Below are 72,089 nucleotides of genomic sequence, written 5' to 3'. Positions count from 1 at the left end.
ATGTGCAAAACAGATTCTTAATTTATAACCAATTTTGAGAGTGATATCTAGAGAAAACAAAAATACAGTAGTTACTTTCGTAGATTTCAAGAAGGTCTACGAATCAATTGACAGACAAACAAGAAATTTCTGAACCATTCAAAATCAAAACAGGAGTTCGACAAAGAGATGGGCTGTCCCCAATTCTCTTTAACTTGGTTTTAGATAAAATGGTAAAAACAGGGAAAGCATTAAAGAAACAGAGGCACAAAGGGTACATGCATCGGCCAAGGAAAGAACAAATTTGAATCTAAATGTTTAGCCTTTGCGGATGATATGGCATTGATAACTGAAAACCGAACAGACACAACAGCTATGCTTGATCTGTTACATGAGATTGCAGGAAAGACTGGTTTAAAAATATCCTATGAAAAAGCCGAATATATAAAACACAAACATAAACTTTATGAAAACAAATCATCATCATCATCATTTAAGACTGATTATGCCTTTCAGCGTTCAGTCTGGAGCATAGCCCCTTTATAAAATTCCTCCATGATCCCCTATTCAGTGCTAACATTGGTGCCTCTTCTGATGTTAAACCTATTACTTCAAAATCATTCTTAACCGAATCCAGGTACCTTCTCCTTGGTCTGCCCCGACTCCTCCTACCCTCTACTGCTGAACCCATGAGTCTCTTGGGTAACCTTGCTTCTCCCATGCGTGTAACATGACCCCACCATCTAAGCCTGTTCATCCTGACTGCTACATCTACATCATTCCCAGTTTTTCTTTGACATCCTCATTGTGGACACCCTCCTGACATTGTTCCCATCTACTAGTACCTGCAATCATCCTAGCTACTTTCATATCCGTAACCTCAACCTTGTTGATAAGGTAGCCTGAATCCACCCAGCTTTCGCTCCCATACAACAAAGATGGACGAAAGATAGAACGGTGCACAAATAACTTAGTCTTGGTACTGACTTCCTTCTTGCAGAAGAGAGTAGATCGTAGCGGCGCGCTCACTGCATTAGCTTTGCTACACCTCGATTCCAGTTCTTTCACTATGTTGCCATTCTGTGAGAATATGCATCGTAAGTACTTGAAACCGTCCACCTGTTCAAACTTTGTTCCTCCTATTTGGCACTCAATCCGTTTATATTTCTTTCCCACTGACATTACTTTCGTTTTGGAGATGCTAATCTTCATACAATAGTCCTTACATTTCTGATCTAGCACTGAAATATTACTTTGCTAACTTTCAATCGAATCTGCCATCACAACTAAGTCGTCCGCATATGCAAGACTGCTTATTTTGTGTTCACATATCTTGATCTCACCCAGCCAGTCTATTGTTTTCAACAAAGTGTGAAAACAAAGTATGGAAAAATTAGAAAAAGGTCCAAATGGCTCTGAGCACTATGCGACTTAACTTCTGAGGTCATTTGTCGCCTAGAACTTAGAACTAATTAAACCTAACTAACCTAAGGACATCACACACAACCATGCCCGAGGCAGGATTCGAACCTGCGACCATAGCGGTCGCTCGGTTCCACACTGTAGCGCCTAGAACCGCACAGCCAGCGCGGCCGGCGAAAAATTAATAGAGTTGATACATTGAAATACCTTGGGGAGTGAATCCAAGCGAATGGACTGGATAAAACAACAAACAAAGAAAGAATAAGAAAGTTAGCTATATATTTACACAAAACTACTACAAAAAGAAATAAATATCCATACAAGCGAAGATTAGACGTTATAATTCTGTTATTAGGACACAAGCAACATATGGATCAGAGTGCTTAACATTGAATAAGAAAGGAGAAATAAGAGAACTAGAATAAAAGAGTGAGAAAAATACTAAGAAAAATTCTAGGTCCTGAGAAAAACAATAAAAATAAGTGGATTAAAAGGATTAATGTAGACTTATGCAAAGATACAACGAGGAAGAGAGGGCTAAAATTTTATGGACATTTAAAAAGAATGGAAGAAACACAGATTACAAACGAAATTTTTAATTACTTTAGTAACCTGATAAAACTGTAGGATGGATAAAAGTAGTAAAGAAAGATGCGAACGAAACAGGTGTTACAGAAGAAATAATACGTGACAGAAATCACTTCAGGCTAGTGATAGAAAACGCAAACTAAGAAGAAGATGAGCCAAAACCTCGACCCAAGAGAGTGTGGACAGATGAGCAGAGACGACCAGTAGGAGAGAAAATGAAAATGTACTGGGAAGAAAGGAAGAAAAAGAAATACCATAAGTCTTAAGTTGTATGCGGTCTTTAGTTGTCAAATTTGAAGAAAATCTAAAAGCAGCAGAACAACAAAATCAGATTATATTCTAAATATCAAACTAAGGATAATTCCAATCTGATTGCAAGGATTGTATACTGAAACGTCCACATAGAAAAAATTTGTACAAGACTGGTCTATGTGAAACGTCCTCTTTGAACAATTATACACGACTGTGCTTAAACTGACACACAATATCTTTTGCGCAACGCAATCTGACTTCAAAAAATCCCTACGAAAGAATGGCCCTGACTAGCATTAACCTATACCTTTCACAAATCACTTACCTCACAAAAATCTTCGTTACTCGAGCTACTGCAATACAGTGAGCACCACTACTGCCAGCTAAATAAAATATTCAAACTACTGAAGGCACTAACTACTGATAGGCATAGTTAGCAAATGAAAGATTTTAATAGTGAACAAACAATGTATTTACCTCACTAGTCATAATATATATAGCAGTTCATGACATCAATTCTTACAAATTTCAAAACTCCGCCATCTCTCTCCCCACGTCCACCACTGCTGGCGGCTCACCTCCAACTGCGCAACGCTACGCGCTGTTAGCATCCAGCTGCCGCTGCCCAACACTACAATGGCAGACAACAATGCAAACCAGCCACAGACTGCACAAGGCACAGCCAGTGATTTTCATACAGAGCGCTACGTGGCGGCGGCGTTACCAATAAAAAAACCTAAACAGCCTACTTACATAGCCCCCATGCTCCCCACAAAAAATTTTTACAAATTGTTTTGGGCAGTGGCCAATAATGATTTGATAAAATTTTTCATAATTACTATAACAAAGATATCAAATGCACACACTTATTGATACAATGTTGGTCAAAAGCTAAAATTTTCTCACAGTCCATAAAGACAGTCCTGATCATTCATCAAAGTAAAATTGCAGTGTTTTTCTAAAAGTCTGAGCAATAAAAGAAATTGCACTTGGAAGTAGTGGATTTGTAAGCAGCCTTGAAGAAGTAGTGTTGTCCTTCCAATGGAAAGACAGTGCTGACTCTTGACATGCAGACAGGTAATGTGCCACCACAGAGCAAACCCACAGCATAGTCAGTCGAAGTTTAGAACGCTCATGTGTATATATACTTCATCTGCACCCATTTTACAACATAACTGGAACGATGCTTAGTTCAAACACAAAACAAAACGAAAAGGGAAAGTAGGAGAGGAGAAGTCGAAACAAATCAAATGGGAAGAAGATAATAAAGAAAACATCTAACATCAGAATAATGAAATTAACCAACACCTTGTCGACGGAAAATATGATTCAACACACTGGAGAACAGGTCTCGATATCGAGGCATTCGCAAGTATGTCCAATAGCCCGTGATCATGTACTGCGTGAAGTTCATGTGATCTTCCCCCCCGCCTTCTAAAAGATAATGAACGATGTGTTCAGTCAGCCACATAACGAAGGAAGAATCTGAGCGCAATATGATCTCCATAGTGTATACTCTCTCAGAAGATCGAGTTAGGAAGGCAAATTGGGTCCTAGTCCAAGACCAATTTGCCATATGACATACACAAGTAAAGCGATGTTGTATCGTATCGGTGGACGTACAACGACTACATAAATCCGTGTCACTAAGCCCAGTACTGAAAAGTCGCTCGTCTTATGGAACTCAGCTGATTTACTTCCTTATACCACGAGGACGCTACGCGCATCGGCAAAATCGGACGATTGACATTGAACCATCAAATGGTCCAGGTTGTTTGCGGCGATTCTCTTCATCGACGTTCGGGCAAGAGACTGCTTCCCTACAAGTCTTTAGGAGTCTCACGGTGAAGACGGGTCTCCATAAAAGTTCAGCACCTAAATAGCTCACCGCAAGACAGAAGTGACGAATGACTTTTAAGTTATAATTTATACGACCAACATCAGTACGGGGTTGAAGACCAGCAGAGAAATAAACGAGACTTGCATGTGTGAGTTTCTTCATTCATCACCAAAACAGTATGTCGCACGTATAGTATCTGCGTCTTCCTTCGTATGTCAGCCATGCACAACCCCCCCCCCCCCTCCCCCCAAAGAAACGAGGCTTCGTGACCACCTCATACCTTAAGCCAAAGATATATTTTTTCCGTAAGAAACGATCAGGCAATTGTTGCAGTTTCCTCGCCATCATCTAGGGAAGCCGGTAAACTTTATCCACGTAATAAGCTTTGCATAGGACATATGTATCCAGTGTTCCGACTTTCTGGAGCAGAGTAAGATAACGCCTTTCATGTTCTAGTATCGCTCCATGAAGTTTTTCCGTAACTGGCTTTCAGTTGATTGTCGCCATTTTGAGTGGACAACGATCAATGACGATACCGATAAACGTACGCCGATCGATTGTAGTAGTCCACGAAACAACTGCCTCATCAAAACCTCGTAAAATAAGACGCCTGCATTTACCTTCATTAAGTAGGCACCTGAAATCCGACATTAATCATCTATTACAGCCTGTAGTCGAGGTATTTCCGCTGTATTTGCGGAGTAGAACCATCACGTCATCCACGTATGCACTGCCAGCTATAGTCCCTCGAGAAAGCGTCCAACCTTTCTGCTTGGATGCTAGCATCCGAAGTAGGGGCTCCAGAGACAACACAAACAAAATTGACAGCGGCCGCCATTGAGACACTCCCCAACGGATATTTAACATGGGCGCCAGTTAACCACTAACAACCAGAGAAGCTGAAACACCCGTAAAGAGATTTGAGAGCACTCGCCGTGTGTCAACAGTAAAATCAACTGTCTCCAGAATCCGAAGCAGAAAGTCGTGATTAATACGCTCATCAGCCTCACTATCACATTCTTCGCCATCCCTTTCCTATTACCTCCCACGCAGCACATGGTGGCCGTCGGTTGACTACTCAAGGTGAGATGACTCAACCCTCAAATCAATATTGTGCAGATGCTAGTTTTTCGGCCCTCATTGAGATGATTATCCCTTACTAGACTTCTCAGTGGATTTTCATGTCGATCACTAGAAAACTTCGGGGGTTGTTGTTGATCATTGTTCACTGAAGATGGAGGTTTTTAAATGTAAATCTGTTACTGTTGAAACTGTTGGTGCTGTCCTAGAACATGAACGACACTCGGTTACCATTTTTTTAGAAAGTACGGGTAATAGATATCTATGCTTTGTGTAAGGATATTATATCGCATCAAATCTTTCTCCTGCCCAAAATGGAAGCGAAGAAATGACAACTGTCTTGCCGATTTATATGGAAACTACGTTACATTACGAAATTCTGACGAAGAAGCGCACGGAAGGAGGCTTGTCTCTTAGACATCCGACGCAAGGCGTCTGCATTACATGTACGATCCATGATACTGATTGTTATCTGTCACGTGACTATCACGTCACGACTCTTCACTGAGCCCTCTGTGCCTCAGACAGGTAAATACAGCACTGTCCTTGCCTCTCCTCTGCCAACAAAGGAGGCAGCCACGCAGACTTGTGATCTCTCCTTTAGTGCCACAGTCGTCAGATCGGCCAGCGAAAAGATCGTCCGTTCAGCGTCCCCACTCTCACCTGCTCGCTTTGTGGCTCACCCTTCATCGGGTTCTGCTAAATTTTGAGCCCAAAAGTCAGACACCTGGACTTCCAAAAAAGAGCCTACTCGTGAAGATTTTCTACGTACCCCAACTTCAGAACCATCGGTTCCTCCTTCATCTAAACATGTTTCCAAGAAGGCTAATAAGAAACATAGTTCCTCTCCTTCTCCGCCACGGCGTGTCTCATCTACAGCACCAACTGGCGGTAGCCGCCCTCGGCCGTCTTCTGTGTCAGCGAGGCGCACTGCTGGCGGCCGATCAACCGGCCGATCGCGGGTGGCAGAAGCTGCTCCCGAACAACCTATGGATCAGGATCTTTTGCCTTCAGCTGAATGTCGTTCCAAGCTGTCGGTCGCAAGGTCTGAGCAGTCGTTGAGTTGAGGGCAACCTTGGTTACATTCTTCCATTTTCTGTCCACCCTATGTCCATTATCCATTGGAATATCCGCGGCGTTCGACCCAGTCCGGATGAATTGTAGATCCTCTTAGGATCCTACTCGCCGGTCTTCTTCTGTCTTCAGGAAACAAAGCTGCGTCCCCACGACTGCTTTGTTTTCCCCCATTTTCAGTCAGTCCGATTTGATCTCCCCTCTATTTGAAGGCGCTCCAGCATATGGTGGACTCATGAATCTTCTCCATGATTCCATTATCACCCAATCCCCTTAAACACTTCCTTCTAAGCTGTCGCTTTCCATCTTTCCCTCTCTGAATACACCGTCTCTCTTTGTACTGTCTACATTCCATCGTCCACACCAATGGCACGAGCTGATCTCCTTCATCTTCTTGGTCAGTTTCCGCCCCCCTGTTTGCTGGTTGGGGACTTCAATCCCCACCAGCCGCTCTGGGGATCTCCGCATCCTTGTCCACGTGGCTCACTATTGATAGACGTCTTCCACCAAGCGGATCTTGTTTGCCTCAACACTGGGGACCCTACATTTTTGTCTGCCTCCACAACAAATTTCTCTCATTTAGACCTTTCGGTCGGTACTGTTCCGCTAGCTCGGGGCTTCGAATGGTTCGCCCTTGCTGATACACATTCGAGTGACCACTTTCCATGTGTCCTTCGATTGCAGCCACAGCTGCCATATATGCTCCCGAGACACTGGAAGATTTCCCAAGCCGATTGGACACTTTTTTCGTCTCTAGCGACAGTCGATGACCGTCACTTTCCTAGCGTCGACGACGAGGTCACTCATATTACAGACGTTATTCTTACGGCTGCGGAACGTTCAATACCTCGCACCTCCGAATTGCCCCGGCGCCCCCCAGTTCCTTGGTGGAACGAGGTAGGCCGTGACGCAGTACGTGAGCGGCGACGTGCTCTTCGCGTTTTCCGCCACCATCCTACTTTGGCCAACTGTATCCGCTATAAGCAGTTCCGTGCGCGGTGCCGTCGCGCAAAAAGGCAAGCTGGGACTTCTTTACTAGCTCATTTAACACCTTCAATCCCTCCTCGGAAGTTTAGAATCGGATTCGACGGTTATCTGGCCTCGCTGTCGCGCATGATACATTAGTGGACCCCGTCGCAATTTCTAACTCATTGGGTCAACACTTTGCTGAGATTTCGAGCTCTTCAAATTACCCGCCAGCGTTTCTCCCGAAGCAACGTGCAGCGGAAGTGCAACCTCTTGCTTTCTCCTCTCAAAATCGCGAAAGCTACAATAGTGTTTTCTCCATGCGGGAACTCCAACACGCATTCTCTTCTGCTCGCTCCTCCGCCCCAGGACCTGATGGTATCCACATCCAAATGCTGCGGCATTTATCATACCATAGTCTGCGCCACCTCCTTCGCCTTTATAATCGAATTGAGACCGACAGTACTTTCCCAAGACGATGGCGGGAGGCTATCGTCGTTCCTGATCCGAAATCTGGAAAGGACAAACATCTCCGCTGCAGCTATCGCCCCATTTCTCTCGAGAGTAGTGTATGTAAGGGTTTGGTGCGTATGGTTAATTGCCGTTTAGCTTGGTGGCTGGAGTCCCGCAGTCTTTTAACACCAGCCCAATGCGGTTTCCGAAAGCATCGTTCTGCAGTTGACCATCTTGTTCCTCTCTCCACATATATCTCGAACAATTTTCTCCGGAAACGCCAAACAGTAGCGATACTTTTTTTTTATCTGGAGAGAGAATACGATACCTGTTGGAAGACAGGCATCCTCCACACACTGCTCTCTTTGGGCTTTCGAGGTCGGCTGCCCCTTTTTCTTCGCGAATTTATGGCAGAGCGCACATTTAGAGTGCGGATGAACACTACTATCTCCCGTACTTTCTTCCAAGAAGGCAGGGTACCCCAGGGCTTCTTTCTAAGTGTTGTACTGTTTGCCATTGCCATAAATCCAATTATGGATTGTCTCCTTCCTGGTGTCTCGCGCTCCCTCTTTGTGGACGATTTTGCGATCTACTACAGCTCTCAACGGACCAGCCTTCTTGAACGACGTCTTCAAGGATGTCTCGATCGCCTCCACATCGAAACAGGCTTCCGCTTTTCTCCCAGTAAGACAGTTTGTGTTAATTTTTGGCGGCGTACGAAGTTTCTTCCGCCTTCCTTACATCTAGTACATGTCAACCTTCCGTTTTCGGACGTCGTTAAATTCTTGGGTGTTATGTGTAAGTCCTGTGGTCTAGGGGTACCGTCTTTGATTCACAATCAAAAAGTTTTCGGTCCTGGGTCCGATCCCCGCCACTGCCTAAATTTTGATAAATAATCAGCATTGGCGGCCGAAGACTTCCGGCATAAGAAGTCAGCCTCATTCTGCTAACAGTCTTGTCAAAGAGGGCGGAGGAGTGGATAGAGGTTCAGGGCACTCTCTTGTCCTAGGGGTGGGAAATTGCCCCTAAAGGCGGAAGAATCAGCAATGATCAACGACATGAGGATGCAGAAGGCAATGGAAACCACTGCATTAAAGACACGTAACGTATAACCACAGGACATGTGGCCTGTAGTTGAAGAAGTGTCATGATGATCTCTCCATTGGCAAAAGATTATGGAATAGTCCCCCATTCGGATCTCCGAGAGGGGACTGCCAAGAGGGAGGTTACCATGAAAAAAAGATTGAATAATCAACGAAAGGATAATGTTCTAGGAGTCGGGGCGTGGAATGTCAGAAGCTTGAACGTGCTAGGGAAACTAGAAAATCTGAAAAGGGAATTGCAAAGGCTCAATCTAGATATGTAGGGGTCAGTGAAGTGAAGTGGAAGGAAGACAAGGATTTCTGGTCAGATGAGTATCGGGTAATATCAACAGCAGCAGAAAATGGTATAACAGGTGTAGGATTCGTTATGAATAGGAAGGTAGGGCAGAGGGTGTGTTACTGTGAACAGTTCAGTGACCGGGTAGTTCTAATCAGAATCGACAGCAGACCAACACCGACAACGATAGTTCAGGTATACATGCCGACGTCGCAAGCTGAAGATGAACAGATAGAGAAAGTGTATGAGGATATTGAAAGGGTAATGCAGTATGTAAATGGGGACGAAAATCTAATAGTCATGGGCGACTGGAATGCAGTTGTAGGGGAAGGAGTAGAAGAAAAAGTTACAGGAGAATATGGGCTTGGGACAAGGAATGAAAGAGGAGAAAGACTAATTGAGTTCTATATCAAGTTTCAGCTAGTAATAGCAAATACCTTGTTCAAGAATCACAAGAGGAGGAGGTATACTTGGAAAAGACTGGGAGATACGGGAAGATTTCAATAGATTACATCATGGTCAGACAGAGATTCCGAAATCAGATACTGGATTGTAAGGCGTACCCAGGAGCAGATATAGACTCAGATCATAATATAGTAGTGATGAAGAGTAGGCTGAAGTTCAAGACATTAGTCAGGAAGAATCAATACGCTAACAAGTGGGATACGGAAGTTCTAAGGAATGACGAGATACGTTTGAAGTTCTCTAACGCTATAGATACAGCAATAAGGAATAGCGCAGTAGGCAACACAGTTGAAGAGGAATGGACGTCCCTAAAAAGGGCCATCACAGAAGTTGGGAAGGAAAACATAGGTACAAAGAAGGTAGCTGCGAAGAAACCATGGGTAACAGAAGAAATACTTCAGTTACTGATGAAAGGAGGAAGTACAAACATGTTCCGGGAAAATCAGGAATACAGAAATACAAGTCGCTGAGGAATGAAATAAATAGGAAGTGCTGGGAAGCTAAGACGAAATGGCTGCAGGAAAAATGTGAAGACATCGAAAAAGATATGGTTGTCGGAAGGACAGTCTCAGCATACAGGAAAGTCAAAACAACCTTTGGTCACATTAAAAGCAACGGTGGTAACATTAAGAGTGCAACGGGAATTCCACTGTTAAATGCAGAGGAGAGAGCAGATAGGTGGAAAGAATTCATTGAAAGCCTCTATGAGGGCGAAGATTTGTCTGGTGTGATAGAAGTAGAAACAGGAGTCGATTTAGAAGAGATAGGGGATCCAGTATTACAATCGGAATTTAAAAGAGCTTTGGAGGACTTACGGTCAAATAAGGCAGAAGGGATAGATAACATTCCATCAGAATTTCTAAAATCATTAGGGGAAGTGGCAACAAAACGACTATTCACGTTGGTGTGTAGAATATGTGAGTCTGGCGACATACCATCTGACTTTCGGAAAAACATCATCCACACAATTCCGAAGACGGCAAGAGCTGACAAGTGCGAGAATTATCGCACAGTCAGCTTAACAGCTCATGCATCGAAGCTGCTGACAAGAATAATATACAGAAGTATGGAAAATAAAATTGAGAATGCGCTAGGTGACGAACAGTTTGGCTTTAGGAAAAGTAAAGGCACGAGAGAGGCAATTCTGACGTTACGGCTAATAATGGAAGCAAGACTAAAGAAAAATCAAGACACGTTCATAGGATTTGTCGACCTGGAAAAAGCGTTCGACAATATAAAATGGTGCAAGCTCTTCAAGACTCTGAAAAAAGTAGGGGTAAGTTATAGGGAGAGACAGGTCATATACAATATGTACAACAACCAAGATGGAATAATAAAAGTGGACGATCAAGAACGAAGTGCTCGTATTAAGAAGGGAGTAACACAAGGCTGTAGCCTTTCGTCCCTAGTCTTCAATCTGTACATCGAGGAAGCAATGATGGAAATAAAAGAAAGGTTCAGGAGTGGAATTAAAATACAAGGTGAAAGGATATCAATGATACGATTCGCTGATGACATTGCTATCCTGAGTGAAAGTGAAGAAGAATTAAATGATCTGCTGAACGGAATGAGCAGTCTAATGAGTACACAGTATGGTTTGAGAGTAAATCGGAGAAAGACGAAGGTAATGAGAAGTAGTAGAAATGAGAACAGCGAGAAACTTAACATCAGGATTGATGGTCACGAAGTCAATGAAGTTAAGGAATTCTGCTACCTAGGCAGTAAAATGACCAATGATGGACGGAGCAAGGAAGACATCAAAAGCAGACTCGCTGTGGCAAAAAAGGCATTTCTCGCCAAGAGAAGTCTACTAATATCAAATACCTGAATTAATTTGAGGAAGAAATTTCTGAGGATGTACTTCTAGAGTACAGCATTGTATGGTAGTGAAACATGGACTGTGGGAAAACCGGAACAGAAGAGAATCGAAGCATTTGAGATGTGGTGCTATAGACGAATGTTGAAAAGTAGGTGGACTGATAAGGTAAGGAATGAGGAGGTTCTACGCAGAATCGGAGAGGAAAGGAATATGTGGAAAACACTGATAAGGAGAAGGGACAGGATGATAGGACATTTGCTAAGACATGAGGGAATGACTTCCATGGTACTAGAGGGAGCTGTAGAGGGCAAAAACTGTAGAGGAAGACAGAGACTGGAATACGTCAAGCAAATAATTGAGGACATAGGTTGCAAGTGCTACTCTGAGATGAAGAGCTTAGCACAGGAAAGGAATTCGTGGCGGGCCGCATCAAACCAGTCAGTAGACTGATGACCAAAACGAAAAAGAAAAAGTTTGACAGAAAACTGTGCTGGTCCTCACACGTTTCTTATCAGCTCACTGTCATCCCTCAACACCCTCCGTGACCTGAATGGTACCTCCTGGGGAGCGGACGAGTGGTCCTTCTCCGCCTCTATAGCGCCTTAGTGCGTTCGAAATTGGACCATGGAAGCATAGTTTACTCCTATGCTCGGCCATCTATTCTTCGTATTCTTCGGCGTCTCGACTCAATCCACCACCGTGGATTACGTGTCTGGAGCTTTTTACACCAGCCCTGTGGAAAGCCTATATGCTGAGACTGCTAACATCCGCTGTCCAATTGGCGAGCTGTCCTTCTGAGTCGTTATGCTAGCCATCTGTCTTGCATGCCTGCTAATCCGGCTCATGACATTTTTTCGACGACTCCTTGGATTTAGGGTATGCAGGCCGCTCTTCCTCCATACTACCACGGGGAGTCCACTTCCGTCAACTGCTCCATTCTCTTTCCTTCCGCTTCCATGAAACTTTCTTGACAACTTGTGGTACAGCACCGCCTTGGCTCTGGCCCCAGAGCATTTATCGTCGGCCATTTGCTGCTCTATGCGCACAAATGAAGGAGCCACATTCATTTAGACTGATGGTTCAAAAACATTGTTTGGTGTAGGCAGTGCCTATATTGTTGGCAACACACCAAATCGATTTCGGCTTCCCGACCACTGTTCGATTTATACGGCCGAGCTTTACGCTGTTCTCTATGCTGTCAAATAGATCCTTCGCCATGTTATCTGTTCAGATTCTCTCAGGTCTCTCCTCAGTCTCCAAGCTCTCTACCCTGTCCACCCTCTGGTCCACCTGATTCAGGACTGCCTCCACTTGCTCCACTTGGGGCGTTCCTCTGGATCCCAGGACACGTTGGTATCTGTGGAAATGAGGCGGCCGATATAGCGGCCAAGGCTGCAATCTGTCTTCTTCAGCCAGCTTTTCGCATGATTTCCTTCGCCGATTTGTGGAGTGTTACATGTTGTCGTGTTGCTCTTTTATGGCACGCACATTGCTCGACACTTTCCAATAATAAATTGCTGGTCGTGAAAACTCTACCCTGTTCTTCGACCTCTTCCTCTCGAACTCGTCGTCGGGAGGAGGTAATTTTAACTAGACTCCGGATAGGGCACTGTCTTATTAGCCATCGACATATTTTAAGTGGCGATCCTCCCCCACTCTGTACCCATTGCTCTCAGATGTGGACGGTGAGACTCCTTTTACTTGCGTGCCCGTATTTTACTCCGTTACACTCCCGTCTACAGCTGTCGCCTGATATATCTTCCATTTTAGCAGATGCCACGCGCTCAGCCGATCGCGTTCTCGAGTTTATTAGTGCCAGTGAGATAACGTCAGTCATTTGAAGCTCTTTTTGGGGACAACCAACCCCCTTATATTGTGGTTTTTAAGCTTTCCATCTGTTTTTAGTTTCTGGTGTCTAGTTTCGTTTTTTTTTTTAACTTTTCCCAAGTCACAAGCCAATGACCGCAGCAGTTTTGCCCACTAAAAACCATAACAAAAAAAATACACAGCCTTTCGGATCGAGAGATCCAAAGCTTGAAGCGTAATTAGGGGGAGCAAAAACAAGTCATGGCAAGCGTTCCTGGACTCCAACAGTGATTCCACTTGCTCACCGAAGAATGGTAAGCCATGAGCAGGATTTCTGGCAAACATAGTGGTTTGCCAACAGCAGCAGTGCTGAAACGTGAATGTCTCCAAACAACGCCAGGAGACATTGCTGAAGGCCACAGCAACAACAGCAACAACAACGAACAACTGCCAATGCCAGCCAGGATCCGGCGTTTCGCCACTAGATGTGACTGTAGAGACTTGGACTTAAGATACAATAATTATAAGTCCGTAACTACCCCTTCTCAATGTGGAAGCTGGAATCAGCACTGTCTGAGGCCCGTGATACTGGACTTGGTCACCATCAAATCCGATACTGAGAGCTACGACATTTGCCTACAGCGCAAAGAAAATCGTCCTCGAACGTTTTGGTATAGCAGACTCTTGGAGAGAGGGAATTTTGACACCTCTCTTGAAACCCGAAAAGGACTGCAGATGACCCAGTCGTTACTGGACTACACTGTTAGCGAGCTGTGTCGGGAAGACCCTGCAGCGAACAGTTAGTCTGCTGTGCCGTTGCAGTCTATGGCTGGTTTGCATTGTTGTCTGCCATTGTAGTGTTGGGCAGCGGCAGCTGGATGTTAACAGCGCATAGCGTTGCGCAGTTGGAGGTGAGCCGCCAGCAGTGGTGGACGTGGGGAGAGAGATGGCGGAGTTTTGAAATTTGTAAGACTGGATGTCATGAACTGCTATATATATTATGACTATTTAGGTAAATACATTGTTTGTTCTGTATTAAAATTTTTCATTTGCTAACTATGTCTATCAGTAGTTAGTGCCTTCAGTAGGTTGAATTTTTCTAAGGGGACGTTTCATATGTCGACCCTTAGCCGAGGATACCTCACTGGAATCTTCTGATTTTTTTCTTGTAGTTTGTGTAATTAGTGTAGATTTTGTTTATTGCTAGCCCGTAATTGTAGAGAGAATCTCCTTCGTAGTTGTAGTCTTTCACTGTTGTACAGTAAAACAGTTGTGGCATGCATGTAGAATTGCACCAAGTATTTCGCAGCTGCGATTGCAATTAACTAGATATTATTTGCTATGTGTTGTCTTATTTTTGCTCTTCAAATTGTGTTTTTCTGTGTTGTCGTGTGAAATATTGTGACAATAATGGCGTGTGAAAAACGTAATACTAGGCTCCAAAGTAAACTGAGAAATGGCAGTGAAGACGAAAGCAATGTGTTAGCGCTACAATGTAATGAATTAACTAATGTTCAAAGTAGTAATTTGGTAATAGTGCATAGGGAAATGGAGCTGGCTGCAAATAATGGTGTAGGCAGTGAAACAATTTGTGAACAGGGAAGCATTATCGATCGATCGGTCGGCAACAGCTCGCGTCCGGAATCCGAAATGATAGGACACAATCTTGCAAATACTGTACATTCAGGTTTGCTTCCTCGCCGTTTTATCAAATAAGTCAAGACACATTTTCTGCTTGTCAAAATGTGAATGTTGCCAGTGCAAATGCACTGCCAAAAAGCATAGAGGAAAAGATTCCCGACACTAATACATTATTATTGCAATTAATGCAACAAATGGAACAAAATCAGAGACAAACAAAGCAAAAGCTTCAAAAGTTAGACACAATGGAACAACACCAGAGACAAACACAGCAACAGTTAGCCACAATGGAACAAAATAAGAGACAAACACAGCAAAAGCTTCAAAAGTTAGACACCACACTTGAACAAACACGTGAAGATTTAACTAATGAGTTACATAACATTGAATCGCAATGTCAAAAGTCTGTAATGACGTAAAAACACAGATTTGTGAGCATTTTCAACCTATTTTTTCGCGGCATGAAAATGCATTACAGATTCACGAAGCAGCCATAAAAGAACTGCAAACTACTGTTCATGAAATTCATAAGACCTTGCAAGCTAAAATTGACTCAGTTGCATCCACCGATTCGGTTACGCAATTTGCAAGAACTCAGGAAAACTTAAAGGACACAGTAGATTCAATTTCAACACAAATGGACACTCTGAAACTTGGTTCAGAAAAACACACTAAGGAAATGTGTTCACTATCGGAGAAAGAAGTTGAACTTTCGTATCAGTTCACTAACTTATTCACAAAGGTAGACGATGATCTGAATGACACAAGACCTGTACCCATCACTGACACAGAAGAGTATGAACAAATTAAGAAATTCAAACAAAATCAGAATCAAATTAATACGCAATACAAAAGAGAAATCCGGGAATTACAAGATCAGTTGATGCAGGTAATACAAAAATTACATATTTCAGAGGATACTCGCGCTCCAACACGGGAAAACGTACTTAGAAATGTGGAAAAGCCACAAAATAATAACACAGGGCATTTCGGAAATCGTGAAAGATATTGGCAAGGTGCAACGAATTTTGAGATGGAACCGCTGACACGACATAACAATGACCGATGTGTTACTCGCCGACACGATGATTTTGACTATAAGCTGTTCATTACTGCACGTAAATTCAAAACATTTAAGAATTCTGGCAACGACATATATCCACAAGCGTGGCTCCATCAATTCTCTCATTGTTTTCCTCCCAACTGGTCACTAGAGCACAGATTAGAATTTATGTGTGGCTACTTGGAGAATGAACCAGCTGTAAGAATGCGATCGGTCATTCACGAGTGTCACAGTGAAGGAGAATTTTGTCATGCCTCTCTCTCTGCATATTGGTCTCAAGCTACACAAGACCGAGTAAAACATAGCATCATTATGATGAAACATTTCGAACAATCTGAATTTTCCAGTCTTGTGAAATATTTTGAAGACATGTTACATAAGAATCAATATCTTTCAAAACCATACAGCCCCTCAGAACTCATCCGCATTTGCTTAATCAAATTACCTGAACATTTACGACATATTATTTTGGCAGGACGTTGCAAACACGACATTGAAGCTTTTCGGGGACTGTTACAAGAACTGGAAATTGACACTGATAATCGCGGAACGCGAAAACAGGAGCACAACAATTACAGGTCACACCTGTCACAATTCCGCGATGACAGAAATAATACACAACAAGGCTACTCTTACATCGTAAATCGTGACCAAAGCAGACATCACCCGTATGACAACCATTGGCAGAGTAATAATAATTACAGAGAGAGATCGCATCTCCGTAATAATGAATATGACAGAGAAAATCATAGAAACAGACAATATGGGAACCAAAATAATTATTATCAGGGGAGACAGAATAACTTCAGACGCAATGGTCCACCACGCAGTTACGATTCCGGGAGAAATTCTCCACCACATGACCGACAAACAAGAAACTACGTAAACTACCGACAAAATGACAGACCTGAATTGCATCAGAACTGGCGGGATTCCTACAGGACAGGGCCCTCTCGACAAGGTGAATTTGTAGAAGTTAGGTCTCCTAATCCCAATAACGACGCACGCCAACAAAGAGACAGACATTGACTCACACCGCAGGCAGCCACGTGCGCTGGCTGGCACGGCGAAAAATAACATAGACGCTAACCTTGAGAAAAATTCCAGTATTCTTTACCGATGTATACCGCATGATAATTGCTTTCAAGTTCAAACTCTGAGTACTAGGAAGAGTAAAGGTTTACACCACATTTCACATGTAAAACTGTTTATTGAAAGATAATCTGTTTTTTTTTTACTTAGTCTTTGTTATAAAATGTTTCACTTCACTTTACAAGTACTCTTTGTCACACTTAGAAACTGTTAACATGCAACTATGTTTGAAAATCAACTTTCCAGTGCAGAACCTAGAGAACATATTTAGACAGTAATTACGAATGCATTGTTACAGTGAACAGACGACACAGTGCTATTGTGTGTGTACATTCTTGCTTGTTAGTTGCACGATTACCTAATGACTATAAGGGTGACATACTTAGGACATTTAACAGCACTACTAATGAGATTTTAATGCAACATTTTGGTTTACTTGAAGATACATTCTGGAATTAAAGTACTTTCTGTGAGATACCAGATGACACAGTGGTTAGTTTATGTGACAACTACACGATTTTATCACGACGCTACTAATGAGTGACAATTTACAATGTCCCTTTTGCGGTGTATCTGTTTTATATCTGCACAGTTTTTCTGAATCATTCTGGAAAGGAAAACATGTTTTAGTAGTAACTTTTGTGGTATAGCTACAATGAGACAGCCTTTTCCGTAGCACAAAAATACGTTACAGCACAGTACTTTCTTCACCATGGCAATAAGCGTAATAACTAAGATATCTATACGCAAAGCGTTTCACTTTTGTTTATCGTGAGGTGAGTACATTGACTTCTGATGAATTTAGCTTTCGGAGGACGATAACTACGACACTTCCACAGAGATTATCTTACAAGACACACAGTGTAGCGCTACAGTACACGTATTTGAGTGATTAATTTTGTACTTAAAACATCTATTTTTAAAGATTTTTGAATTACAATGATACAGAGGTTTTCCCTGATACATTTCATTCCATTGCTGTAATCTGTAACACTTGAGGCTATAATTACATTAATCCTCAGGGGGGGTACACGCTTACTTTGTGTACCATGTGTTTGGCAAGCACAAGGAGCCCTAGGTAATCTGGTATTAGCTTATACAATTTTACACATCGGTACCATATATCTCTAACACAGACTTACACAGCTGTTTGATTATTTGACAGAGAAACAAACATATTTTTACTACATCAGTGACACATGTTTACGCAATTATGCAGGTGGATAACTTCACACTAATGAAATTGTATTTTGTCTGTATTTTGTGAACTGTTCATATTTTTTTCGGAACCATTGTGATACTATGAGAGCTTTGAATGACATATTTGGTGTGGGATCATGATTTTTAAAATACGTTTGAGGTAGATGACACTTTTGACATGAGCAGAGATTTTTTTTTTTTAGGTTTAGAAATTATTGCAGAGAGCTATGACAATTTTGAGATTTGACTGAGGTGTTATGATGTTATTATTACGACGACGATGTGAATTATGCTGCTGAGGTATGTTTAAGCTGATGCTATATGTGTTATTTGGTAATGCTACATATCTGTTATGATGAAATATTGAAGAATTGTCTACGAATATGAATATGTGTAATAGAACAAGGAATAATGAGTAGTGGTTAGGGACTCTGGTTTGTGAAAAAGAATGTTGGAAACCGAGAATCGTACTTTAAGAGTTATGAAATGTGTGTATAGGCGTGAATGTATCACTACACTGGTAAAAATTTTTTGGACACTATTATATTTAAAGGATTTTGTTTCTACATATTTGTAACGCAAATTCTTGTCCTGTGAAATTTTGTATATGAGACTGCCACTGTAGCGGAAACTGGTGTCGTAAATATTTCGGTAAGAAAGTTAAGTGACCACCTGCACGTAATGCGTCGTGGGCACCCAGCTGCGTGACAGCCACCTGGAAACAAGCCATTAGTGTGTGCCTTTCAGAGGCACAAGAAAACAGAAAGAGAGGCCATTATTCTCGCTATTGACATTCCTTTGTAGAAAGCAACGCAAAAACGACACGCTCATTACTTGGAAAGATACTTTCTTACATCTGCACACCTGATAATGAGAAGCGTCTTCCTACGAGAATTGAGAGAATTTCTACTAACTTATGAAATGCCACATAGCTATTGAATGATGTTTTTATTCTTTGCTTTGCATAATTGCTTATTTCATTTGATATCTGTTTTCCAGCTGTGTTACAGCATTGGTTTTATAAAATAAAATTAAATGCATTTTCTAATGTGAAAACTTTCTGTCAACAGATCTATTAAACAATCATTTTGTGATCCACATTCTTCGAGAAAGGAGCACTTCGAAAGGAAAGAACAATAAGAAGGGATTAATAACAGTCACTGCATACTTAATTTTCTTTTCAACTACTTGGTAATTTTTTGTAGAATTAGCTTTTGTGGTGCACCACTTTATTATATAGATATTAATATGTGAATGGACATTTCCCTTTTCTGCATTGTTGTCTTTAATGTAATATTTTTTCTGCTTGAGCTTTGTCATGTTTAGTTATAAGCTATTGCACTTGCTGCTGCTGTTTTCCAGGCATAATGTTACTGAATTTGACTTTGTATTGCTCTGTTAAGCCAGTTTTACTACGGATTTATTTTTCATGTTTGCTGCGCATTGCCTTATATTAGTTTTAATATTGCTGCTTGCTTTGACAACTTCCATTTTTTTCATTGCTGTTTGTATTAATTGTTTTGTGCTGCTGTATTGACTCGTACCTTAGTTTAGCTTCTGAGCTCAGTAGATTTAAGTTAGCTTAAGATGGTGTAGGCTATAAAAGAGAATGAGTTGTGATGAATTGGAAGAAATGCATTGAGAAGCTATAAGAAAATGATTTGACCAAAAAAGTAGTGTACAGTGGAGGAAAACTGTTTTTGAAAGAGGATGTGAACAAAATACAGAAAGCATGCTTGGATAGGATATTTTTGGTGGAAACAAATGTTGAGATAAGACGAAAGATCTACAGAATGACGTTTTGGGTTGGACTGCAGTACCAAATGTCACACTGAAAACAAACCCTGTCCTGTATTTTGTGTTATTACGCTATGTGAATCTGTGTTTGTCCTGTCTTTATGTGTTTAGGTAATAAGATTTCTGTTGTAGAATTTTTCTGATAATATGTTATTTTCTTTGTAAAGATGTTTAGACATTATTTATTCTGTTCTGTTTTAATGCTCATGTGTGAAGTTGATGTTTCAATAATTATTCTGATCTTTTATGTATTTACTTATGTCATACTTCCTGTAACACTGATGTATATGTTTATTTCTATTCTTTTGTAAAGTCCGTTTTATTACAAATGTTATCTGTATTGTTATGTTCTTTAATGATGTATTTTGTGTCTTTGTAATTGTATTTTCATGTGTTAAATTTATAATTGTATAGACACCAGTTCTTCAAATTAAGTATCATTTCACTGCACACGTTTCCGTTGGTCATAGGATATGGACAAAATGTGAGAAGTAGGGGCTGTTAGTGTTTGCACATGTGTTGATAATTCAGCAAGGGGCTGGTTAACAGCATTGCTGGTTCTAAGGGCAATTCCAAAAACTTTGTGCATGCACAAGTGGTGGTTGATGGACTTGCTATATTCTCCGCAAGACTCTTCGATGGTGATTTTGCGCCTGCACAGTCGCAACAGATGGCTGCTGGCTATCTCTACAAGGACTGAAGTGGGTCTACACCTTTGATGGCCCACCAATACCATTATTTGTACAAGGACTGCAGTGAGTCTGCACCTCTGGTGGCCCACCAATACCGTAATCTCTACCAGGACTACAATGGGTCTACTCTGTGTTGACCTACCTACCAATATTCTTCAAAACTTCGACTGACTGCTGTGGGTTTGCTCTGTTGTGGCCCATTACCTGTCTGCATATCAAGAGTCAGCACTGTCTTTCCATTGGAAGGACAACACTACTTCTTCAAGACTGCATGGAAATCCACTACTTCCATGTGCATTTTCTTTTACTACTCAGACTTTGAGAAAAACACTGTAATTTTACTATGATGAATGATCAGGACTGTCTTTATGGACTGTGAGAAAATTTTAGCTTTTGACCAACATTTTATCGATAAGTGTGTGCATTTCATTTCTTTGTTATTGTGATTATGAAAAAAAAATTTCAAGTCTGTATTGGCCACTGCCCAAAACAATTTGTAAATACTTTTGTGGTAAGCATGGGGGCTATGTAAGTAGGCTGTTTAGGTTTTTTTATTGGTAACGCCGCCGCCACGTAGCGCTCTGTATGAAAATCACTGGCTGTGCTGTGTGCAGTCTGTGGCTGGTTTGCATTGTTGTCTGCCATTGTAGTGTTGGGCAGCTGGATGTTAACAGCGCATAGCTTTGCGCAGTTGGAGGTGAGCTGCCAGCAGTGGTGGACGTGGGGAGAGAGATGGCGGAGTTTTGAAATTTGTAAGACTGGATGTCATGAACTGCTATATATATTATGAATATTAAGGTAAATACATTGTTTGTTCTCTATTAAAATCTTTCATTTGCTAACTATACCTGTCAGTAGTTAGTGCCTTCAGTAGGTTGAATCATTTATTTAGCTGGCAGTAGTGGTGCTCGCTGTATTGCAGTAGTTCGAGTAACGAAGATTTTTGGTGAGGTAAGTGATTTGTGAAAGGTATAGGTAAATGTTAGTCAGGGCCATTCTTTTGTAGGGATTTTTGAAAGTCAGATTGCGTTGGGCTAAAAATTGTTGTGTGTCAGTTTAAGCACAGTCTTGTATAATTTTTCTAAGGGGACTTTTCAAGGCGTACGACACATCTTAGAGACTCCATGAGTGGGGCTTTCATGGCCACCACCTCATTTTCATGCGGTCCTTCCTGCCTAAGCCCTTTTTTTAAGGCCTCCATTTGGTGACGTGCTGTCGGATCGTTTCGAACAGGAGAATGGTGTTCCTCAGGAAGTGTTTTAAGTGTTACTGTCTGTGTCATAGCCATAAACAGTATCACATTTGTGGTAAGGAGTCCTGTGCCGTGCTTGTAATTTTGCGGATGGTTTTGCTCTTTTGTGTTCCTTCTTCAGTGCTTCAACAGCTACACATCAGTTGCAACTTACAGTCGGGAAGCTACAGGAATGGGGTATAAAGACAAGTTTTTAGTTTTCGGCATGTTATGTGTGTGTGTGTGTGTGTGTGTGTGTGTGAGAGAGAGAGAGAGAGAGAGAGAGAGAGAGAGAGAGAGTGTTTGTTCGTTTTAGTGGTTCTCATTATATTTTTCATTTACCTGAGTTGCATATGAGGGACACTGTTTTACTTCGTAAAGACTCAGTGCGGTTTCTACGCCTCATTTTCGATACCAAATTGTCATGGTTGTCACAATTGTGAGACCTAAATGCACTGAATATCGTAAAGTGCCTTAGCCTCAGGTCTTGGGGAACGGAAAGAAAAGCGTCTGCTCCACTTCCATACGGCTTTAGTGTGTTCGCTGCTGGTCTATGGTGTATGGACGGCGCGAAACAATGGGACTCCGTAGGTTGCTCTGCTGTTTTCCCTGATCGTGTTCTCAAGGTCCCACTGCCTCAGGACTGCACTGTCTTTGAGGTGGAATTATATGCGATTCTGCGAGCACTGAAGCATATGAGACGCGATTCGAGTACTAAATTTCTTGTCTGTTCCAATTATCTGAGTACTCTGTACAACGCTTCTATTCAACAGGGAAAGGAGGTGTCTACCTGCTGAGTGCCAAGGCAGATTCATATTGCGGGGTTTGCAAGGGCGGACGCAACAGCCAAGGAGGCGTGTCGCGATCCTCAGTTATTTCGCTGTGTCGCTCCCCTGCAGGCTATCGCCTCGCTGTTGAGGTCTAGAGTCATCCGTCGACGGGAGGACAAATGGGCTGGCAGTGACGGACAATAAGCTCTGTCTAGTGAAGCCCACAACGCGTCCGCAGCGAACCTGCATGCAGCCACGTCGACGGGGCGAAGTTCTCCTCTTTCATGTTCGCATAGGCCACAGTCCTGTGACGCATTGATACTTACCCTGGCGAGGGGACCTTCCAATGTGTGCTGCTTGTGGCTTGCAGATCACAGTGCGCCACATTTTGTTAGACTGTGTTTTCAGACGAGAGGGTAGCGGCAGAATTGCCGTCAGACCTTTCCTCTGTTTTAAGTGACTTTCCAAAGAATGTGATTACAGTTTTGAAGTTTTGGGAATTGTGTAACATTTGTCCTAAGATTTTAGGGAGGTAGTCTTTATGTGTTGACAAAGTGACTTCCTCATCCACGTTCTTTGTAAATGGTCACCCGGTCACATTTGGCTGTGCCATAGTTTTAGCTGCTCTGTCATTTTACTTCTGCTTTCATCCCTGGTGTAGCACCTTTCACCCTTTATCCGTTGTCTTCTTCCTCGTCAAATTGAGTCATTGGGTGGGTCACCGCGATTGAGATGGGAGTTAGTGTAAGAGAGTCGTTTTATAGGTTTCAGCATCACTGTGCGCAACAATTTTAGCGACTTGATCCACATTGGTTTCTTTTAAAATATGGCAGGTCGCTGATCAGCTCACCGTTGAGTGCCTATAAGAAAGATAAAAAAACTGCCGATGGGCAGATTAAGAGCCCTATGGTGAAGGTGTGTCAGCTCTCTAACCAATGAAACCGTGATGCGTTCCTTCCCATTTTTGTGTTGATTCTTAATTATAAGTAGGCTGTTTAGGTTTTTATGTTGGTCACGCCGCGTAGCGCTCTGTATGAAAATCACTGGCTGTGCTGTGTGCAGTCTGTGGCTGGTAAGCGTTGCTAGAATATTTGCTATTGTAGTGTTGGGCAGCTGGATGTGAACAGCGCGTAGCGTTGTGCAGTTGGAGGTGAGCCTCGAGCAGTGGTGGATGTGTGGACGCCAATACTAGCTCATCCAGTCTGTCACAATACGCCGTCGATACCATCCCTGTCAATACTTGCAGAGTGATTGTTAGTGTCAAGTTCCGCCGAAAATTCCAAACTGTTGTCTTACAGGAGGTAAAGCCGATTAATTTCCTCGTCATGGTTTGAGAGCCAATCTTCAAATTTCAAAGCTATAGACTTACCTTCTTTCTCTAAACTTAATTCAGCTTCGTGAAAATTTAAGATTGCTTTGTATTCATTTCAAAAATCTACTCCAAATATGATTTCTGTTGACAATAATAGAACGATAAGGAAGTTTATAGAGAAACTGCGGCTTTGATAAAAGCATTCAAACTTGGTTTGATGGCGTATATCTAAACTTTTTCCAAATATTGCAACTTATAATTTAATCTTACATAACGGAAGTGTGGGGCAATTGTTCGATTTGTTGCATTTGCTAAAGGCTGTTTCACTAATTACTGAAATGGGACTGCCAGAGTCAAGTACTGCAGTAAATTTTACGTCATTTACTGTAATGTAAATCGCAGGATATGCAACGTTGTTATGTTTTACGTCGTGTTTCTGGATCAAGATGTCTCTAATGTCTTCCATTTTTACGTAATTACTAGCTACGGCAGCTGCGTCGTCAGTTTCAGAAGTACGTTTTGTGTCTGCAGCGGTGTGAGTCATTGCCTACTGTCTCTTTGATGGCGCGCGTCGTTATTTGGATTAGGAGACCTAACTTCTATAAATTCACCTTGCCGAGAGGACCCTGCTCTGTTTGAATCCCGCCATTTCTGATGAAATTCGGGTCTGTCGTTATGATTATATCGTCTGTCGTCATGTCGGTAGTTTCCATAGTTTCTTTCTTGTCGGTCATGTAGTGGAGAATTTCTCCTGGAATAGTAACAGCACGGTGGACTGTGGGCTCTGAAGTTATTCTGTCTACCTTGATAAAAACTATGTTGGTTCCGTTATTACCTGTTTCTCTGATTGTCTGTGTTATAGTCATTACCGCGGAGAGGTGATCTTTCCCTGTAATTATTATTACTCTGCAAACGGTTGTCATATGGGTGGTGTCTGTTTTGGTCACGATTTGGTTGTAAGAATAGCCTTGTCATGTCCAGTTATTATTTCTGTCATCACGGAATTGTGACGGAAGCGACCTGTAATTGTTGTGTTCCTGTTTTTCCCTCCAGCGATTGTCACTGTCAATTTCGAATTATTGTGACGGTCCCTGAAAAGCTTCGATTTCGACTTTGCAACGTCTTGCCAAAATAATATGTCGTAAATGTTCAGGCAATTTGATTAAGCAAATGGGAATAAGTTCTGAGAGGCTGTATGGGTTTGACAGATATTGATTCTTGTGCAACATGTCTTGAAAATATTTGACGAGACTGGAAAATTCAGATTGTTCGAAATGTTTCTTTATTATGATGCTATGTTTTACTCGGCCTTGTGTAACTTGAGACCAGTATGCTGAGAGGAAGGCATGATAAAATTACCGGTCTCAAGTCATTTAGATCATCATCTTCCTTTGTAAATAAGTTAGTGAACTGACCCGAAAGTTCGGCTACTTTCTCCGATAATGAACTGATTTCCTCAGTGTGTTTTCCTGAACCAAGTTTCAGAGTGTCCATTTGTGTTGAAAGCGTATCTAATATGTCCTTTAATTTTCCTTGACTTTTTCCAAGTTGCGTGACCGAATCGGTAGATGCAATTGAATCAATTTTAACTTGCAATGTGTCGTGATTTTCATGAACAATAGCTTGCAGTTCCTCTATGGCTGATTCGTGATTCGACAATGCATTTTCATGACACGAAAAAATAGGTTGAAAATGCTCACAAATATGTGAGTGGTTAGTTGATTTGACGGCTACATGATTATATCACGATGCTACTAATGAGTGACACAATTTATATTATTGCTTTTGCGCTGTATCTGTTTCATATCTGCACAGTTTTTCTGGATTCATCCTGAGAGCAAAACATGTTTTAGTAGCAACTTTTGTAGTATAGCTACAATGAGGCTGCCTTCTCCATAGCACAACAATACTTTACAGTATATCACTTTCTTGTTCATGGTAATGTATGTAATAACTACGATATCTGTATGCGTAGCATGTAACTTTTCTTTATTACGAGGTAAGTACGTTGACCTGTACAGGACTTGGCTTACGAACGACGATAATTACGACACATTTTTACCCTTAAGTAATGACAGAAATTATTTTACAACAAGACACACATTTTAGCGCTACAGTACACGTACACTCCTGGAAATGGAAAATAGAACACATTGACACCGGTGTGTCAGACCCACCATACTTGCTCCGGACACTGCGAGAGGGCTGTACAAGCAATGATCACACGCACGGCACAGCGGACACACCAGGAACCGCGGTGTTGGCCGTCGAATGGCGCTAGCTGCGCAGCATTTGTGCACCGCCGCCGTCAGTGTCAGCCAGTTTTCCGTGGCATACGGAGCTCCATCGCAGTCTTTAACACTGGTAGCATGCCGCGACAGCGTGGACGTGAACCGTATGTGCAGTTGACGGACTTTGAGCGGGGTGTATAGTGGGCATGCGGGAGGCCGGGTGGACGTACCGCCGAATTGCTCAACACGTGGGGCGTGAGGTCTCCACAGTACATCGATGTTGTCGCCAGTGGTCCAATACAGACTGTTCCCTGTCATGAGCCTTGCAACTGCATCTGCGTGTGCCTATAAAGGGAATCCGGTCGTTCCTTCGGGAGCAGCAGGTAACTGGGATACACCGCCGCGCGTTGATGCGTTCCCAAACAGCCAACTGAGGCAGAGAGTGGGCTTCTTGCTCATCTTGTAAAGCATTTACGGAAATAAGCTTGTTTTTTATGTCAAGTTATTTGTGTTCCCGTAATTCATCTGAGTGGAAATAATGGAAAATGAGCGAGTCGTCTCACGTTACACATTCACAGCCCAGGACCAGAGAGGCATGTAAGTGATCAACCTTGCACTGACTTGCGGTCTCTGAATGCACAAACAATCCTGTTGGAAGAACATCAACAACTGAGCATTGTAGCAGAGGTTGAAAATACCGCTTCAGTTGTAAATTTATTTACCGGTCGTGTGTAAAAATACAGAAATTTACAGCTGAAGCGGTATTTTCAACCTCTGCTCAGAATGTAATTATTACAACTGAAGTATGAATATGTACCGGTGAAGCAAGAAATGAGGCAGATAAATGCGCACTTTAATTGTCTTATCACACCAAAGTTTAAGAATGTTTCCTCCTCAGATAGGGAATACCAATCACTGACGAGCCCTGCAGTCAATAAGGCAGACAGAGCAGTCTTTATTACACGCTGAACACAAAGCAAAGCAACGCTGACCACAATTCACGCATATTATAATAACGTTGCTTATGAAAAACATCGTTCTGTTTCACTCTTTACAGTCCTATAATAACAGATTATACACTCCTGGAAATGGAAAAAAGAACACATTGACACCGGTGTGTCAGACCCACCATACTTGCTCCGGACACTGCGAGAGGGCTGTACAAGCAATGATCACACGCACGGCACAGCGGACACACCAGGAACCGCGGTGTTGGCCGTCGAATGGCGCTAGCTGCGCAGCATTTGTGCACCGCCGCCGTCAGTGTCAGCCAGTTTGCCGTGGCATACGGAGCTCCATCGCAGTCTTTAACACTGGTAGCATGCCGCGACAGCGTGGACGTGAACCGTATGTGCAGTTGACGGACTTTGAGCGAGGGCGTATAGTGGGCATGCAGGAGGCCGGGTGGACGTACCGCCGAATTGCTCAACACGTGGGGCGTGAGGTCTCCACAGTACATCGATGTTGTCGCCAGTGGTCGGCGGAAGGTGCACGTGCCCGTCGACCTGGGACCGGACAGCAGCGACGCACGGATGCACGCCAAGACCGTAGGATCCTACGCAGTGCCGTAGGGGACCGCACCGCCACTTCCCAGCAAATTAGGGACACTGTTGCTCCTGGGGTATCGGCGAGGACCATTCGCAACCGTCTCCATGAAGCTGGGATACGGTCCCGCACACCGTTAGGCCGTCTTCCGCTCACGCCCCAACATCGTGCAGCCCGCCTCCAGTGGTGTCGCGACAGGCGTGAATGGAGGGACGAATGGAGACGTGTCGTCTTCAGCGATGACAGTCGCTTCTGCCTTGGTGCCAATGATGGTCGTATGCGTGTTTGGCGCCGTGCAGGTGAGCGCCACAATCAGGACTGCATACGACTGAGGCACACAGGGCCAACACCCAGCATCATGGTGTGGGGAGCGATCTCCTACACTGACCGTATACCTCTGGTGATCGTCGACGGGACACTGAATAGTGCACGGTACATCCAAACCGTCATCGAACCCATCGTTCTACCATTCGTAGACCGGCAAGGGAACTTGCTGTTCCAACAGGACAATGCACGTCCGCATGTATCCCGTGCCACCCAACGTGCTCTAGAAGGTGTAAGTCAACTACCCTGGCCAGCAAGATCTCCGGATCTGTCCCCCATTGAGCATGTTTGGGACTGGATGAAGCGTCGTCTCACGCGGTCTGCACGTCCAGCACGAACGCTGGTCCAACTGAGGCGCCAGGTGGAAATGGCATGGCAAGCCGTTCCACAGGACTACATCCAGCATCTCTACGATCGTCTCCATGGGAGAATAGCAGCCTGCATTGCTGCGAAAGGTGGATATACACTGTACTAGTGCCGACATTGTGCATGCTCTGTTGCCTGTGTCTATGTGCGTGTGGTTCTGTCAGTGTGATCATGTGATGTATCTGGCCCCAAGAATGTGTCAATAAAGTTTCCCCTTCCTGGGACAATGAATTCACGGTGTTTTTATTTCAATTTCCAGGAGTGTATTTGATGCCGTCTTTGACTATGTTGTTTTAAAGCTTTTTGTTTCTATTCTGTCTGTTTTTTCTTCACTGTTGACACACAAAAATCTGAACAATACATGAGACTTCATTATTCTGTTTCCTTGGTAACTTCATGTATGAAACATCCTGGCAGTGTAAAACTGCGTGCAGTCCTGGGGCTAGACTCCGGAGGCTTCGTGTTCCTGGTTCTAATACCGGTTCGGCACAAATTTTTGGACTGCAAGGAAGTTACAAACTGGTTCACACCGTGCTGCGGAGGGCAAGATTTGTGCTGGATATGACTGGAGCTGTCCTTGACACCTTGGCTGCGCAGACCTTGCCTGGAGTAATAGTACACATGTCAAGAGGTGGCTGTATGGACTAATTCGAATAAAACGTTCCACAGAATGTGTGTTCATCATTCATTGGTTACAGAGATACATCTGGTTACAGATATAAGTATTCATTTCACGTGTTGGGGCTCCAGTTGCTGCGGTTTTATTCATCGATTGTCATTTCAGTTTTGAAATTCAAGCTCTGAGGCTGTACTTCAATTTACGTGATTTAATTTTGCGCGTAGCCACTGGATCAATGAACGTTCTTCATACAACAAACATATCGTAAAGAGTAACCTGCACTGACACCACGATTTTGAAGAGACAGGTGACTACCGAAAAAATGTCCCACCCCAGTACTAAATGAAATATTTCGCTGTACAGGGTACTTCAAGGAAGGAACGAGCAAAACAGCAACAGATGGAGGGTTGTCCCATACGCGGGCGACACGCTAGGACCCTGTGAAGTTTGGCACCCCGTGGCCGGCCTTTTCCTGAGGGAATCGTAATTTGCGAGTAGGGGGTAAAGGACGAGGTACGCTGCATAGCAGCGTGCGATTGGTTGGAAATTCGGCCCGGTCGGGTATCCTACGCGGATGGCCGAAGCGGACAAGACAACCGCTCACGAAAAGCGGTGTATCTGGGTTCGAGTCCCAGTCCGGTACAAGTTTTCAACTTTCGTCATTGCATTTTCACGGTGACTTATGTGGCTGGAAGTCACTAAATCCTCGCCCACGCTGTATCGTTTCTTCCCTTTTCTCTATTTCATATACCACATTCGAAATATATGTGAACGGCTAAAAGACTTCTTAAGTAACGGAATCCAGTACGTTGTCCTCGAAGGCAAGTAGTTTTCAAAGACAAAGCTGTCGTCGGGAATGCCCCAGGGAAGAGTGATAGGACAACTATTATTTTGTATATACGCTCTAACAAGGGGCCCCTTGAGTGCGAGGCCGCAAGTTCACTCTTCAGGAAGGCTCATTAGAAAGCATGCTTCAGGAGAGCAACAGAAAATGACTGTACAGGAGTTACAGAGATCAACCCTCTGTGCCGTGTATGTATAACATCGTCGACATTCAGGAAATGTTGAAAACAAACAATCAACTTGCACCATGAACACTGAATGAAAATTGGCGCACCACAGTGATCACTAAGTTTCGTACCATCAAAATCGAAGGCGAAATCTTTGGGAGTTATAAACCGTGCAGGATGCTCAGCTAGGTATCCACTCTTAAAGAATCCTATTAGAATCATATTAGTTTAACGTTATGATGAGAACTAATAGAATCTGATGGTATGCAACCAAATGTGAAACAGTCGTGGAGCTTATTGTGCAACTGGCTATCATTTAAGTCGAAGCTGCAGATAGCGCGATAATATGTTTAGTATGCACGGAAAAACAAACATCCAGTCGTTCCAGATGGTATAAACTACAATATCACACGCTTCCAGGAGGGATAATTTGCTCTAAAGGAGTATGATTTTTAAAAGCAGACCAGGAATCAAGCAAAAGTAATTTATTTTGGTGAGCTATTGGCCAAAAGCAGGATTGCTCATACCATAGTTGTAGTTCTCTTACCCCAGTTTTCCCACTCCTGCTTGCTGTGACACAAATACTGCCCTTGCAACATCACGCATACGAGAAGGAATCCTCATACGGAACACTTACAACTCCTCGCAGCACAACGAACAGCTCTCCAGCCAATTTACCATCCAGATTACCAATCGGCATAATTGTATACCAGTGCGTTAAGGCATTGATTTTAGTTGATTTTGTGACAGCTCTCTTGGTACCTCTAATTTTCAACGTACCTTTCATATGCATTTTCTCTTCAAGACTCGATTGGTCGGTGTGAAAAACAAATTCCTTACTGAAAGATGGAATGAGTTTGCTTATTTCATGCAATAATTTTGGGGCCGATACAACAGTTTGCTGTGCATCGTCAAGCTGACGCTATGTTTGAAATTCAGTTATCTTGCGTCTTCCAGTTCTCTAGCACTGCTTGAAGTTATGTAAACATCACAACTGCCCTTGAAATCACTGTAATCTATGTCGCGCGCAGTTTGATGTCCGTAACTATCGCGCACATCCTGTAAATTGTAATGAGCTTCCTTGAGTCGCTGAAACACCAGTTTTTGTAACAAGTGCATCTTGTCCTGGCTTGGAAATCTGTAGTTCTCCTTACGCACTACACAATCTTGCTGCTGCGGAATTGCTCATACAGCAAGTAAGGCGCCCGAGAATGTGTTTTCTGCCAGTTCGTGTAGTACACCAGCAAGAAGCGTCTAGAAACTGTCGGGCCGGTAATAACATGTAGGATGGTAAGACACATTTCCTTGGATATAGAACGACAGAGAATTGGACAAAGTGTGTGAAAAACGATTTTGGTTTCAGTATAGCGCTTCCGTCGGCAGCTGCTACTCCTGTAGATAGGGATTCGTGTAACGCATGTGTTCGAAATGGATTTTGCCAGTGCAAAAGGCAATCGAACATTTCAGAGTTCATGAAAAATGTGCGCTTCACCGTTCGTCCGTGACTTCCCTGGCAACTACGAAACAAGGTACAAATGAGTCATCTCTTGTGTCAACACATAAATTAGAAGATATGAAAAATGCGCACAACGCGATTTTAAAGATAATAAGTCCCCTCATTCAGCAAGGAATAGCAGTTCGTGGTCACACCCAAGAAGCATCAAATATTGCTGCTGCTTAGACCAGAGGATGCTCATGACTTGAAATCTTCAAAAATTGTTCAAATGGCTCTGAGCACTATGTGACTTAACTTCTGAGGTCATCAGTCCTTTAGAACTTACTTAAACCTGACTAACCTAAGGACATCACACACATCCATGCCCGAGGCAGGATTCGAACCTGCGACCGTAGCGGTCGCGCGGTTCCACACTGTAGCACCTAGAACCTGCTCGGCCACTCTGGCCGGCACTTGAAATCTTGGCTGCAGCGAATTTAATATAAGTGGCTTTCTCATATATTGAATGAAATTGTCTCGTTATTATCTAGCGATGCACAGAAAAGCATTGTAAAATCTATTAAGGAGAGACAACATTTTTTTCTCCTATAGTAGATGAGACTTCCGACGTATCAATCAAGGAACAACTATCCTCATGTTTCAGATATGCCGATAAACATCTTCAATTTGTAGAAGTTCTTATATGTTTCTAAGAAGTAGCTTCAACAAGTTCTAGGAAATTGTTTGAAGTCGTCCACGATGCCATAATTTGTTAATTGTTCGCCGCGTTATTGAATTTGGTAGTACAAGATGCGATTAGAGGTATGAGTTACAAGCGTGACTTTCTGGTGATTCTTAGTCAATCAATATCATTTGTAAGACATTCTCCAAAGAGGCTAGGGGTGTTCCTGTCCCTCCAGTAAGACAACGAAGATAGCCTAAAAACCGTTCAGAGACTGACTTTGTGACCATTCTGTCCTACGAGGTGGTATGTAAAGGTACAATCACTAAAGTCGTTGGAAACTATTTACGACGTTCTCTTGAAATTATTGGAAGGCCTGTCAAAAGTAATAAGTTAAGTCTGTGGGTAAGCTAGTGGATTTTTTCAAACGTGTGTCAATTCGGATTTCTTATTTCCCTGAAAATGTTAGTTTCAGTTTCCGGCAAGTTCAAATGGCTCTGAGCACTGCGGGACTTAACATCGGTCCCGTAGAACTTAGAACTACTTAAACCTAACTAACCTAAGGACATCACACACATCCATGCCCGAGACAGGATTCGAACCTGCAACCGTAGCGGTCGCGCGGTTCCAGATGTAGCGCCTAGAACCACACTGGCCGGCTTTGAAGCAGGAATTAGCAGCCTTCTCCATCTTTTCATAAAAAACTATTGTAGTACTGAGAAATCAAAACATTGGTAGAAATTTTGTCTGAAAGTTTAGCTTCACAAAGGGATATATTTTTTGAGTTGTGAAGTGAAACCGTTAAGAAAGCGGAGGAACTGGACAGTGAGAAACTAGTTTCGCCTAGAAAAAGGGAGATGCCAAAACGCTACGAGGAAGGTAGTAATCCTGATACGTATCAATTGCCAGAGTAAATGTACAAATATTTTTTCTGAATTATGATATTGCTGTGGATTCACTAAATACTAGATATGACTCAAAAGTGCTGGAACGTATTTCACAATGTACAAATATTTTTCTAAATTATGATATTGCTGTGTATTCACTAAATACTAGATTTGACTCAAAAGTTCTGGAACGTGTTTCACAAATTGGTGCTGATCGCATCCTGCAGTTCTGTGGGGTACACTTTCAAGAAGACAAGCTAACATTGCATAGGGATATGTTTCTACATGTGTGTGTGTGTGTGTGTGTGTGTGTGTGTGTGTGTGTGTGTGTGTGCAGAACAAATAAAGTGCAAGCGGCCAACCTCGTCAGCCATTACAAATATACAAAGTAGAGAAAACAGTGGCCCCATGCGTGGAATGCTCACAGAATTTTAACTATATGTATTTCTTCTTGAAGCCTTGAGCGGTTGTTTTCAGCCCTTAGACAACTGAATTTTTTTTCGCTGTCAACAGTGACATAAAGAAAAGATTGAATGGTTTGGCAATTTTGCATGTTCATAAATAAATGGCTACAAATACTGCTATTACCAAAATTACAAATAAATTCTTGTGTGCAAATGACCTAAGATGGAAAGTTAATATGTTATTATTATTATTATTTGGTATGTAAAGCGAGTTATTTAGTGGTAGTTTAGCGGCCCGCAGAAAGTAAAAGATTATTGTTATTTTATTAAGAATTAAAATTAAAATAGAAAAAATTAAAACATATACACAATTAAACACAGAAATAAGAATACAAAGAACAGTCATACGCAGAGAAATGGGCAGATCAGTACGGTTTCGTGGAATCAGTCGACGATACATTGAGTTTAGCGCAGAGTATGTAACAATGGTTGTCCTTACCGTCTCTCGTAGCACTGCGATTGCACCATGGTCGTCGGAACTCACAAAAATGCGGCGCAGGTTAATTATTACACAACAATGGAAACAATGAAAATGCATAACAAAATATCATATTTAGTTAGAAAACTATCTATTCTTTATGTTTAGTGTATCCGAAACTGTATAATGCACATTTTTCTCAAGCTTTAACTTTTGTCGTTTCTTTATTTGGCAGCATGTCAATTATCCAATAACAAGTAATGGTGTTATAACGGGAAGTTACTCAGTTACGGAAGTTTAGAGTGTCAAAAGTGAATGATATTCTGAAGTGGAAAGTTATAACAGGGGTTAACAATGCGGAAAATAAGATAATAGCAAAATCGCCATAGAAGTAATTAGGCCTGTTAATATCGCAGACTTTTCAAATGATCTCGCCGATTATCAGTGGGACATTAATGATAAAATTAAAAAGTTCTTTGTCTGACAAAACACTTCAGCCTGGAGGGAAGTGGTTCGAGACTGGAGGTGGCTAACCAAAAGCATAGTGTGATACGAATGTATGTGCACGGCTGTAGCCATGCATTGTATTCAATTCGTGAAAATCAGAGTTGACTCCGGTATGTATTCACAACCAAGGAAAAGTGAGAACGTCTGAAAACAGGTGCTTGAGCTTATAGTGAATGTAACAATACCAACAGCATCCAATAACTTTGTTTCTCGTTGCCATTGCTCCGATTTGTATCCGAATCACTAACGCTGTAGCGCAGTTGCGAGTTACTCGCATAACAAGCAGTTCAACTGCGCTCTTTAGCCTTGTTCCGTGCTCACAACTGGAAAGCTCTTTGTCATTAGCAGCCAATACTGTGGTTCCAAGATAGACAGTATGTGGAGTGTCGAATACGGTAAACATCATTTGCCTTTTTCGACCTGTCACTCAACGAATTCCCTGAAAACAAAATAAAAAGAAAAAAATGCCTGCCCACACACGGCGAGAGTTCCTACTCTTTGTCTTCGTGCGCACCAAATCCTACCTTGGCGAGCAATGTCGCCACATCTTTCCCAAATTTGGAACGTTGGAGTATTATGGGCGATGCCCTCGGGATTTTGACGATCTGACGCTCCGATTGGACAGAATTTGGCACGGTATCCCTCAGGAGAACATCCAACAGCTCTGTGAATCAGTGCCAAGTCCAATTACTGCACGCATAAGGGCCAGAGATGGATCTACGATTTAATGATGTGCTCAAATTATGAGGCTCTTTCTCTTCTATAAATCACCCACGTTTTCCGAAATTTTAATTATTTGTTTGTATGTACATCACATCTTCAGATTTCCATCCCATTTGGATAACTTCTTCCTAGTATGTCTTTTTTTTTTTCTTGGAGTGTACATAAGTGTTCTGGAGGACCGGACGGGCAGCAATATGCGGCTGTTTGCTGATGATACTGTGCCGTTGAGCGACCGTAGGATGTTACAAGATGACTTAGACAAATTTGTAGTTGGTGTGATGATTATTCGCATCTAAATGTAGACAAATGTAAAGTAATGCAGATGAGCAGGGAAAACAAACCCATAATGTTAGAATATAGTGTTAGCATCGTGCTGCTTGATACAGTCACGCCATTTAAATATCTAAGGGTAATGATAAAAACCAATATGAAATGGTCGAATTCGGTCTATTGGGAGAAATTTAGGAGACCATACACAGGACACTAGGACGAACTTTTCGTGAATACTCCTGGAGCGTTTTTGATGCCCACCAACTCGGATTAAAGAAAGACATGGAAACAATTCAGAAGGGGTCTGCAAGATATGTTACCGGTAGGTTCAAACAACACGCAAGTGTTAAGGAGATGCCTTAGGATTTTAAATGGGATGCCTGAAGTGAAGCAGACATTCTTTTCGAGGAATACTACTGAGAAAATTTAGAGAATCGGCATTTGAAGCTGATTGCGGAACAGTTCTACTGTCGCCAATGAAGATCTCGCATAAGAACCACTAGCATGAGATGCATTAAGCCTCGTACAGAAGCATACAGACGATCGTTTCTGCCTCGCTCTATTTGCGATTGGAGCAGGTTGGGGTATTGATTCATGGCACTCCCCACCACGCACAACACGGTGGCTTGTGTAGTATGCAGGTAGATTAGAGGCAGAACTCGTTGCGCCTGCTGCTTCGTTGCCACTTCTACTAACTACGAGATAATGGGCGAGCCGTATCACGTGTTGTCGATGATAATACAACTAATGAGTCAATTTATCAGGAAATACTGCAATAACGTGGCGTGATGTTTCGCCCGAGACAGCTTTTCAGCTGCTAAGACGGTGTGATATCCAGCTGATCTTGTATACGGAACAAGAGAGAACTATTAAAACAGCCCGAGATCTGGCTGAGGGAACTCCAACTGTTGACTGAAACGTACTTCATCCCCAAGGCTTACCAACGACCATGTTGAGCGGCTGATACTTCATTAGCACCGGACTAGCCATTTTCACTGCTTCTAACGGAGTGGAATTGAAATCAACTCCACCATTTCAAATTTAAGTTTCCCTTGTTTTCATCACATTACTTAATGTGAGTACCATTACAGACAGCTAAAACAGGGCCTTAGAATGTTTCTTATTTTCCTCAATTCGTAACGGACTTCATCGCAGCTTTCAAATAGCATTCGTTGCTTTCCAATAGCAAATGATCTCTTTCTTCGATATCCATTTAGGGGATAATGTTATAACATGGAACATATTTCAGACTTCCACCTCTGTGGTATAAGGTTAATTTATTTTCTTGTTCTGTTTTGAAATATTTCATTCTTCTTAAATCATAAAAATTGCTCCTCAGACATAAGGTTTCCCGAAACGTGCAGAGCTGTTGCTAGGTAGAACATGGTCATGTAGGTAGGAATATATGCTTTGTTCAAGATTGAAATTGTGGCAATCGAGTAAATCTTATCAATACTGTACTTAATAATTTGTGTGTTACATAATTACTCTACTACAAACGATTCATCAGAAAGTGAAATCAAACTTTTAAAAAATATTATGAAAAGTGGGGTAAAATTTAAAAAATTTTGAAATGAAAGCTTCTGACAACTATCACATATTTCCTTTTTCAGAACATTTAAATTTGTGAATAAGGTAAAGAAACTGAACTCATTCGCAAATATCATGTTTTCCATTGTTCTGAAAACTATTTGTCTCCAACTTTAACGTGGTGCACAATTGCTGAAGTATGGCCTGACCATCCACACGATACGTAACAGATTTTACAAATATATAGAATTTTACAATTCTTAAAACTTTGTCACAGAAGAATTAACACTGTTCTCCCAGTAGCTTTAATATATTATAGGGATCTGAAATACGTAGAACTCGAGATATTTACAAAGCATAACCTCACGTTACACAACAACAAAAACAGCAGAAAATTCTGGAAACTAGTCTTCCTGTGGCAGCATCTATTGCGCGTTCCTTCACAAGATTCTAAAATCGACCTCTGGACTGGAACACTGACAGCAGACTTCATGTCTTCGTAGTTATACTATACTGCAGATACAACATCCTCCCCCACTTTAACAATATACATCATAACATTGTTATTTTGAAGGCCTTGTAGTTGGTATAAGTTATTGGCTTAAACTTGAATGAAAACATTAGATCGAAATAAAAGCAACTACATCACTCTTAGAGACAAAACTATGTATTCGACGTAATTGGTAATGGAGTCAGAGGCTGAAAGTCCATCCACTGTCCACCACTTCCTGTTTCCACGTCTATCTTGAGACTATTTCGCCTGCAACTCTTCTGCGTAGTTCATATGCACAACTTGTTTCGCGCCTCAGCGTCATTTTAGAGAGGTCTGTTAGGAAAGCAAATAAGCGCGGAAGGCACAACTTACATGGAACTTTTCGTATTAATAGCGTAGCAACGATTACAAAAAAAAGCGTGTCAGCATTGACGGCCATGCTAGATAGATTTGTTTTAGCCCTTGTAGTGGTAGAGGACATAACTGGAGCTCCGAACAATCTCAGCGGACGCGATGGAATCGTAGTAAGGTGACTGTGTCTTTCAAAGAGGTTAGCCGGCCGCGGTGGCTGAGCGGTTCTAGGCGCTTCAGTCCGGAACCGCGCTGCTGCTACGGTCGCAGGTTCGAATCCTGCCTCGGGCATGAATGTGTGTGATGTTCTTAGGTTAGTACGGTTTAAGTAGTTGTAAGTCTAGGGGACTGGTGACCTCATATGTTAAGTCCCATAGTGCTTAGAGCCATTAAAAGAGGTTATAGAATGGTTAGCAACTAAACCGGTGGTGTACTGAAAAACAATCGAATGAAATCATACTGTAGTGAGTGTAGATAATGATAGACTAAAAGTCATTGTCGGGTTTTGTTATTCGGGCACCAAAGTAACTGATTATAAATTTATGTGTTAAGAAGTCTTTTACTGAAGAACTTTCTGAAGAGTAGCCTGTTACGGGAACGAAGCGTTGACAGCAAACCAGTCGCGAAATCGGAAGCTTTGGAAATACATGGTTACAGAAGAATACCAATGATTCAGTGGATACATCGAGTAACTAGTGAAGAAGTAGTGCGGAGAAATGGGGAGAGAAGAGCTTCATAGTAAAACTTGACTAAAAGTGAAAATAGACTGAAAGGGCAATGGGATGAAGGAGTAGAGGAAGACCAACGGTTGACTACAGTTAAAAGTCTATGTTGCTTGCAGTACTTGTACAGAGATCAAAAGACTTGCGTCAGGAGTCGCATCACATCGGTCTTCGAAGGGAAGCGACAGTGAAGCATACTGCAGGTGTGGAGGCCATTAATCTGACTCTTGGAGATAAGCCCCACCAAGACGTCCCCCTTCACGTCGCTGAGCAAGATTTTATCTGTATTTATCAGCACTTATCTGCTTTCTTTCTATATAAGACAAATGAAAAGTAAGGTCACGTTACATTTGGTTCTGGTGCTTAGAGTTGGTGTGTTGTAGCTTCACACATTAGAAAAATACCTCCAAATGGTAAGTATCCAACTTCATTCTTGCTTATTTCTTTTGATTCCTAAACATGTAAAGAGGTCAACCAACTTGCTTTTCTTAACCATGTAGATTAAAACTGTTTTACATTAACGGAAAGTTCCTTAGTAGAACGATTAAGCAATTTTCTGGCAGTACGTTGAAAGACACTGATGCCGACTTGTTTCACCTCCCATTCTCTCAAAATCCGAGCTTTTTGTCCGTCGTAGCTGACCTCTGTCGTCAGCAAGGTATTAAACACCAGCTTTCGTTATTACCTTCTCTTGTACAATCCAGAGGAGTGGGATGAAATTAAATTTGATTCACATAGATTTGCCTTCGTAATTTTCTTAAATCAATCTAATGCTGTGATGGTTCCTTTAAAACGATACGGTTTGTTTCCTTTCTCACCTTCAGTGTGTGGCCCGTTTCATCTGATCTTGTCGCTGACATGCTACAGCGTAGTATTCGTGAACCAAGCTTTATGAAAGCAGTCAGAAACATATACAGCAAATTGACTGATCCTTCGATCTGGCTCATTCCTGAATACCAGATGTCAGGATATCCCATTTTAGAGTCTTCAAAATATCTTCATATGATTTGTGTACTGTTAGACAGGGCAGATTTCAAAGAAAACGAATATTTAACTTTCATTATAAGTAGTTTTTCTCTGCGTAAAGAATTGTTCACATCGTGATCACTCGATATGTAAACAGGCAGACTTGTGTTTTACTTCTATAGTACTACATCTTTTACGTAAAGGTGAGGGAAGTAATAGACTAGATAATATCTAAGTATTTGTCAAAACGATTTAAAGAAATCACTGGAAATGGGTATGGAGATGGCCAGACAGAGATTTGAATCTAGGCACCTCCGAACACAACTGAATTGTTCTCCAACTGATTACAAGCATTATGGGACAACAGCCGTCTGTGACTCACGGAGGCATGTCCATGGAAGCAATTAACGCGTTAAGTTAACTCTCATCAATAGTCTGGGGTGTCAAGAATTCTGAGGGAGGGCTGAGGTGTGTGTTTGTGTGTGTGTGTGTGTGTGTGTGTGTGTGTGTGTGTGTGTGTTGTGTGTGTGTGCATGTATTTCTGAAAACTATAAGAACAAAAAATTAGAATCATTCATCACTTCAAAGACTGAAATTTCGAGTTCGGACGCGAAACGAAGGTATGAGTTGGGTGCACTGTTGGTTGAGTTTAAATTACCTGGTAGTTCATACATCCTGTATTATCGTCTTTTCTTAGTGTTTTGTTAGAGTCATGGGTGTGAATTCTGCCTTTACTGTGTTATTTCGAGGGATTGTTTCGGTGTGGGGATGTATGTTGTCAAGGTGGGGAGGCAGTTTTATGCTGCTATGTTGGTGTGGGGATTATCACCAGGTTTTCCGGGTGCAATGAACAGTGGGAGTCACTTCATGGCTTAGGGTAGGACCCTGCGTGGAAGACCACATCGTAGAGTGAGGAAATGACTTGTGTAGATAAATGAGAGCATCCTGTCAGGTACAACAAGTAATAACTGGTGGCAAGTAGCAGTATAGTATATTTTGTGAAATATCTATTTGACATATTGCTTTTAGTAATTCGCTGCGCACTTCTGTGATCGCAACTGGAATAAAAACGTGTCTGTGACGAGTTCGTAGAAAGGAACGTGATATCGGAGCGACTCAAGTGTGAGTAGTAGAGCTCGTGAAACATTTTGGGTGGATGCAGACAGATATGTGCAGATGGGGTGTAGGACACTGCGGCATGTCAAGAGTTGTTCCAAGAAACAACGAACATAACGACTATCGTCAGAGAAGTTAAACAATAGGAAATGGTTTCCTATTTAATTATCTGTGAATTTTTAGTAAGCCTTGTAGTTACTATGGGAGTAATATTTTTTTGAGGTGTGGATCGCTACTAGGATGAGTATGCTGCACTATCGGTATTACAGCATCGTTGGGTGGTATTCGTATACTAACTCCGTCATTAAGATTTGCATAGAATCAGCTATGGAAGTTTTACATTTGGAAGAAATGAGTAAGGTTGAGGCTTTTAGTGGGAATACTGAACAGTCGTTGTGGTCCTTCATAAACTATGGGAATTGGATTTTGTGCATGTGGATAAGTTCAGATTGTATGATAAGCTCGACGAAACGTATCATTAAGGATTAATGTATTGTATTTGGACAGAGTATGCATAAACATATTTTAAATATTGGCTGGGAGAGCGTACTTGTGTGGAGGACGCTGTAATGCTGGCGTTGTGGTATAACGTCAGTGGAGGCAATTGGAATGATTCAGCTCAGAACAGGTTTCATAAGAAATGGCTGAGTTCGTTGAAAAGGGTTGTGAACATTACAGGGATAGATGGCTTGAGGGTATGAATGAAATGCGGAATGGGCAGCAATGAGATTTGTTGGACGTTGTGTGGTCTTTGGAATGTAAGAATACTTCCACCGTTCATGAATTTCGTGATTTCTCCAACAATTAGACATAGTTGTAGGTGTAGGTGTAGAGACTTGTGATGAAGAGAGGTGTCGACAGATCTCGTGGCAAATGAGAGCCTGGTTTATTTGTGGAACGCTTTGGATCCAGAGTTTTTGGACAAACTAGGATGGTGCCAGCAACGAATGTTACTTGCAGGGGCAGATGTCGTTTTCACATTGTTTAAGGATGAGACTGGATTGACCGTTTTACAGTCAGTTGTTATGAAACGCGTTTGGTATCACTATGATGGGTGTGGGGTCTAAATGAACGTCAAATACTATATGAGAAATTTTCTGGATGAATCTCGTTGAAGGTAAAGGCTGGAATATTTTTTTGCAATCGAATCTTTGTGTAAAATCATCTGTTACATGGGTACGGAATTAAGTGTTTTCAGATTACAAGTGTGAGGCATTCCAGAATAATTAATTTCGGGTCTAGACAAGAAAGGAGAGTCCGCAGCTGGTGGTCGTGCGGTAGCGTTCTCGCTTCCCATGCCCGGGTTCCCGGGTTCGATTCCCGGCGGGGTCAGGAATTTTCTCTGCCTCGTGATGACTGGGTGTTGTGTGATGTCCTTAGGTTAGTTAGGTTTAAGTAGTTCTAAGTTCTACGAGACTGATGACCATAGATGTTAAGTCCCATAGTTCTCCGAGCCACTTTTAAGAAAGGAGGAATACATGTGTCTGGCACTGTGTGCAATGGGTCAAAACAGTTTGTTAGTCAACACATGCAAATAATTTCCTTTTATATCAGTTTTATTAGAGTGAGGAGTGTGAAGGGTTCTTGTACCAAGTCATTTCTAGTTTATTTAGGATTTCCATTTGATGTCGAGAAGGGAGAAGGTGGGAAATTGTAACGTGATGGTGTAAGACAAAAATCCATTTGCATGGCTTCAGGTCTTGTTTTGCCTTGTTTTGTAGTTTCCCAGGTTTTTACTCCATACAGACAAATATGTCGTATTATTGAGAATATCATGAAAAGGATACATTGATACTCACCGTACAACAGCAATTTGAGTCGCAGACGACGAAAAGACTGCCGAACAAGTGAGCTTTCAGCAAGAAGGCCTTCTCCTGAATAAGACAACGTATACACGCACATTCACGCAAACACAAGTCATACACACATAACCGCTGTCTCTGAAAGCCATGGCCAGGCTGCGAGCAACAACGCATGCAACGCATGATGGGAGAAGCATTTGGGGTGTAGTGGTAAGGAGGAGACTGAGGCAAGGTGGGGAAGGTGTGGGGGGGGGAGGCAATAAAATGCTGCTTGTGGGAGCATACTATGTGGGAAGAGGGTAGGGCAGCTAGCTGGGTACAGGTAAAAAGATTGGTAAAAAGACTGTGGCTGTGTTGGTAGAATAGAAGGCCGTGTAATGCTGGAGTGGGGAAGGGAAAGATGGGTGAACGACAGTTAGTAAGCAAGGTTGAGCCCAGGAGTGGTAGGAGAACATAGGATATATGTAGGAGAGTTCAGAAAAATTGAAGTTGATAGGAAGGATCCAGAAGGCACAGGCCATTAATCTGTCATTGAAATGAAGAATGTTGCGTCAGGCAGTGTGCTCACAAACTAAGTGGTAAAGCTGTTTCTTGGCCACAGTTGAATGGCACCCATTCAGCTTGTTGTTGGCTATCATACCAGTGTAGAACACAGCACAGTGAAAGGTGATGCCTGTGTGTGGACTGGAGTAGGTGGTGGTGGGAGGATGTACAGGGCTGGTCTAATATCTAGGTCTATTACAGGGACATGAGCCACAAGACATGAGGTTAGGAGCCAGTGTTGAATTGGGATGGACAACAATATCGTGCAGGTTTGGTGAGTGGCGGAACAACTCTGTGAGTGGGCTGAATGGGTAATGGGTAGGACATACCTCACTTCAGAGTGCAACGAGAGGTCATCGAAACTGTGGCAGGGAATGTGATCCAGTTGCTCCAGTCCTGGGTGGTACTGAGTCATGAGGGGAATGGATCTCTAAGAGGTGGTGCAGAGATAAGGCGTTGGAGATCGGTTTCTGTACAACGCTGAGAGAGTAACTACAGTCTGTGAAGGACTCAGTGAGATCCTTTATTTGTTTCAAGAGGGACCGCTCGTTGCTGCAGATGCAATGGCCATGGATAGCTAAGATGTGCTGAATAGACTTCTTGGTATGGAATGGGTGTCAGCTATCGAAGTGGACGTATTCCCTGGGTTGGACGGTTTGATATGCATGGAGGTACTTATGTATTCATCTTTCAGGTGGAAGTGAACATCGAGAAAGACCATGTGAAACGAATGGCGAAAAAGGTATTGAGGTTGTGGAGGAGAGTGTGCTCAACCTCAATGCAGATCACAAATAGATCAGTGAGTTTGAACCAGGTGACTGACTTGGGATTCTGTGTGGTTAGGAAGGAATCATCTAGCTGTCCGATGAATAGGTTGGCATAGTACTGTGCCATGTGCCCATTTTCGCACCGTAGATTTCTTTGCAAGTGTTGCCTTCAAAAAAGAAATAATTCTGGATGTGGGTATAGTTTGTCATGGTAACCAGGAAGAAAGTTGTAGGTTTGGGATCTTGTGGGCGTTTAGAAAGGTAGTATTCAATAGCGGCCAGACCATGGGTACTAGGGGTGTTAGTACAAAGGGACACAGCATGAATAGTGATGAGCAAGGCACCATGTGGGAAAGGAATAAGAAATGTGGAGAGTCAGTGCAGGAAACGGTCGGTGTCTGGAGAGTAGGCTGCAGGTAATAGCCTGAAGGTGTTGATCTATCAGAGCAGAGATTCTTTCAGTGGAGGCATAGCAACTGGCCACCATAGAGTGTTCTGGGTACCATGCCGAAGGTAGGAGTGTGGGCAATGGTAGCAATGAGGAGAGAGATTGGGGAGAGGTTCTGGAACAGAAGAAAGGATTTGAAAAGATACTGCAGATCGTACAGAATTTTTGGATCGGATCACTGTGGCAGGATTAGTAGGTGGCTGGATCTGACAGCTTGGCGAGTCCTGCAAGCATTTAACCCTTGTGGTTTGAAACCACGTGATAAAGCCTTTTTCAGCTGGTAGGAGTGTTTGCGATCCACAAGGATTACCTGACGAAAGGATTCCAACAGCTATCAGATTCGTCCATCTACAAATCCTCCCACACTTCTAAAGTTCATTAACCCAACCACCCAGGACAAGAATTGTGGCCAGTTACTGTGCCCCCACTGCTCTCTCTGCTGCCCGCTCCGCACTGTCCCCCTCCCCTCACCTACTGTTTGAGTGCTGAACTGCCAGCTGCCCTACTCTCTTCCCACTTTGTCCTTGTGTGCTCCCACAAGCAGCACTTTACTGTCCTCCACCCCTACCCTGCTATCCTTCCCCCTCCCACCTGTAGCATCCTTCTTACCCTCACCACCTAGATTGAATCTCCAATCACGTGTTGTTGTTTGCAACCTGGAATCAGCAGCCAGAGGCAGTGGTCATCAGTGTGTGAGTCGTGTTTGCGTGAATGTGTTGCAGTCTTTTTGTTATGCCTGTCTGCGACTCAACATCTCCACTATATGGTCATATGGTGCGTGGCAATTTATGCTATTCATAAATCACTACACCCTCCTGCATTTTCCATTGTTTAGTTTGTACAATTGATTTTTATAACACCTTTTGGTATTTTTGACATGTATGGAAAACAAATATACACAGTTCTGTAGTTACCTTTGTATTAATTTTTTCTCAGCAACAGGCAACATAGCCTCTAAGTGCTAATGCCAGCTGAATTATACAAAGTACACTCTAGTGAAGTTCACAACAGACTACTTCCACAATAGGCAAAATAATGTCTAAGGGTTGGTAGCGACAACTGACATATGGCCCACTCTGGATATAGACACAACTGATGTTAGAGTTAATTAGTATTTAGCAGTATACTAACAAGAATGTAATGATTCTCTGTGTGTATTTGAATGCTGACATCTACTGGTGGTAAGTTCTTGTGGAACCATACCGCTGAGGTCATTGGTCCCTAGACTTACACACTACTTCATGTAACTTAAACTAACTTACGCTAAGGACGACACACACACGGGACAGATGTTGTAGCAGGTGCAGAAAGGAAGGGCTATGGTGTACTAACCAACGATGGTACGAATGTCGCTACTGCGACACTATACTTCCCTTTTTTTCATTTTCATAGCTGATGTACGATGTACGTACATATTGGAACGTCCTCTTAGAAATATTATACATGACTGTGTTTAAACTGACACACAATATTTTTAGCGCAACGCAATCTGACTTTCAATAATCCCTACAAAAGAATGGCCCTGACTAACATTAACCTATATCTTTCACAAATCACTTACCTCACCAAAAATCTTCGTTACTCGAACTACTGCAATACAGCGAGCGCCACTACTGCCAGGTAAATAAACGATTCAAACTACTGAAGGCACTAACTACTGATAGGCATAGTTAGCAAGTGAAAGATTTTGATAGAGAACAAACAATGTATTTACCTTACTAGTGTTCAAAAGTCAATATATATATAGCAGTTCATGACATCCAGTCTTACAAATTTCAAAACTCCGCCATCTCTCTCCCCACATCCATCATTGCTGGCGGCTCACCTCCAACTGCACAACGCTACGCGCCGCTAACATCCAACTGCCCAACACTACAATGGCGAGTATTACAACAATGCCAACCAGCCACTGACTGCACATAGCACAGCCAGTGATTTTCATACAGAGCGCTACGTGACGTTACCAATAAGAAACCCACACAGCCTACTCAGAATATGTACTAAAATAACATTCTCTGGGGAATTCCTTGCCATACAGTATAGCAATTTCGAATTACTTTTGCAGAGTCAGGTATTTAAAATGAAAACTGCGTTAAATATTTACCAGTGCACACGCCTCAGCATAAGCTACAAGCATTACCTCTATTTCGTATTAACATTCGTTGGATGTGACAACTCGCAATTAGACTGTCACCTTCAAGTTAGCGTAGATCTGGAGCTACGATACACAATAAAGATTTCGAAGAGCGGACATGTGCACCTTAGTCACCAAGCGATAAAAGACTTGTATAGGAATAAAAAATAGAATCGAGTGGTAACAGTTTTCCGGGGAGATATCGAACACGGTGGCCTGGTCTGTGGTGGATTTGGTAGAGAGACTCATCTTCAAAGGGGTTCACCAAACATTCCTCGGTAAACTGCGTGCACTTGTCCTCCGGATTTACCCTTCATCAGAACGCACTTTTCTGCTCAAAAGTCAAATAATGTACTGCGATTTCTGTCGCCAAGCATGCTTTTTACAATACAGCTGTGCAGCCACCTCGCACTTCTGTTAACCTGTCTATATACGAGGCCGTGCCGGAAAGCAATGAGTTAGAATGTTGTATATGAAAATTCAGACTTTATTAATATTCTACATCTTTGTTCTTCGTATCTAAATATTTATTTCTCAACATAGTCACTCTTGCGGCGAATATATTCCTCCCAGTGAGAGACAAGTTTGTTGATGCTGTCACTGCCAGTTCAAGACATAGTAGAAAAACACATCCAAAAACTTTCAGAACCAAGTACAGCCTGAACTACGAGGTGTGTGAGAAAAGGAATGAGGCTGGTAACGCTACGTTGTTCTGCTTGTCGAGACTGTGTGTTCCCCCCTTCCAACTACTCAGTCTGAGTTTCAGCTCCATACCCTCTCGTGGTTTTTGAGAGTCCATCAGCGAAGTTGTGTTTCTGTTGTATGCTACGAAAATGGAACATCGGATTTTAGAGTAACGTAATGTCATCAAGTTTCTTGTTCAACTTGTGGACGCCTTGAGTGTGGTCTTTGAAAAGCCGAATCAGTGCTATAGGGAACATTCCTCCAAGAGCAGAAGATTTTTACTGGCACAAATCAAATTTGGAAGGGTGACCTGTTAAACATTTTCATCGTACACCAAATTTGAACCCAAGTTTTGTACATGTGGAAGGTATGTCCCGCAATGGTGCCGAAAAACCTCGTGAATGAAGAGGACGAAAATCGAATAAGCCTGTTGGTCGATCTTCTTTAGATGATCAAGAGTGGTTCAGTCTTGTGACCGTAGGTGTTGGATCGTGGATTTTTGAGTGCGATCCTGAGACAAAGCGGCAAAGTAAGGAGTAGCATACGGGACGAAAAAAACTCGAATGAGCAAATCAAAGGTCAGAACAGTGCTGATTTGCTTTTCTGTCTGAAAGGGTATTGCATATAAAGAATCTGTACCTCGAGGGAAAACTGTCAACCATGTGTTTCACAAAAGTGTCCTTGAAAGACTCAGGCAAAGGATGAATCGAGTGAGATCAGACACGGCAGACAAGTAGATGCTCCATCATGACAATGCCCCATGTCACACAGCCACTTCCATTAGGGAATTTTTGACCACAAAATCATTCCTGCTGTTCCACAGTCCCCATATTCACTTGATATGAGTCTTCGTGGCATTTTTTGTTTTCCCGAATTCGAAAAATGTGTCATTTTTGACTCTGGAAACCTCTGAAAAGAGTGTGAGCGACATGTTGAAGCCTTCCAGCGCTGCTACCAAAACTGCACGGAATCTCTCTGCGTAGGTACGTAACACGATACAATAATTATGTCTCGGATGCCACCAAGACTAATTTCATTGTTTTATTAAAAGCTTTCTCGATGGAAGTTTCTACAAGATCCAACAGAACGCAAATTCATCAACAAAGACTATTTTCGTTACATAAGCGGGACACTATCACACGTCTTAGAACATTTTATTATTTATCTCTGATTACTTTTATCTTTTCACGATAAGATATGTATCACATGCTTCGATGAACTTTGAGAATGTTCATCTATTGTTTTCAATCAAAATACGTCAGTGTGGTTCTGTTTTTTACTTAGGCTGAAGTAAAAAAAATTTCTTCAAAATTTCTTGTAATGTTAATTATTATTCTTCTTTTTTTCGTAGCAGCTGGTAAGAATTTTCTTTTAGAAAGTACACCATAATATTATAGACTAAAATAGATATTCTTAATATTTTTCCAGAATTTTTACTGTCTAATATTTTTTTAGGAATTTTTACTGATATCTGAAATTATCACTAACTCGCAAAGCTCTACAGTGGTGACATAAACTTGAGGTGCCTATTTTCGTGACGGCCACTATAGCCATTGTTGTTACGTTACACTCTTACGTTTTACTTCTCTTGTTCTCATTGTTGAAAAACCGCTGTATTAAAGATGCGTTCCCCTAGTGAGGGATAAGGTAGAGTTGACCACGTTTTCGTGCACTAGACTCGTGTGAATGAAGCCTCGTGGCAAATCCTTGGACATCACAGTCAAGCGTAAGCCTCACATGTTGTTGTTGTTGTGGTTTTCAGTCCTGAGACTGGTTTGATGCAGCTCTACATGCTACTCTATCCTTACCAGATCAATTTCATTTCCACTCTTGAGTTTGTCAACGCCGGGAGATTAAACGCCGTCATTCCTGGAATGTATGAAGGCGAACCAGAGTTGTACGAATTTTCTGAGACACAAAGTAAAAATTCCAGATATTTCAAAAAGTCTTGTGGGAGACCAAATAGCGTTAAGTACCTCGAAGGTTTGTTTCTGCACTTACTGTTTATCTCATATCAGTATCTGATTTGAAATCGGTCGTGAAACGTATTGCGTAAGTTGACAGCATTGGTCAGTAAACACTCGCAGTATGTTGTGAATTAGTCTGGTTACTTACTACTGAATTCCATATCAATCATGTTACATATTCATCGTCTGTTACTTAGAATCCACTATCACTTTTCGGTTGTTTTTCTTTCAATTGCACCGTCTCATTCCTTAACTGCGCTAAAATAGCAGCCAAAACTGAATTCGCTGCAGTACTGCCAATGGTGGCCCATGCAAAATTTTACCAGAGTGCTACAACGTTACAACAATAAAGATATTGTGTTTCACCACATCGTCATGAGAGGCTCAACTGAATATTGTTGTTTTACCTAACGCTGTAAGATCCAGTATGTTCTTTATATGTTTACAATTTCCGCTGCGTTTTTTCAATAATACATTAATATGACGTACACCTTCCACTCTCACTATGCTGCATACATCTCTGTTCCTGAGTAACGAACAGGTAGAGCAAAAAATGTGCATCGTAAATATCACACTTCGTGATCTAGCTCTCGCACACTCACTGTTTTTACTGCCTCCTACACCATTTTAACTTAAAAGGATAGTAGTCGTGACTACAGTCCGTGAGACGAGTGGTTGGTACTGACAGTCCCGGCGGGCAGACGGCGCTGTTGCCGAACGTGGCTCACAGCACGCGGCGCCCTGTCTGCTACACGCATTCTCTAGCAGCAGAAAGAAATAAAAGCGAGACAAAATGCAAGTCGGATTGGTGCGCGTGAATTTATTTAAAGTTGATGCTTGAAATATATTAACTAGAAAACTGATAAGAGCTATTTAGTACAAGTATCTAAGATGTTGAAACATAATAAAGTTATTTGTTAAACTTCACAACTGAAATGAAAACTATTTTCGCAAGTTGTTGAACATTAGCAGTGTTGTTTTCCATTGTTAAGTATTAGCATTATTAATTTGTTCTACTACAAGCTACAGAATAATTGGTCAGTGTATTAAGAGTTATAATCTGAAGAAAGTACTCACAATATGATGATCTGCTTGTAGATCGATAGCAAACTCCCTCCTTACATTCCGGAATACGTTGTAGTTAGTGTAATGGAAAAACACCACTCACATCACTGTCAGAATCTGATACGACATTGTCTTCCTCAGCACTACTCGAACTATCACTGCTCTCTCCCAGATGTATAATTAAATTTTCGATGCATTCTTCCACAACCCCTTCGGTTTTGGCCGCCTCTCTGATGGAACTTGCAGTGCTGTTTACAATTTTAGCCCACGTCTCGCTTGTCACTTTATTGATAGCTGCTGGAAGGAGAGTTTCCACTTCAGAGATCGTGAATTTTTTATTGTTTGCAGCAATGTAATTTTTTATCTGCGCCCACACTCCTTCAATTGCATTGAAGTGACAGTGGTATGGAGAAAGCCGAACGATTTGATGCCCGTGCCTTTTAGCAATCTCGTCAATTACATATGTTGGAAATTGGGTTTTTTTTTGTGTCACAATTTCGAGCAGTTCCGCCTTCCTTAAATTTTCTCTGAAATCTACTTTTCGCCGTTTGAACCACTGAAGGATATCGTCTTTTTTTGTTGCCAAGGTTGGTGCCTTACCGTGAACAACGAAATGATAAGGCGCATTGTCCATAACAATCACTGATGAACTTGTCAGATTCGTCATAAGCGATGTCTCGAACCATTCTTGAAATACTACACTGTTCATTTCTTCAAGGTAATCTCCCGTCTTTTTTGACCGAAACATTTTCAAGCAGTGTGGCACAAAACCTTTCGATGTTCCTCCATGTAAGACAATAATACGCCCTCCTTTGCCAACAGGCACTGCCATTGTCCCCTCGGGGGTACCATCATTCCAGCCTCTATGTAAAGAATGGCTGGCATTGACGCAAATTTCATCTAACCACACTATACTTTCGAATTCCACACCCATGATCCTGCGCAGAAATCTGCACCGCCATGCAACTACATCTGTCCTTTCCATTAATATTTTGCGTCCGTTAAACAGTGAATAGCTGAAGAGTATGTCTTTCAACACTGTACGCAATGAAAATTTGCTCCCTTTAAAAAGATCGTCTTTCTGAAGCGACACCAGTAATTTAGACAGAGTGGGATGTTCCCTTCTCTTATAATAGCTGTATATATGACGACGAATAGCGTCTTTCTGAAAATCGTCCAAAGCTGTCACCTGCTTATTTCTCGGTCGCTTCTTTCCTGGTGTGTGCAGCTTTGTTGTGCCACTCCTGTCACAATCTACACTATACTGTTCTTTCCCTATCTTTACAACAGTTTCTTACTTATTTTCAATACTGCTGCAGTTCTCTTCACAATTTGAACAACAGGAATTAAGGGCCCACCTTTGTCCTTCTCTTTCTCAAAGTATTGCCTCACAGAGCACACGAATTCACGGGCCTGGGTGTGTTGCACACTTTTCTTCCTCCGTTTCAAATGGTTCAAATGGCTCTGAGCACTATGGGACACAACTGCTGTGGTCATTAGTCCCCTAGAACTTAGAACTACTTAAACCTAACTAACTTAAGGACATCACACACATCCATGCCCGAGGCAGGATTCGAACCTGCGACCGTAGCAGTCGCACGGTCTCCGTTTCAATTCTTGTGTTGGGCTGGTACTACTCGCCGCACTAGACATTGTTTAGAACGAAACATAAACAAAGAAACACTAAAAACAACAAAAACGAAATAAACTGCGAATTCAACTTCAGGCAAACGACGAACGACCGCACCGCCTGCACACGAGATACTGGTAAGTTTTTTCATAAGCGCGCGCGACCGGGTTTCAGAGCGGTAACGTGGCCCTTGCTACCCGCTCAAAGTCAGGCCGTCATTGGCTACCTGCCTGCGGTCGCTAGGCAACGGAAAGACGCTACCGAGCTGTCATTTCCAATGAATCGTCTCCCAGACTATAAATCACATATATAAATTTTGCATCTGTAATTTGAACTGTTTGAATATGTTTAAACACTAAAATTATTAGTTTGACATTTCGAGGAACAATGTAAAATAATAAGAGGCGGTATCAGTGACAACAGAACCAGGACCGAGAAAATGGATGCACTTGTCCACTGCACCACGCCACCGTTTGGTTAAATACCGCTCAAAAATCCCTTATACTCTATTCATAAATCTGCAGAGGGCGTTTCACCTTTTCCTACGGCCCACTCAGCCAAAATATTCTAGGAACTTAAAACGGATATTTAACTGCTTCTACTCAAATATACTAAGCCCCGTGCCACGACCTCCCCTTGCCAAATTTAGATTTGGTATCGGTGTACCTAACTCTTTACTGTCACTCCTTCCTCCAAATATCTACTGGAAAGGGGCCTCTTTAGCAGATCATCTACAGAATTCGCCATGTTGTCTGCACAGTCACTTACACGTGCTTTCATAGAAAAATACGAAGTAGTGCTGTGAGCAGCGCATAATTCTCAGTGCTGGCAGGGATGTCGTCACATCAGAGCATGTGCGGTCGAAAACAGGTAGCTGCTGCTTCCCTTATCCGACTCGATCGTAGCGCGGCTGAGTGTAATTTCAGCACTCGACACTGGTTTCTGTAATAGTATAGTTATAGCGCAGAGAGCTCAACAAAAAATAATTTATTTTTTCGTTTATTTGCATACCAGCAATCATTCTAAGAGAAATGGCGTACCAATTATAGTGCCACATTTACAGAGTGCTGTGGCAAATTAGCACGCGGTCACCAGCCACCACAGAGTACTACTTTCTGTGAAGACTATTTCAAGATCGGCTTTACGCAATCGAGTGACTCGTGTGAAATTTCCTGGCAGATTAAAACTGCGTGCCGGACCGAGAGTCGAACTTGTGACCTTTGCCTAGGTTCGCAGGCGAGCTTCTATAAAGTTTGGAAGGTAGGATACGAGGTACTGGCACAAGTATAGCTGTGAGGACGGGGCGTGAGTCATGCTTGGGTAGCTCAGTTGGTAGAGCACTTGCCCGCGAAAGGCAAAGGTCCAGAGTTCGAGTCCCGGTAGGGAACACAGTTTTGATCTGCCAGGAAGTTTCATACCAGCGCACACTCCGCTGCAGAGTGAGAATCTCTTTCTGGAAACATCCCCCAAGTCGTGGCTGAGCCATGTCTCCGCAATATCCTTTCTTTTAGGAGTGCTAGTTCTGCAAGGTTTGCAGGAGAGCTTCTGCAAAGTTTGAGAGGTAGGAGACGAGGTACTGGCAGAAGTATAGCTGTGAGGACGGGGCGTGAGTCGTGCTTGGGTAGCTCAGTTGGTAGAGCACTTGCCCGTGAAAGGCAAAGGTCCCGAGTTCGAGTCCTGGTCCGGGACACAGTTTTGATTTGCCAGAAAGTTTCATATCAGCGCACACTCCGCTGCAGACTGAGAATCTCATTCTGGAGTGACTCGTGTGTTCGTGGACTAGTCCGTGTGACCGACCACTGGTGGAGTCACGCCCGCCAATACAGGAAAGCTAGAGCAAATGGTGACGGACTTTGATACCCTCGCTCCTGAAGTGGCGCGCGCCGACACCCTCTGCCTTCTGCACAGTGCTTCCCGTCGCGGTTCGTCGCCCTCCTGCTGGCGGTGCTGGTCGCTGCCGGCGGCTCCCTGGCGGCCTCGCCCGCCTGCAGCTGGGTCTCCGCCGATTACGCAGACGTCGCGCTGGCCTGTTACGGCCCCCGCGTTACGGCGATCCCGCGCCTGCTGCCTGCGACGCTGCAGACGCTGCAGCTCTCCGGGACGGGCCTGCGGGTCCTCCGCGGCGACACCTTCAGCGGCCGACATCTTCCGCGCCTCCGGCTGCTCTCCGTCACGGACGGCGCCCTCACCAGCGTCGCGGCAGGCGCACTCTGTTCGTTCACGGCTCTCACCGTCCTCGACTTGAGCAACAACAGGTGGGCGCGCTGGCTGAGGCATTGAATGAGATAAGCATTCTTATGGCTGAACGGAAACAAATAATACCCGTATCAAAAAAGTTTTGCACCATCTCGGTACCGAGATTTCCGGAACATGTACACAGACCGGAAAAGAGATCAGTATAAACATAATTTCCGCCCTTTTCATTCCCCATGAAAACCATACATCTACATCCATACTCCGGAAGCCACCTGACGGTGTGTGGCGGAGGGTACCTTGAGTACCTCTATCCGTTCTCCCTTCTATTCCAGTCTCATATTGTTCGTGTAAAGAAGGATTGTCGGTATGCTTCTGTGTGGGCTCTAACCTCTCGAATTTTATCCTCATGGTCTCTTCGCGAGATATACGTAGGAGGGAGCAATATACTACTTGACTCTTCTGTGAAAGTATGTTCTCGAAACTTTAACAAAAGCCCGTACCGAGCTACTGAGCGTCTCTCCTGCAGAGTCGTCCACTGGAGTTTATCTATCATCTCCGTAACGCTTTCGCGATTACTAAATGATCCTGTAACGAAACGCGCTGCTCTCCGTTGGATCTTCTCTATCTCTTCTATCAACCCTATCTGGTACGGATACCACACTACTGAGCAGTATTCAAGCAATGGGCGAACAAGCGTACTCTAACCTACTTCCTTTGTTTTCGGATTGCATTTCCTTAGGATTCTTCCAATGAATCTCAGTCTGGCATCTGCTTTACCGACGATCAACTTTATATGATCATACCATTTTAAATCGCTCCTAATGCCTACTCCCAGATAATTTATGGAATTAATTGCTTCCAGTTGCTGATCTGTTATATTGTAGCTAAATGATATGGGATCTTTCTTTCTATGTATTCGCAGCACATTACACTTGTCTACATTGAGATTCAATTGCCATTCCCTGCACCATGTGACAATTCGCTGCAGATCCTCCTGCATTTCAGTACAATTTTCCATTGTTACAACCTCTCGGTATACCACAGCATCATCGGCAAAAAGCTCCGGTGAACTTCCGATGTCATCCACAAGGTCATTTATGTATATTGTGAATAGCAACGGTCCTACGACATTCCCCTGCGGCACACCTGAAATCATTCTTACTTCGGAAAACTTCTCTCCACTGAGAATGACATGCTGCGTTCTGTTATCTACGAACTCTTCAATCCAATCACACAATTGGCCTGATAGTCCATATGCTCTTACTTTGTTCATTAAACGACTTTGGGGAACCGTATCGAACGCCTTGCGGACATCAAGAAACACGACATCTACCTGGGAACCGGTGTCTATAGCCCTCTACATTGTATGTTGTTCCACCATACAGCGAAACATACAGAGATGGTGGTCCACATTGCTGTACGCACCGGCTCCTCTGATACCCAGTAGCACGTCCTCTTGTATTTATGAATGCCTGTATTCGTCGTGGCATACTATCCACAACTTCAAGGAACTGTTGATCCAGATTTTCCCATTCCTCAACGGCGTTTCGACGTAGATCCCTCAGAGTGGATGCTGCGTCACGTCGTCCGTAAACTGCCCTTTTCAATTTATGTTCGACAGCGTTCGCGTCTGGAGAACAAGATGTGCTCGATGGGAATGCGAACTGTCGTCCACGAAGTATGCTGCCGATATGGTTGCACTGTCAGTCTGAGGATGGCATTGACTTATCGTACATCCGTTACGGCCCCTTCCATTACCAGCGGCGTACGTCAGCCCCACTTAATCACCACTCCGTCTTCAGACCACGAGTTGCCTACCGGGACCATCCGACTTCCGTGTCATCCTCAGTGGAGGATGAGGAAACGAGGGGTGTGGGGTCAGCACACCACTCTCTCCCGGTCGTTATGATGGTATTCTTGACCGAAGCCACTACAATTCATTCGAGTAGCTCCTCAATTGGCATCACGAGATTGAGTGCACCCCGAAAAATGTCAACAGCGCATGGCGACCTGGATGGTCACCCATCCAAGTGCCGACCACTCCCGACAGCGCTGTGATCTCACGGGGACCGGTGTATCCACTGCGGCAAGACCGTTCGGCCCCACATGACGCCACCCCAAAACAACAAAAATGGTTCAAATGGCTCTGAGCACTATGGGACAACATCAGAGGTCATCAATCCCCTAGAATGTAGAACTACTTAAACCTAACCAACCTAAGGACATCCCGCACATCCATACCCGAGGCAGGATTCGAATCTGCGACCGTAGCGGTGGCGCGGTTCCAGACTGTAGGGCCTAGAACCGCTCGGCCACAACGGCCGGCCCCAAAACAACAGCGAACCTCCACTTTGCTGCACTCGCTAGGCAATGTGTCTAAGGCGTTCAGCCTGACTGGATTGCCTCCAAACACGTCTCCGACCATTGTCTAGTTGATGGCATACGCGACACTCATCTGTGAAGAGAAAATGATGCCAATCCTGAGCGGTCCACGCGGCATGTCGTTGGACCCATCTGTACCGCGTTGCAAACATTATTCAACAAGGGTTCCTCCGAGCCATAATCTGTAGGTATCGGTCATCCACTGCAATAGTAGCCCTTGGTCGGCCTGAGCGAGGCATGTCATCGACAGTTACTGTTTCTCTGAATCTCCTCCATGTCCGACCAACATCGCTTTGGTTCATTCCGAGACGCCTTGACACTTCCCTTGTTGAAATCCCTTCCTGGGACAATGTAACAATGCGGACGCGATCGTACCGCGGTATTGACCGTTTAGGCATGGTTGAACTACAAACAACACGAATCCTGTACCTTCTTGCTGGTGAAATGACTGTAACTGATCGGCTGTCGGACCCCCTCCGTCTAACAGGCGCAGCTCATTCATGGTTGTATACATCTTTGGATTTTGTCTGTGATAAAATATCCACAGTCAACGTCTATCTTCAGGAGTTCTGGGAATCGGGGTGGTGCAACACATTACTTGATATGTGTATATTTAAAGCTGTCGATCTGTCGATCCTCAGTCATTGGGATATCGGACAGTTTCAGTGATAAGAGTTATTATATACTTTGTTATAATACACTCCTCCACAGTAGCTGAGCGGACAGCGCGCCAGCTCGTCTTGCCGGGGACCCTGGGTTTGATTCCCGACTGGGTTGGAGATTTTCTCCACTCAGGAGCTGGGTGCCTGTGTCACCTCCATCACCATCGTTTGATCCTCATCGACGCACAAGTCGCCGAAGTGGCATCACCTCAAAAGAGTCAGGCGATCAGATCTACCCTCTGGGAGGCCCTCACCACACGACATTTCAACACACTACTTGTTGGTGAGGTGACAAAGGACATGGGGTACCCCCTAAAAACGTGTCGGACCACCATTTACCCGGCATAATGCAGACACTCGACGTGGCACGGACCCCACAATCCGTTGGATGTCTCCTGCGCAAAAAATATTGAGCCATTCCACCTCAGTTGCCGTTCATAATTGCGAAATTGTTGCCAGTGAAGGATTCTGTGCACGAACTGATCTCTCAATTACGTCCTGTAAAGGTTCGGTGGGGTTCATATCGGGCAATGTGAGTGGCCAAATCATTCGCTGCAGATGTCCCTAATGTTTTTGAAACAAATCGCGGTGACATGGCGCATTGTCATCCATAAAAATGACACGAAGTCCATGAATGGCTGCAAATGCTCTACAAGCAGCCGAACATAATCATTTCCAGTCAATGATTGTCTAGTTGATGGCATACGCGACACTCATCTGTGAAGAGAAAATGATGCCAAACCTGAGCGGTCCACGCGGCGTGTCGTTGTACCCATCTGTTCCGCGTTGCAAACATTATTCAACAAGGGTTCCTCCTAGCCATAATCTGTAGGTATCGGTCATCCACTGCAATAGTAGCCCTTGGTCGGCCTGAGCGAGGCATGTCATCGACAGTTACTGTTTCTCTGAATCTCCTCCATGTCCGACCAACATCGCTTTGGTTCATTCCGAGACGCCTTGACACTTCCCTTGTTGAAATCCCTTCCTGGGACAACGTAACAATGCGGACGCGATCGTACCGCGGTATTGACCGTTTAGGCATGGTTGAACTACAAACAACACGAATCGTGTACCTTCTTGCTGGTGAAATGACTGTAACTGATCGGCTGTCGGACCGCCTCCGTCTAACAGGCGCGCTCTTTGGATTGTGTCTGTGATAAAATATCCACAGTCAACGTCTATCTTCAGGAGTTCTGGGAATCGGGGTGGTGCAACACATTTCTTGATATGTGTATATTTAAAGCTGTCGATCTGTCGATCCTCAGTCATTGGGATATCGGACAGTTTCAGTGATAAGAGCTATTATATACTTTGTTATAATACACTCCTCCACAGTAGCTGAGCGGACAGCGCGCCGGCTCGTCTTGCCGGGGACCCTGGGTTTGATTCCCGGCTGGGTTGGAGATTTTCTCCACTCAGGAGCTGGGTGCCTGTGTCACCTCCATCACCATCGTTTGATCCTCATCGACGCACAAGTCGCCGAAGTGGCATCACCTCAAAAGAGTCAGGCGATCAGATCTACCCTCTGGGAGGCCCTCACTACACGACATTTCAACACACTGCTTGTTGGTGAGGTGACAAAGGACATGGGGTACCCCCTAAAAACGTGTCGGACCACCATTTACCCGGCATAATGCAGACACTCGACGTGGCACGGACCCCACAATCCGTTGGATGTCTCCTGCGCAAAAAATATTGAGCCATTCCACCTCAGTTGCCGTTCATAATTGCGAAATTGTTGCCAGTGAAGGATTCTGTGCACGAACTGATCTCTCAATTACGTCCTGTAAAGGTTCGGTGGGGTTCATATCGGGCAATGTGAGTGGCCAAATCATTCGCTGCAGATGTCCCTAATGTTTTTGAAACAAATCGCGGTGACATGGCGCATTGTCATCCATAAAAATGACACGAAGTCCATGAATGGCTGCAAATGCTCTACAAGCAGCCGAACATAACCATTTCCAGTCAATGATCAGGTCAGTTGGGTCAGAAGACACAGTTCATTCCAGGTAAATACAGACCACACAACTAGCTTGCACAGTGCCTTGTTGACAAGTTGTGTCCGGGTCAGTTGGGTCAGAAGACACAGTTCATTCCACGTAAATACAGACCACACAACTAGCTTGCACAGTGCCTTGTTGACAAGTTGTGTCCGGGTCAGTTGGGTCAGAAGACACAGTTCATTCCACGTAAATACAGACCACACAACTAGCTTGCACAGTGCCTTGTTGACAAGTTGTGTCCGGGTCAGTTGGGTCAGAAGACACAGTTCATTCCAGGTAAATACAGACCACACAACTGGCTTGCACAGTGCCTTGTTGACAAGTTGTGTCCGGGTCAGTTGGGTCAGAAGACACAGTTCATTCCACGTAAATACAGACCACACAACTAGCTTGCACAGTGCCTTGTTGACAAGTTGTGTCCGTCGGTCCGTAGGGCCTGCGCCGCTCTCGAACCGCACCGTCAGCAATTACCAGCAGAAACTGGAACTCACCTGACTAGATCACATCACGGTTTTCCAGTCGTCTAGGTTCCAGCCGATATGTACACGAGCTCAGGACAGGCGCTGCAGACGATAACCTGCTGTTAACAAAGACACTCGTGTCGGTCATCCGCCGCCATAGCCCAGTAACGTCAAATTTCGCCGCACTGTCTTAACGGATTCGTTCGTCGTGCATCCCACATTGATTTCTGCGGTTATTTAACTATTGTCTCTTAGCACTGACAACTCTATGCAAACTCCGTTGCTCTCAGTCGTTAAATGAAGGCCGGCGGCTACTTCGTTGACCATGGTGAAGGCAATGCTTGAAATTTTACATTCTCGGCAGACTTTTGATGCTGTAGATCTCGAAATATTGAAATTGAATATGCCATGCGTCTAGTTCCAACAACAATTGTATATTTGCATAGCGTTATCCCATAATACTGGCAGCTTGTGGCTCTAACCTGGTTGGACGTCGCTTGAAACACCTAGTATGACAGATACACGATCCCATGCTCCATCGACTCAACTCCAGAGTTCTTCAGTCTTAGGGGCTGGCGTTTGGTGGCGTGCCACAACCAGATGTATTCCACTGGTGAGAGATCTGGAGAACGAGCTGGCCAGAGAAGCGACAGAACACTCTCTGTACCGAGGCAGATCAGCGCAAATGGAATGAGATGGTTGCATAACATTTACGGTCGCCTACGGCTAGTCTTTTTATTTGACACCACTTCGGCGACTTGCACGTCGATGATGATAAAACAATGATAAGGACGACACTCAGTCTCAGAGCGAATGAAATCTTCGACCCGACTGGGAAGCGGAGCTGGGCCCTTCGCATGACAGTCACACTGACCGCTGGAGGTGACAGGTCAGCATGTCATCAGCAGTGTGTATTCTTGTATTACCTTATTCAAAGATGACGTCACAGACACCTCGAAGAAAGGGCACAGGTATCAGCTTTAACATGACAGGAACGTTACAGCCGCTATGACAAGTACCAGATAAGCGAACCCAAAGTCTCCGTGTTTTGTGCTCAGTGGTACTCCAAACAACAACTATTTGGCACGTATGACGCTGACGAACGCACTCTGGCAAAGTGCATTCTCCTCAGGGCCTCCGTAGACCAAGTGCCTTGATCGTCATACTATATGCAAACTACGACTTCTGAAAAGAAGATAAGGTGCCGTTCCTGTTTTCAATATCGGTTGCACCACTGCTGGCTCATCTCTCTCTACCATCATGTCAGTGGAAGACGCAGCTGTGGTTGCCAAGTTGGCATTTCACCCAACATGACGTCAATTATAGTCTTTCTGAAACGATTTATTCCATATTCCACCATATTCCATATTCCCAGGATAGTCGTGGGGTCCTGACCGGGATGAGATACGATACAGCCGTACAACAAACAGTAGGCTTGATAAGCCACTTTCTTGATGCTTATTCTGACATGTGCTGATTTCCATTACTCCTTCTTACACGAGACATAACACAATCTTAACCAACATACAAATGCGATTTCTGAATGAAGAACCCACTGTGTGATCTTTTCCTATATCGAGAATTAGCTTTTTCCCTGTGGCTTCACCTTTTGTATTGATTCCACACTTATACTGAACACACGCTCTCCTCCCCCTCTCCACCTCTTCCTCCCACCTCTGTTTATCTCCACCTCCCAAATCTCTGTGTCTCTTCATCTGCTCCAGCGTCTCTTTGTCCACTTTTCAACCCATCTCTCCGACAGTGTCTTCCTCTCTCTTTCATCCAGACCATATCTCCTTCCCCCTCTCTCTTTCCGCCTTGCCCTCTTCCTTTTCCACCTGTCCATTGGCCATGCACACCTTCCAACTGCCTCATGCATCTCCTCCTGTTCTCTTCCCCTCTACCCATTTCCTCTTCTCCCTCTATCCATCTCAAACTGTCCCTAGCCATGCTCATTAGCATGCTAGCCCCAGAAATACAGTTCAGTAAAGCACAGCATGCCTTCCATGTAGCATGGGCTGTATACATTTGCCTTTAACATGCAGACTGCCATACAAAGCAGATTGATAGAGAAGGCCGGTATTACTCCAACACAAAATGCCTATCACGCAGGACTGGAAAACCGTTTCTTGCTATTGACATGTAGGGTTCTCAGCAAAACAGGTTGGTGTGGCTGTCCAATACCATACCCACGCATGTGCATGGCAGCCTATGCGCCAGGGGATGGGAAAACACGGTTTTTCCCATACCTCAACTCCTTCTGGAGCTATTATAGCGCCACTACTCGTTAAGCATGTCGTTTCTGTTGCTTCTGTGCTAAATTTGATTGAAATGGATGCAGGGGTTTGGGGGATCCCAGGCATACACACCTATATATATGTAACAGATCTACAAGAGGAAATGCAATTTTTTTTCTCTGTAATCAAGTTGATTTTATTCAGAATTCCAATACACCATGTTATTCCCCAGTCTTTCGGCTACAATTTCCATTCAGTGTGACAGCCTTCTGTCACTGTGGTGGGGAGGCCTATACGCCCTCGTGGTACCACAATACCGGCCGATGTCAGAGGCAACGTCTGGCTGCATCAAAAAGTTCCCCATTAATAAATTTCCCATCATCCTCGCACTGCTTCCGACATAGTTTATTATTCATTGGGACAAACAGGTGGAAGTAGGTAGATGCGAAATCCAGGCTATATGGTGGATGAGGAATAACATTCCCTGGTGACGAACGCGCTGAAGTCGTTTCAACAATATCCTGAGGGTAGGACAGTACGTTTGATCGTCGCACCATGAACGAATAAGTCCTTCAGAGTCCCAGAAGACCGTAGCCCTATCTTTACCGGTTGAGGGTGCGGCATTGAACTTTTTCTTCAGAGGAGAGTCGATGTGGCGCCACTGAGTCGATTGCCGTTTTGTTTTCGGTACGAAGTGATGAACCCATATTTCATCGCCTGTGGGGATGTTCGACAAAAAATTGTAACAATCGCCCTCGTAACGCATAAGAATTTAGCTGAGATGGTCTTTCGTTGGCCTTTGTGTTCTTCTGTTATGCGGCGAAGAAGCCAGCGGGCACACATCTTTGAGTACCCCAAGCGGCGAATGAGTTTGTCAGCACTGCCAACGGAGATGTCCGCTTGTGTAGCGAGGTGTTTGATTACGACCTGTCGATCACATCGAACTAGTGTATCCGCACATGCAATACTGCAGGAGGCACAGCTGTGCTCGTCCGGCTGATACGCGTGAGATTGGACAGGTCAGCGAGACCATATTGCCACGATGTCAGACGCCTCGCCAACGACTCACCGTGCTTTTTGTTCACAGATAGGTCTCCGTAGACATTCTTCAAGTGCGTATCTCCCATGCTCTGGTTTTCCACCAAAATAAACCAATGAGGGGTATTTGCGTGGATCGAACCTCCATTACGGACGACATTTTGAAGGCTACATATAGCGCCGCCACCTATGGGAACTTCGTGAAACTATAGGAGCTGAAGCCGGAGTATTTTGCAATGCCCCACAATAAATTTCGATTTTCAATAAATGTGTTGCATTACTTGTTGAACGACCCTCGGAGATGGTATTACTACTCCCACATTGTGCACTGAAATGTTAATCTAATGGCTCAAATGGCCCTAAGCACTATGGGACTTAGCTTCTAAGATCATCAGTCCCATAGAACTTAGAACTACTTAAACCTAACTGACCTATGGACATCACACACATCCATGCCCAAGGCAGGATTGGAACCTGCGACCCTAGCGGTCGCGCGGTTCCAGACTGTAGCGCCTAGAACCGCTCGGCCACCCCAGCCGGCCGAAATGTTAATCAATTGAATTCCAAGCATGCAGTAGACTCCGTGTCAATTAGACGTGGGTTGTCACATTCAGGTCTACATCTACATCTACATCTACACTCCTGGAAATTGAAATAAGAACACCGTGAATTCATTGTCCCAGGACGGGGAAACTTTATTGACACATTCCTGGGGTCAGATACATCACACGATCACACTGACAGAACCACAGACACATAGACACAGGCAACAGAGCATGCACAATGTCGGCACTAGTACAGTATATATTCACCTTTCGCAGCAATGCAGGCTGCTATTCTCCCATGGAGACGATCGTAGAGATGCTGGATGTAGTCCTGTGGAACGGCTTGCCATGCCATTTCCAGCTGGCGCCTCAGTTGGACCAGCGTTCGTGCTGGACGTGCAGACCGCGTGAGACGACGCTTCATCCAGTCCCAAACATGCTCAATGGGGGACAGATACGGAGATCTTGCTGGCCAGGGTAGTTGACTTACACCTTCTAGAGCACGTTGGGTGGCACGGGATACATGCCGACATGCATTGTCCTGTTGGAACAGCAAGTTCCCTTGCCGGTCTAGGAATGGAAGAACGATGGGTTCGATGACGGTTTGGATGTACCGTGCACTATCAGTGTCCCCTCGACGATCACCAGAGGTGTATGGCCAGTGTAGGAGATCGCTCCCCACACCATGATGCCGGGTGTTGGCCCTGTGTGCCTCGGTCGTATGCAGTCCTGATTGTGGCGCTCACCTGCACGGCGCCAAACACGCATACGACCATCATTGGAACCAAGGCAGAAGCGACTCTCATCGCTGAAGACGACACGTCTCCATTCGTCCCTCCATTCACGCCTGTCGCGACACCACTGGAGACGGGCTGCACGATGTTGGGGCGTGAGCGGAAACGGCCTAACGGTGTGCGGGACCGTAGCCTAGCTTCATGGAGACGGTTGCGAATGGTCCTCGCCGATACCCCAGCAGCAACAGTGTCCCTAATTTGCTGGGAAGTGGCGGTGTGGTCCCCTACGGCACTGCGTAGGATCCTACGGTCTTGGCGTGCATCCGTGCGTCGCTGCAGTCCGGTCTCAGGTCGACGGGCACGTGCACCTTCCGCCGACCACTGGCGACAACATCGATATACTGTGGAGACCTCATGCCCCACATGTTGAGCAATTCGGCGGTACGTCCACCCGGCCTCCCGCATGCCCACTATACGCCCTCGCTCAAAGTCCGTCAGCTGCACCTACGGTTCACGTCCACGCTGTCGCGGCATGCTACCAGTGTTAAAGACTGCGATGGAGCTCCGTATGCCACGGCAAACTGGCTGACACTGACGGCGGCGGTGCACAAATGCTGCGCAGCTAGCGCCATTCGACGGCCAACACCGCGGTTCCTGGTGTGTCCGCTGTGCCGTGCATGTGATCATTGCTTGTACAGCTCTCTCGCAGTGTCCGGAGCAAGTATGGTGCGTCTGACACACCGGTGTCAATGTGCTCTTTTTTCCATTTCCAGGAGTGTATATGATTACTCTGAAATTCACATTTAAGTACTTGACAGAGGGTTCATCGAACCTCAATGATACTATCTCTCTACCATTCCATTCCCGAACAGCGCGCAGGAAAAACGGACACCTAAACCTTTCTGTTCGAGCTCTGATTTCTCTTATTTTATTTTGATGATAATTCCTACCTATGTAGGTTGGGATCGACAAAATATTTTCGCATTCGGAAGAGAAGATTGGTGACTGAAATTTCGTAAATAGATCTCGCCGCGACGAAAAACGTCTTTGCTTTAATGACTTTCATCCCAACTCGCGTATCATATCTGCCACACTCTCTCCCCTATTACGTGATAATACAAAACGAGCTGCCCTTTTGTGCACCCTTTCGATGTCCTCCGTCAATCCCACCTGGTAAGGATCCCACACAGCGCAGCAATATTCTAACAGAGGACGAACGAGTGTAGTGTAAGCTGTCTCTTTAGTGGACTTGTTGCATCTTCTAAGTGTCCTGCCAATGAAACGCAACCTTTGGCTCACCTTCCCCACAATATTATCTATGTGGTCTTTCCAACTGAAGTTGTTCGTAATTTTAACACCCAGGTACTTAGTTGAATTGACAGCCTTGAGAATTGAACATGTGGATCGCCTCACACTTTTCGTTATTTAGCGTCAACTGCCACCTGCCACAGCATATAGCAAACTTTTCTGAATAGCTTTGCAACTGATACTAGTCTTCGGATGACCCTACTAGACGGTAAATTACAGCATCATCTGCGAACAACCTAAGAGAATTGCTCAGATTGTCACCCAAGTCATTTATATAGATCAGGAACAGCAGAGGTCCCAGGACGCTTCCCTGGGGAACGCCTGATATCACTTCAATTTCACTCGATTATTTGCCGTCTGTTACTACGAACTGCAACCTTCCTGGCAGGAAATCAGGAATCCAGTCGCACAACTGAGACGAAACCCCATAGGCCCACAGCTTGATTAGAAGTCGCTTGTGAGGAACGGTGTCAAAAGCTTTCTGGAAATCTAGATCCCCTGTCAATAGCGGCCATGACTTAGTGCGAATAAAGAGCTAGCTGCGTTGCGCAAGACCGAGGTTTTCTGAAACCATGCTCATTACGTATCAATAGATCGTTCCCTTCGAGGTGATTCATAATGTTTGAATACAATATATGCTCCAAAAACCTACTGCATACCGACGTCAATGATATAGGTCTGTAATTCGATGGATTACCCCTACTACCCTTCTTAAACACTGGTGCGAGCTGTGCAATTTTCCAATCTTTAGGTATAGATCTATCGGTGAGCAAACGGTTGTATATGATTGCTAAGTACGGAGCTATTGTATCAGCGTAATCTGAAAGGAACCTAATCGGTATACAATCTGGACCTGAAGACTTGCCCGTATCAAGTGATTTGAGTTGCTTCGCAACCCCTAAGGTATCTACATCTAAGAAACTCATGCTAGCAGCTGTTTGTGCTTCAAATTCTGGAATATTCCATTCGTCTTCCCTGGTGAAGGAATTTCGGAAAACTGCGTTCAATAACTCCGCTTTAGCGGCACAGTCGTCGGTAACGGTGCTGCAATTTCAACTGCCAGCAGCTTATTTTAATCATAAAATAACAATATTAGTCACAGAATTCCTCTTGTTCACGTATCAAGTGCTGCATTGTTGATTATCTGGTTAGAAGCTACATAATAGCTGAGATTTTTTATAGTTTTAATTTCTCGTATATTAGAAAAATTCCTCCCAGGCGTCGAGAGGGAGCGTTAGTCGAGGTCTCATCTGTTTGTTCCAGACTTCATCAGGTGGACGCCTCCAGCTTCGAATGCAACCGCCATCTGCGCCGTGTCGATCTGTCTGGCAACACTGGTCTCGGTCGACTGCCCGCGCTAGTCAGCGATTTTATTGAGACTGTGGATGCCGACGGCTGCAGCATCGCAGACGTCGATGTCGACGACCTGCGAGGACTGCCAGCTCTCAAGGTTCTCCATCTGAGGGACAACCCCGGCCTTGACTGCCGGGGCGTCAAGCAGAGGCTCGCTCGATCTTATCCGTCACTGGTGGTCGTCTGTGATGAGTCGCAGGCGTTCTCTGGAAGAGCCAAACTTCCCAGCGCTCAGTTGCCTTCTGATACTTGGAACAATTCACCTCAACACGTGACATCTACTGAGACGGACACAGGGCGAGAGATCGACTTGCAAAATTCAGTTACGCAATTACATATCGAAGACCAAAAAGTCAGTACGGCAGTGACGCCCTCTGAAACGGTTGCGGGGCCACAGATCGACTCCAAAAATTCTCTCACACAGTTACATATCGAAGACCAAACAGTCAGTACAGTTGTGACATACTTGGGAACGGTTACAGGAAATCACATCGACTCCAAAAATTCAGTTACAGAATTACTCGTAGAACAAAAAATCGATACAGCTACCAAAAGTCTCTTAGACCTTACTACAGAAGTTCCTATAAAGCACAGAGCAGAGACCTCTACACAGTCGACTCACGCTTTCACGAAAATTAAAAGTGAAAATATTTTTGTGGTTACGAATCCAAAAGAATTCTATGAACTTGATTCCATTTTCCTTATCTCTATGGGCGTATTGCTGCCGTCGATATTGTTGTTAACACTATTGGTGTACTACTTGAAAACAAAAGCTAACGATTAATGGCCTTCTTGACTGATTCTTTCGTAGAGTCTAGGTACAACGACTGGTATCTGCCTCAGAAAACAGGAAAAGATATAGCTAAACGATAGCAAGAAGAAGAAATGCTAGTAGTACATCATTTCGTCAGCAGCTACTCATAAGAAGACCTAACTTTTGACGCACAATCCCCCCAAATTGTGCTGCGAACCTGTTCGAACTTTCACGATAGGGGGAGTCTAATGATACAGCTGTTGCGTCACTGTTAACAGACCTGAGAAGCAGTTTCGCAGCACAAAGCCAGGGATTTCCTGGGATCGAGACTGGGAGGTTGTTCTTGCGTTCATTGGTACATTGTACGAAACGATTTATTACTAAGCAATTGTTACAAAGATTTACTAAGCACACGGAAGCGAAGATATGAAAGAAATCACAAAATGTGAAGCTACAACACACCAGCACCAGAACCAAACGTCTGTTGTGAAGCTGCCCAAGGTACAGTGAAGCCATCAGTTTGAGAACAAAGCCGGGGTAAGTTATGCAAGAGTGGCCTAAATTTTTTTTAACCATCAGTTTCTCAAAACCTTAAAATTTTTGTATAACTAGTATATTTAAGAGTCATACACTACCAGTATTGCTTGAACAAGTTGGTAAACTGCATTAATCAGGACAACGCTCTCATTATTAACAGTATATTAATTAAGGTGTGTTAGGGCAACGAGAATAATTCTACGCTTCGCAGTGGAAGTGTACGTTTCAGGTAAGAGTTTCATTTATTCTACGATGTATTCGTCTTAAAAGACGATGTCATTTCTCCAAAAGTCAGGAGTGCAATTATTGATGCGTGTATCTGGAATTTACGTAAAACTCATGACTGTCATTTCTTCCTCAATATCTCAATGTTACTGTTGATTAAACACAGTTGTGGGCACGTCCATCCATTATAATGAAACAATATTATGACAATATTATGCTCTTTTCCACTCGTGCCGTCTTCTCAGTGACTTTTTCATACAGTTGGTCCAGCAGATTACATAGTTTCGGCAAATTATTGCACCACCCTTCTCAATGTAGCCAGCAGAATCTATTTTGTGTTCCAGGAAATGCTGTCCGTTGACGTTTCGTCGTTACCACAGCAGAGTCCCCAGCTTCCATTAAGTGCGCTCACCGCCCCTTCGATTTCGATTACATTCAATGAACATACAGTAACAAAACGGAGCACAAGATTTTTGATGGGACCGATGACCTCGCTATTTGGTCCTCTTCCCCAAATCAACCAACCAACAAAATTTCTTTAATTAATTTTAAACAGATTAAAACATTGTTTATATGTTCGGTTCGTATTTTCTTTCCGTCAAAATTCCATAGAGGTGGCACCCACCTTTTTCATCAAACGTTTTTCTCTGGATCCTTTTCAAGATAAACATGGTCACCATAGAGTTCAGTTACGCATTTATTAACAGACATCCTGTATAGTGACAAGCAATACTAAACAATGAATATTATAGCAACACTGTATATCATTTTCACCATTAAACGAAAGACAGAAAATACACGTAATTTGAAAATCCGTGCAAAAGAAAACTGCCCCCAGGTAAAGCTGACACCTGTCTTACGTTATAATTTGTACCAATCTAATATTAACAAAGTAAGTAATAATTCGTAAAGGATCATCTCCAGTACATTCAACTGGATTACTGACAATGACTATAGTTGTATTGGTGTATATTGTTTCACTCTGAGGCCAACTGCTGGAGAGCAATTCTACTACACAATGCTTAAATCTGTTGTGAAATCGGTTTTTTGTGTCTCCTGTAAAGTTTACTTTCTGGGAAATGACCCCTTTTCCAACAGACCGATTAGGTTTTAGACAAAACATATATAGGAACAGCTACGAACGATACACATTTATTTTTAATTTTATTATTGTAGTCGGTCAAACTCGCCATAATTTTACATATGAAACCAGTGTCGGCTGGCATATTAATTTGCGGGCAGTGGTGAAATATATGCACATTATTGCTGCAGCTGCATCACCTTGTTCAAACATTACTGGTCATCATGTGTGGCTTTTGATCCTAACAGTTATACCAATTTGTACTTTTTTAAGAATACTATCCTCTGACAGTTCGAGAACTTTTCTCTTTGCCACAATATTTCAATAGAGAGTTTGTTTTCTTCGATCTGATGGTCTTATATGTTTTAGCAGCTGAACACTTATTTCAACTTTCCAACGTTTCTCCATGTTTGCATATTAATTTTAAAGATTTCAGTGTCAAGTCATCTGATTTATACCAATAGTATTCATGCTTCTTACTAATGCAGTTGTGTTTGGTTTTTCCGCAGATTCACGGAGTCACTGAATTGCACTTTTCGTCATAAAAGCCGATTGCAGACATTACACCACGGCACATAACGTCCATCACATATCAGTGAAGAAAATTTCTTCCAAACGTTATTGTAACAAAATGTACAAGCTTCACAATAATGAAAGAAATAAAAAAAATCGTAAAATAAATTCTGCCTCGAGTCTCACTTATTTCATTCCCAGGTATTAATTTCCTCGTTATGGAATGTTCTGATGCTACTTATGCATAAATAGAGTATTATAGTCATGTCTGAAACACAGACCATTAATTATACAATTTTTTTTCATTTGTGAGAATATTCGTTCACCAAAGGTACCGGATTAATGCATGACCTCCGTGTTCAGGAGAGAGTGCGGTGTCTCCGTGATGATTTCGGGCTCTCGTGGCACCAGTAATTGAGATGTTCTTTTTTATAGACAACATACAGGCTTGGGTCTATTTTCTAGCATGCGATTGTCATGAAAGATACACTACTTACAAAACATCAAATTTAAACCAAGAAGACCCACAGAGACTGCCTTAGGGACTAACAGTGACTGCTTTTTAAACTAGTTTTATTATCTATTTCTGTCTTATGCTGAAATAGGTAATAAATCACTTTTTTTAAAAAGAATCATTTACTACAGAGTATACATGTAGACCAAAATTCTGTCTTTCGTACTAAAAGAAAGTCAACAGCTACAGAACTTTTATATTTTATCGATTGTTATCGTTGTAATGTTTCATTCATTCCTTTTTTTAAATATGGTAGCTTACAGAGATGTAAAATACATTGCTTTGAGCGAATTTATAGAGGTCACTCTCAATGAATGTATGAAAACTTTTTAAGTAAATTCGGGCGGAACAGTTATGTCTGAAACATATTCCTGAGCTTAGGTAGACTTTTAAGACTGTTTTATCTTCTTTAGTGTTGAAATGACAACAGAGGTAGCTGTGCACAGCAAAGTTACACTAAGCACAGTCGAATTAAAAACGTCAGCCACAACTGCAACTAAGCTTCCTGTTACAGTAAGTAGAGAATGAATTCTTCAAATTAGTAACGTACCAACGATTTTAGTGGTAGTAAGTTTCGGAACCACAGTGGTTTTTTTCCAGTAAATATTGTACTTACGTCAATTTTCGAGAAACGTGTTCATTAGGATCTAGTGATACCATTCTTTAGTTGGACAAAAATAAAGATGCCTTGGTGACTTTTTCTCAGTTTGAAAATACAGGGACAGTGAAGCTTCGTGGAGTCTGGGCTAGACGCAAACTGGGAGTTACCTAAGGAGCCAGTTATTTATTCCGTCTATACAACTAAGTACTTAAGGATCTCATAAAGCTGTCTTTATATATGTTGGGGTGATGTTCTTCTTCCCGTTTCAGTTTATTATGATTGTCTTGAAAACCGAGGAACAGTTGATTCGCTGTCCAAGTTAGATCATATGGCGTAATATTACCCCTTTCGTTTTCTGAACAGAATATCTAAACTCATGTGCTGAGAAACGCTTACAATCCAAAAAAAATTTCTCGCAAATTGGATACAGTCTGATGGCATTGCTGTACAATGGTCTTCCGGCTAGCTCTACATATGATGGCGTGCGCAGCCAATGCGGAACAGCCATGGCAGTGCTGGTATTTCACTCCACAGGGCCGAAAAATAGTAACAGCACTGGAGTTACTTATTTTTGGAGATAGTTCACAAACTAATACAGTGATCTGTACATGACTTGTGTGTCAGTTACACTGTGGCAGAGACAAACAAGGATAACGTGAATGCTTCATCTGTGTAGCATATTCTCTAGATAGTTTTATGTCTGTAGGTTGTACGGTAGTCTGTATTGCACGTATAGATTGATGATTCCACTATTAACTCGAGAATGAATATTTATTGCAGTCTCACCAGCGAAACGATAACAGAAATGATCGTCCTTGATATCAGTGTGAACGTAGCAACAACAAGAGTCTGTCTTGGTCTGAATCGTGACGCAGATCCTCAGGTAGGTCGTGACGTAACCAGTACCTGCTCAGCTACACCGTAGCACTGTGTCCCAGAGAGAGCGCTAACGGCTTCTGAGCGGCGTACCGCAGCAGTGCGGCCTGGTACAGACTCGTCTGTGCTCCAACAGGTGTGACACAGAGGCGTGGCCGCGGGAGCTCTGATCGGTGGGATGTCAGTGGATGCAATTAGCTGCTCTACAGCCACACGGGAGTAAAAATTAAAAAAAAAATAACAGCTGGATATGGTGGTTGGCAAAAATAACGTTTTCTACAATAAAAGACCTATTGTCAGTTGCATAAGTTAAAATATAAAAGATTGATTTGGTTATTAATTAAAATAAAGACACTCATGAAAGGAAAAAGTGTTGCACACAAATATATAGAAACAGAAACATAATTACATAAGATAAAACGGAAAGGCTATCTGTTGGCTGATTAAA

The 72,089-nt window shown here is 43.3% G+C and overlaps 1 protein-coding gene across 1 annotated transcript; it reads left to right on the top strand.

Annotated features, from left to right (window-relative positions):
• The first annotated feature begins 38,840 nt into the window (after positions 1–38,840).
• LOC126281482 (uncharacterized) lies at positions 38,841–69,818 on the top strand. Its single transcript, XM_049980478.1, has 4 exons — positions 38,841–38,912; positions 53,530–53,876; positions 66,451–67,831; positions 69,647–69,818. The coding sequence occupies exons 1-3, from the start codon at positions 38,910–38,912 to the stop codon at positions 67,322–67,324; spliced, it is 1,224 nt and encodes a 407-aa protein (XP_049836435.1). The 5' UTR covers positions 38,841–38,909; the 3' UTR covers positions 67,325–67,831; positions 69,647–69,818.
• The last annotated feature ends 2,271 nt before the right edge of the window (positions 69,819–72,089 follow it).

This window comes from Schistocerca gregaria, chromosome 7, assembly GCF_023897955.1.
Source record: "Schistocerca gregaria isolate iqSchGreg1 chromosome 7, iqSchGreg1.2, whole genome shotgun sequence".
NCBI lineage: Eukaryota > Metazoa > Arthropoda > Insecta > Orthoptera > Acrididae > Schistocerca > Schistocerca gregaria.
This window is presented reverse-complemented; position numbering and strand designations above follow the sequence as displayed.

What these genes read in the sequence shown, in the direction of transcription:
- LOC126281482 (XM_049980478.1), top strand. An exon ending in CTCGACTTGAGCAACAACAG is followed by an intron (nt 53,877 to 66,450) that starts GTGGGCGCGCTG and finishes TGTTTGTTCCAG; the next exon opens with ACTTCATCAGGTGGACGCCT.